This window comes from Ovis canadensis, chromosome 20 (genome assembly GCF_042477335.2).
Source record: "Ovis canadensis isolate MfBH-ARS-UI-01 breed Bighorn chromosome 20, ARS-UI_OviCan_v2, whole genome shotgun sequence".
Taxonomy (NCBI): Eukaryota; Metazoa; Chordata; class Mammalia; order Artiodactyla; family Bovidae; genus Ovis; species Ovis canadensis.
In genome coordinates, this window is record NC_091264.1 from 45,838,431 (window position 1) to 45,904,157 (window position 65,727).

Below are 65,727 nucleotides of genomic sequence, written 5' to 3' on the forward strand. Positions count from 1 at the left end.
TCTGCAGTGGTTCTCAAATCTTGCGACATGTTCAAATTATCTGGGAGCTTTTAAAACTACCAATGTCTAGGTCCCACCGCCAAAGTGGCACAAGTATGGGCACTTTGTAAAATATTCCCAGGTGATTCCGTCATCCACCCATGTTTCCCAGCCAGTAATGAGAATCACCTTTCTTTGCATAACTAAACCTAGAAGGGGAGGTAGAATTTCATCCCTCCGCCTCCAGAGTTTGTAGGTGGCTGCCAGTAGTAGAGCATCGACCGGGGAAGAAAAGAGCAAGTCCCGGAAGTTGGTGATGGACAGGGAAGCCTGGCTTGCCGCAGTCCAAGGGGTCGCAGAGCGATTGAACCGAGGACTCTAGTAACACCAGGGGGCGCTCGTGCTCCATCAGTTACTAACCATTGGTGAGCGTTGTTCCAGCAGGCCGCCCTTCCCCCCGGATCCTTCCCGCCCAGGTCTTCGGATCCCCAGGAATGTGGCGAAGACTTGTCCCCGGATTCCTTGATTCCTGGGTCGGGAAGACCCCCTGGAGAAGGAAATGGCAACCCACTCCAGCATTCTTGTCTAGGAAATCCCGTGGACAGAGGAGCCTGGCGGTCCACAGTCCCTGGGGTCGCAAAAGAGTAGGACGTGACTTAGCCACTAGACCACCACCACCTTTGCTGAAAACGGGCCCAACTCTGATCCCCTGGTCGGAGTTCCGGACTTCTCTGCGGCACCGGCCCTTAATGAACTATGGTGCTGAAGTGTGATCGTGCGTGTTAGAAATTGTTACGGAGAACAATAGTTTAAAGAAACATATTCCCTGGGCACAGTTGAGTCTTCAACACATGCACAGCAAGTGTTTATATAACTGACAAAGGCCTTAAGGTGGGGGATTTAATTTAAAACCATACAAAATGTGAACTCCTTCGAGCCGGATTCGAACCAGCGACCTAAGGATGCCTATGGTCTTTTAACACTACAGTCCTCCGCTCTACCAACTGAGCTATCGAAGGAATTGCGTTCCATTGCTAACCCGCAGAGGATGCCATCGCTGTGTAAGGTTAGGAGACCATTGGCGCTTGTTGTTTTGTTCACCCATGCCGTTGATAAATACGCTCTGGTCGCCTCTACGTTTTCTTTCTTTTTAAAAATAACCTAGCACTCCTTCACAGGGCGACTACCCTGGGCCAAGGTGAAAACGGTAGCATCCACTGGTTTGCAAAAAGAAAATAAAACAACGATGCATGAGGAGCTAACAAAAATTTAGCAACGATTGTCTTTTACTGTGATGAATGAATTTAAATAATCAGTCTTAGAATTTGAAGTACTTTAATCTGCAATTTTAACAGATAATTAATAGAAGGAGGAGGAGGAAGAAAACAAGTACCGGGTTAAACTCTTCAAACCACACTAAGACTTTAATTGACATTAGTCCCTGTAGATAAACCAGACTATCATACTAATTCTAAACTCAAAAAACAATCTGTCCATGCGGAGCTAAAATAATATTTTAAAGCTAACAAAGTAGAAAGTACTGTCATTCAAATACTAGTTAATTTTGCAAAGTATGAGTCTAGTCTAATTTTCTGTGGCAGTCTGAACCTCAAAATGGCTATTACTCTCTCCTAAATGAAATCCACTTGAGGTGGCAACCGACATGAGGAATCTGCTTTGATCTCTACTTCCTCTAAAGATCTTTACATTGTCATACTGTTAGGGAAAGCGCAGTAATTAAAACCGCCCACCCTGGCCAGGCACCATAGTAACCATTTGCATGAGTTGTTTTATGACAGGAAGTTCTGATAAAGAACATAACTAATAAGCCTCCACCAACCGGAGAGTTTGGGAAAGGTCAAAAGGAAACACCACATATCCGACCACCTCCTGGAACCCACCTCTCTGGCATGCTGAACAATGCGTGCACCACTCGGAAGGACTCTGAGACAACCCGGAAACTAATCCCATCACCATAAAATCCGACACTGCGAGCCATGTGACAGAGCAGTTCTCCTGGGTTCCCTTAACCTCCTGCTCTGCGCCCAGGCGCCCTTTCCCAATAAAATCTCTTGCTTTGTCAGCACATGTCTCCTCGGACAATTCACTTCCCAGTGTCAGACAAGAGCTCAATTTCGGGCCCTGGAAGGAGTCCCCCTTCCTGCAACAAACTAACAGCCCAATTTTGGGCCCTGGAAGGGATCCCCCTTCCTGCAACAATACGTGGAGCCATACACATTGGACAAACGAACCCCTTGTGCAAGTAGAACACTGAGACTAGCGTTCACTCTTCCATGGCACAAATATTTGCTTTTTGTTTGTCTGTTTCTGAACAGGTGTTGAAGTGAAGTGAGTTGCTCAGTCGTGTCCGACTCTTTGCGACCCCATGGACTGTAGACTACCAGGCTTCTCTGTCCATGGAATTTTCCAGGCAAGAATACTGGAGTGCGTTGCCATTTCCTTCAGCTCAGTTACAACTAAGTTTTATTTGGGGAGCAAATTACAATACACTCTTGAGGCGTGACAGCGGGCCTACCCCAAAGGAGAGACCTCAATGCGTCTTGGCTTCCTCTTTTTATAAGTTTTGTCTGAATAGGTGTTTGGGAAATTTAAATAGAGGCAGTCTTACTCAAGCTTCAGAAGCAGGATAGCAGGCCTCTGAATAGTTTCTAATCTGCCTGGACTTTGCCAGGATTCTGAGCCTGCCTGCAAGCACAGCAAGTCAGGGAAGACTGTAGATAAGAAAGGGAGCAGGTCTTGAAATCCTCGAGCCCCTGGAGGTCTGGTCAACCGTGCCTGGGGTTTAACCTATGACTGGCAAGATAAAACAAAAAGCATTGTAATAATGTAAAAGTAAAACCAGAGCTGCTTTTTTGCATCCTGGGATTACAAGTTCAGTTTAGTTCCGTCGCTCAGTCGTGTCCGACTCTTTACGACCCCATGGACTGCAGCCCAGGAGACACTGGAAGACCCAGGAAGCCGAAGACACCAGGCTTCCCTGTCCATCACCAACTCCCAGAGCTTGCTCAAACTCATGTCCATCGAATAGGTGATGCCATCCAACCATCTCATCTCCCTTCTCCTCCCGCCTTCTATCTTTCCCAGCATCAAAGTTTTCTCCAAATGTTAAGTAGTTAGAATAGGAAAAAGGAGTCCAAAATGGTGGTGGCCAGAAGACAAAGGAAAAAGCCTGCAAAAATGAAACAAAATCTGTGGACTGAAGTGAGAACCTCTGGTGAAACAAACAGCCCTCTTGGCTAGCCCAATTTACACAGGGCAGGCTCAGGGGGAAGGAGACAAAACTTATAAAAAGAGGAAGCCAAGACGCATTGAGGTCTCTCCTTTGGGGTAGGCCCACTGTCACGCCTCAAGAGTGTATTGTAATTTGCTCCCCAAATAAAACTTAGTTGTAACTGAGCTGAAACACTGGTCCACCCTGTCAAATCTTTGTTGCCTTTGAGACAGAACCAAGGAAATCACACACTACCCTGACACATGAGTCAGTTCTTCGCATCAGGTGGCCAAAGTATTGGAGCTTCAACTTCAGCATCAGTCCTTCCAATGAATATTCAGGATTGATTTCCTTTAGGATGGACTGGTTGTATCTCCTTGCAGTCCAAAGGACTCTCAAGAGTCTTCTCCAACATCATAGTTCAAAAGCATCAATTCTTCTGTGCTCAGATTTCTTTATAGTCCAGCTCTCACATCCATACATGACTACTGGAAAAACCATGGACCTTTGTTGGCAAGTGGGAGCCTCCAAAGCTGCTATTTGAAGTCTCACGGGTGAGACGCATCGCCTGGGACCTTTTCCCAACTAAACTCCAGATTGCTGTCATTTGGGACTTCCCGGTGCTGTCCAAGTGTGGCTGTAGGTCGTCTCCTTTTGATGATATATATGCTGTTACTTCTCTCTCTTGTTTCTATTTCTTTTAAGAATTAAGTCAAATGATCTCTGTTATAAATTCAAATTGTTTATTTGTGTGTAACAAATGGTTTGTTTTGTTAACGAATCCTTCTAACCTAAAGCGAAAGTAAAACTTTCCACAAAACATTTAAAAGCAAGTTGCTAACGCTGGACTGGAAGAAACACAAGCTGGAATCAAGATTGCCGGGAGAAATATCAATAACCTCAGATATGCAGATGATACCTCCCTTATGGCAGAAAGTGAAGAGGAGCTAAAAAGCCTCTTGATGAAAGTGAAAGAGGAGAGCAAAAAAGTTGGCCTAAAGCTCAACATTCAGAAAACGAATATCATGGCATCTGGTCCCATCACTTCTGTTAGGACCAAACTGGAGCCAGGACAGGCTCTAAGGGGCAGGCTAGGCCTGAGGTTCAGTCTCTAGGAAAGCTGAGGCACTGGGAACTCCCACAGGCAGTGTAGCTGGACCAATCAGAAAAAAATTCCCATAGTCCGCCACCGGCGCCAGACCTGAGCCAATCCGGATAGGGATGTGAGGTTAAAAGTCCCTTGCGCTTGCACGTGTGCACGCGCGTATGGTTTAGCCAATCAGTTATGCTGTCACAGGAACAAAGAACCATCTGTATAAAAGTAGATGTGATTCAGATCTCGGGACTCTTGTCGGATTCCACTGTGCTGGATGAGACCTGGGCCCTAACTTGAGCTAGCAATAAACCCCTTTATGCTTTTGCATTGCTGTGGACGTCTTATTGTCTCAGTTTTGGGGACTCGGACTCTGGGCATAACAACTTCATGGGAAATAGATGGGGAAACAGTGGAAACAGTGTCAGACTTTGTTTTTTGGGGCTCCAAAATCACTGCAGATGGTGACTGCAGCCATGAAATTAAAAGACTCTTACTCCTTGGAAGAAAAGTTATGACCAACCTAGATAGTATATTCAAAAGCAGAGACATTACTTTGCCGACTAAGGTCCGTCTAGTCAAGGCTATGGTTTTTCCTGTGGTCATGTATGGATGTGAGAGTTGGACTGTGAAGAAGGCTGAGCGCCGAAGAATTGATGCTTTTGAACTGTGGTGTTGGAGAAGACTCTTGCGAGTCCCTTGGACTGCAAGGAGATCCAACCAGTCCATTCTGAAGGAGATCAACCCTGGGATTTCTTTGGAAGGAATGATGCTAAAGCTGAAACTCCAGTACTTTGGCCACCTCATGCGAAGAGTTGACTCATTGGAAAAGACTCTGATGCTGAGAGATTGGGGGCAGGAGGAGAAGGGGACGACCGAGGATGAGATGGCTGGATGGCATCACGGACTCGATGGACGTGAGTCTGAGTGAACTCCGGGAGATGGTGATGAACAGGGAGGCCTGGCGTGCTGCGATTCATGGGGTCGCAAAGAGTCGGACACGACTGAGCAACTGAACTAAACTAAACTGAACTGAATCACTTAATCTGGTCATTTACTCCCTCAAGTCTTCATAAAACTGAAACATCTGTTTTGAGAGGGGTAGTCTGAATGGTTTAAATATGAAATTTTATCTCCTCACCAGCCCCAACTGACTGAATAAGCTATCCTATTTTATAGATATACTTAATACTATCTATTTTGTAAAAGTAAATGCAAAAAGTATCCATTCCTTCCTTCCTTTTCTACCACTCCACATTACAATACAGAAGATCCAGGCAGTTAAGACAGGCCTTAAGGAGCTTTCAGGAAACAACAAGTAGTAGATTTGAGAGATTCTGAGGAGTGTGTGTACATATGTGAATAACTTGAATTTTTGTAGGTCAAGAATCACATCTGGTTCTTCCATATGTCGACTTAGAAAAAATGCACATGAGAGTTGCAAGTTGTTTTATTTGGCACAAAATGAGGACTGCAGCCTGAGATAGCTCTGAGAAACTGCTCCAAAGAGTTAGGGGAGACGGTCAGTATATATATGATTTTGGTAATGGGGAAGTACATGCAATCAAGTTCAGATTCTTTTTTTACAGAAAGTTTCTCAGTCTCGTGAAGCTTCTGTTAGTCATGAAGAGCAGTCATCACCGTGAAGGATTTTAGTGCGGTTCTAGATTTGAGGAGATACTAGAATTGGGTTCATAAAATCACCTCCTAATAATATCTAACTGTTGGAAGACCTGTCCTACCAGTTTTCCTGGAGCACAGACTGCCTCATTTCTGCACTCCACCCTGAACTCCTTTCAGGGGGTGTTGAAGGTCAGCAGCTGCAGCAGCACATGATTTAATCCTTGTAGAGTTAGATGGCAAGCACCCATGGCAAGTGCCAATTTGTAATTGAGACATACGTTACTGAGTTCGAACTCGCTCTACTCCCTGCACAGCAGACCAATTAACCGAGAGACAATGTGTTGAGGCAAAGAATAGGATTTTATTCTGAAAGTTAGCTGACGGAGAAGGTGGCAGATTAATACTTCAAAAGAACCATCTTATCTGGGTCTGGATGCCACATTCTTTTCTAGAACAGAGATGGGGGGTGTTGAGGAAGTAAAGTAATAAGGGCCATCAGTCTTACAAAACATCTCTAGGAATGGCCACCTTGTGGAAGGGATGTGTTCATTTCTTCTTTCTTGCAGCCATTCACAAGTAGGCAGCATCAGATTATTTCTCTGTGAGCTGACCAAAGGCACCTGAGTTTGACAGTCAGGCACAGGGGCAGGGTTCTCTGAGGCAGACCATTATATATGATTATAATAACAAAAGCAACACAAATCAAGTCAAAGAAACAGTTCCAAAAAGAGTCAGAACTGGCTCTTCCCTGCAACAAACCTAGCCTTCTTTTCCATATATTTACACAATAAAGTATAACAATGTGAAAGTGTTAAGAAGCAGGAAAGTTTTGGAGTTCCTTTCTTTTTCACCTTCATAAGTATTCTTAGATGCAGGTGGGAGACAAATTTTGAATCTTACCATAACAGGAAAGAAGAAATCTGACACCATTTTAAACATATTTCCTTTACTTTAACCTTTGAACCCACATTCCTCAATGGTAAAGAATCCACCAGCCAAACCAGGAGACCGCGGGTTAAATCCCTGGATAGCGAGGATGCCCTGGAGAAGAAAATGGTAACCCATTACAGTATTCTTACCTAGGAAATCCCAAGGACAGAAAAGCCTGGAGCATTACATTCCAAGAGATCACAAAAGACTCAGACAAGACTTAGTGACTAAACACTTTAACCTTTGCATTCTATTAGAATCCCATGGACAGAGGAGCCTGGTAGGCTACAGTCCACGGGGTCGCAGAGAGTTGGACTTCACTCACTCAGCTTCATTGTAAATTTATCACTAAAGGGATGTTGTCTAAGGATTAAAATATACATAAAAGCCTTTCTCCAGGAACCGTGCCTCCCAGGCCTGGGGGCTTAAGGTGAAAAAATACCTTTGTTTAGCTTCCAGAGAAACACCCTGTTCCAGCCCCCCTGTGAATGGATGCTGGAAAGAAGAGATTATCATATCCCCTCCCGAGTCTGGTGAGAACAAGAAAATATTTGCAACAACTTACTGGTTTTGTTTGTTTGTTTTAACTTTATTGCTTCACCTTCCCCTCTTTGTTCCATAAAAGACACTAGCATCCAAGCCAGACTACAGGGTTCTTGAGGCCATTTGACCTCCGTCTTCTGCAGTTGTTTGGCTTTGTGGATAAAGTCGCTATTCCTTTCCCCAACACCTCATCTCTGTGTGGATTGACCTGTGTGGGACGGGAAGTAGGAGTTCGGACTTGATCACAAACTTTAGCGATGCCGGTCAGGGCCTTGCTGCTAGAGGCCAGCAGGCAGGTTGCACAATTTTAGGGTAAGGCCCTCGCAGCTACAGGCGCCACTTGTTCTGAGAATCTTCCCCTTCAAAATCCCCTGAAGCGGCACCAAACGCTTGCAGCAAGAAATCCACAGACTTCTAGGAACTGAAGAACTTGACCATCCAGTAGCGTGAGTCGCCCTCAGTGGACAACAGGGAACACCCTCCCCCACACAGTTGGGGTTTTCCTCCACCAGGCCAGCCAGTTTGTTTTGCCTTTGAGATACCCTGTTGGAGAGGCCACTTGTTGGACTCTACCCGACTTGAAACCGGTTTGTTTCCTTCTACTCTGTTCATTCTTGTTGGAATGTGTGTTTTTAGTGTTGGGATTTGTTTGTGCTTTTGGTGCTTTGTTGTTCTTGAACTTTTAAATATGGGAAATACTCCATCTATCCCTAAGGAAAGCCTTTTGGGGGGTTATCTTAAATAAGTGGGCAAAATATAGCTGTGAGCCTATGACTAAGAAAGAGATGATATTCTATTACGACAATGTATGGCTCCAACATATATTAGGATCAGAAAAGCGATGACACCTGAAAGGCTCACTCAGTTACTATACAGTCTTGCAATTGGAATTGTTTTGTGCAAGTGCAAGGGAAAAGGGTGAGATTCCCTATGCACAGCATTTATGCTATTACATCAAGAGGAAAAGAAGTCAGATGACTGCCCGCCTACAGTGCAGCAGTCTGAAAGTAAACCCAAGAGAAAATCTGTTGTATGAAAGGGAGCAGGAGAAAATGAGAGTGAGGGCATGTTATGTCACACCTTAAATCCCACTCTGGCCAATATGGCTCCCCTTCCTGACCAGGTAACTGTTCAGATTGCTCCCATGCCGCGGACCTACTCACTCCTTTCACATCTTCATCTTTTCCCTACTTATGGGGAATGATTAGAAGTTTCTATGTTAATCCCTGAGGCAAAGGCACTTAGTTTCGTATCACCATCTAAGGCCCTAGAGGGCACTCAGTTTGAACTGGGAGCCACTTTTAAAACAGGGCAATGTCTTTTGAGCGGATATTCCATAGGAGGCTTTAAAGCAAAAGGCCAACCAGATGTCTATAGATACACAATCCATTCTCAACTTCAGATTTAACCACCTAAGGCCCTACAGGGCACTCAGTTTTAACCGAGAGCCACTTTCAAAATGGGGCAAAGTCTCTTGAGCGGATATTCCATAGGAGGCTTTAAGGCAAAAGGCCAACCGGATGTCTATGGATGCACAATCCATTCTCAACTTCAGATTTAACGGGAAAAACTGTAACCCCCTTTCCTGAGAGGACCCACACCACCTGACAACTTTTCACTTCTGTCTTTGCCATTCACCGTCACTCTCAGGTGGACATTCACACCCTTATGAATTTAATGGTGACTGAGATTAAAAGGAGGATGGTCATTGACATAGCTAGAGAGGAAGCGTGCCAGCTTCATCTAGTGGACCTAGATGGAACTCCAGAAGCAAATCAGGCAGTTCCTACCAGTGAGCCTCACTGGGATCCTAAAAACAGAGACATGCCACATCTAGAGCATTACAGAAAGTGCATCTTAGCAGGTAGCTAAGCAAAAGAGCTTAAACAAAATTCTGGAGATACCAAAAAGCTCAGTGAGGATCCCATTAGAGTTTCTAGAAAGAATTTATCAAGCTTATGGGCACTACACTGATAGAGACCCTAAGGCCCCTGAGAATATGATGGTAAACAAGACCTTCATTGGGCAAAGTGCATCAGATATAAGAAGAATGTTACAAAAGTTAGATGCTGCATTTGGAATTTACCCTTCTCAGTTAGCAGATGTGGCTTTTAAAGTTTTCAATAACAGGGAACAATGACAGAGAAAAACAGATGCAAAACAGCTGGCAGGGGCCCTGGATTCCTGGAAGGAAAGTAACTAGAAGAGAGGTAAGCCACAAATGAGAGAGGAATGATGCTCTTACTATAAGGAGAAAAGGAATTGGAAAAAAGATTGCTCTAGGCTAAAAAATAAGAAGGAAAACAATAAAAGATAGGAGCCACTCAGATGGTTGAAAGAGAGGAATATTAATGAATGAAGAGGACCAGGGGCTCCATTGGACTTGAGGCCCACTTCTAATTTCCCCACAAGAACCCTGAGCAAAATTGACTAGTGAATGAGTTGATAGACTTTTGATACATGCAGGTGCAACATACTCTGTAGAAAACACCAAGGTGGCACCAAAAAACATCTTGATTCATCCTGCTCATGGGAGTCTCTGGAGAAGAACAAAATTGTAGACCTATGTATTATTCACAAAATTGTGATTGTGTCTGACTTTACTTTTCTTCCAGAGACTGTCCTCCCAAGGTCAGATCTAACTGTAGGCTAACATGTTCTTGTAGGCAGCTTCTTAAATTACTGACCTCTGGCTGTTCTTTGATATATGGCTCAATCCAGGATCAGTTAAACTGTAGTCATGAACAGAAAGTCTGGACTCTGCTTTCAGATTACCTGTCCTAAGAAAAAGCCACTTAAGTTTTTCTTTTTTTTTTAGTTATTTTGATAGGTGAGGTTTATTAAACAATGTTATATGTATAAAAGATTGTGTTAAGTATTCTAAAGGCGATGCAACTAAATTATTCTTCAACAAATATGTGAGAGCTTACTATGTATCAAATTCCTGAATTCCAAGATGTCATAATGTGTTTTTTCTCTTTTGAGAAATACAGTGTGGCTGTATTTGGAATAAAGAAGTAATTAAAGTCGGATTGGTGTTCTTGAAAGAAGAGACATCCAGGAAGCTCATTCCCTGTTTCTGCCTTTGACGACACAGCAAGAAGACAGCCCTTTATAAGCCCACAAGAGAGTGCCCACCAGTAATTGAATCAGCTAGTGCCTTAATCTTATGCTTCTCAGCCCCCAGAACCTCAAGAAAATTAAATGTTTTTAATTTAAGCTACCCAGTCTGTGGTATTTTGTTTTGGCAGCCCAAGTAGAGTAAGAAACCAGCAGGAACCTATGCTGTTTTTAACCACCTTCCTTTGCAGTTGAATTGTTAGGTGTAAGGAGTTAGGTTAGCTTATGTTCTGGACCAAGCTCAGGGATAGTCTTGGCCTTGGAGATGTTTGCATGGTACTTGGATTCAGAAATTCACTTTTTAAGCAGGTTAACTCAATTTTAACAAGATAGCCCAATGGCCATAAGACTGGGAAAAGGCAATCTGTTCTAAGAAACACAAAAAATTGTTTATATACCAGAAATCCATTAAGGTAATTGACAACAGGACATATGACTTATTAACACCAGTAATATTTTTTCCTCTGTGTAGGACATCCCTTTATAGTTTTTATCGTACCAGGAAACCAAAACATTAAGCAGAGGCTGCTGAGTGAACAAAGGGAAATCAGGCTTTACAATAAGACTTAGGGTTTGATATCCACAACATGTGGTCTCTAGATGTTCAATGAGTGTTCTCTCTAGTAAATAAAATGTTCATATGAATCAGAAACAGGAAGGATCTCAGTTCCCTTGATTTTAGCAGATAAATACTGGTAATTTTTTAACTCTATTTCTGTCACTGTCGCCTATTTTTTAAAAGTCACTCCAACCACCTTAATTTTGTAATAGGTATCCAACTTGGAAAAGATGCTTAATAAAAATATGTTCATCAGTTGATTTGAAAGACTTCCTGTCTTTAAAGGAGACTGGAAAACAGTTGCTTTCTAGGAAAGCTGCTGCTTGTCCATCCATTTTCAATGATTCTCAGTTTCACTGTGTTTATATCGACAATACTTTCAAATTGTAGGGTGTCAACTTATTTTAAAACGTGATTCCATATGCCTAACCATAGGTGCTATTGATTTAAATAGGTGAAATACAAACTTTAAACATTGGATATCTTAATAACAATATTCAGTTTCCTGAGTAAAGAGAAAAGCAAGATTTGGATGGGGAAGGTTGGAGAGTGGTAAACAGTCATGTCTCCAGTGTGCTCAGAAGTGGGCACTCTTTCAATATAATAATCAAAAGTTCTGGGCCTTTTGATCTCAATGCTACTGCTAAGTCACTTCAATCGTGTCCGACTCTGTGCGACCCCATAGATGGCAGCCCACCAGGCTCCCCTGTCCCTAGGATTCTCCAGGCAAGAACACTGGAGTGGGTTGCTGTTTCCTTCTCCATTGATCTCAATAGGTAGGTACAGTTAAAATTACCAGGTTTTCAAAGCGACATATATAATGTTAACATCTAACTCCTTTTGCTCTAATATACACTAGGCAAACTTTGCATGAATTTTGCCTTCCGAAATTTGAAAGCAATTAAAAACACACTAGGGAAGTTTCCCGGGTGGTGAAATGGTCATAGCAAACACCCTCTTCCAACAACACAAGAGAAGACTCTACACATGGTCATCACCAGATGGTCAACACCGAAATCAGATTGATTATATTCTTTGCAGCCAAAGATGGAGAAGCTCTATACAGTCAACAAAAACAAGACCAGGAGCTGAGTGTGGCTCAGATCATGAACTCCTTATTGCCAAATTTAGACTTAAATTGAAGAAAGTAGGGAAAACCGCTAGACCATTCAGGTATGACCTAAATCAAATCCCTTATGATTATACAGTGGAAGTAAGAAATAGATTTAAGGGCCTAGATCTGATAGATAAGAGTGCCTGACGAACTATGGAATGAAGTTCGTGACATTGTGCAGGAGACAGGGATCAAGACCATCCCCATGGAAAAGAAATGCAAAAAAGCAAAATGGCTGTCTGAGGAGGCCTTACAAATAGCTGTGAAGAGAAGAGAGGCAAAAAGCAAAGGAGAAAAGGAAAGATATAAGCATCTGAATGCAGAGTTCCAAAGAATAGCAAGAAGAGATAAGAAAGCCTTCTTCAGCAATCAATGCAAAGAAATAGAGGAAAACAACAGAATGGGAAAGACTAGAGATCTCTTCAAGAAAATTAGAGATACCAAGGGAACATTTCATGCAAAGATGGGGTCAATAAAGGACAGAAATGGTATGGACCTAAGAGAAGCAGAAGATATTAAGAAGAGGTGGCAAGAATACACGGAAGAACTGTACAAAAAAGATCTTCACCACCCAGATAGTCATGATGATGTGATCACTAATCTAGAGCCAGACATCTTGGAATGTGAAGTCAAGTGGGCCCTAGAAAGCATCACTACGAACAAAGCTAGTGGAGGTGATGGAATTCCAGTTGAGCTATTTCAAATCCTGAAAGATGATGCTGTGAAAGTGCTGCACTCAATATGCTAGCAAATTTGGACAACTCAGCAGTGGCCACAGGACTGGAAAAGGTCAGTTTTCATTCCAATCCCAAAGAAAGGCAATGCCAAAGAATGATCAAACTACTGCACAATTGCACTCATCTCACATGCTAGTAAAGTAATGCTCAAAATTCTCCAAGCCAGGCTTCAGCAATTCGTGAACCGTGAACTCCCTGATGTTCAAGCTGGTTTTAGAAAAGGCAGAGGAACCAGAGATCAAATTGCCAACATCTGCTGGATCATGGAAAAAGCAAGAGAGTTCCAGAAAAACAACTATTTCTGCTTTATTGACTATGCCAAAGCCTTTGACTGTGTGGATCACAATAAACTGTGGAAAATTCTGAAAGAGATGGGAATACCAGACCACCTGACCTGCCTCTTGAGAAATCTGTATGCAGGTCAGGAAGCAACAGTTAGAACTGGACATGGAACAACAGACTGGTTCCAAATAGGAAAAGGAGGACGTTAAGGCTGTATATTGTCACCCTGCTTCTTTAACTTCTATGCAGAGTACATCATGAGAAACGCTGGACTGGAAGAAACACAAGCTGGAATCAAGATTGCCAGGAGAAATACCAGTCACCTCAGATATGCAGATGACACCACCCTTATGGCAGAGAGTGAAGAGGAGCTAAAAAGCTTCTTGATGAAAGTGAAAGAGGAGAGTGAAAAAGTTGGCCTAAAGCTCAACATTCAGAAAACGAAGATCATGGCATCTGGTCCCATCACTTCATGGGAAATAGATGGGGAAACAGTGGAAACAGTATTAGACTTCATTTTTTTGGGCTCCAAAATCACTGCAGATGGTGACTGCAGCCATGAAATTAAAAGACGCTTACTCCTTGGAAGAAAGTTATGACCAACTTAGATAGCATATTCAAAAGCAGACATTACTTTGCCGACTAAGGTCCGTCTAGTCAAGGCTATGGTTTTTCCAGTAGTCATGTATGGATGTGAGAGTTGGACTGTGAAGAAGGCTGAGTGCTGAAGAATTGATGCTTTTGAACTGTGGTGTTGGAGAAGACTCTTGCGAGTCCCTTGGACTGCAAGGAGATTCAACCCGTCCATTCTGAAGGAGATCAACCCTGGGATCTCTTTGGAAGGAATGATACTAAAGCTGAAACTCCAGTACTTTGGCCACCTCATGAGAAGAGTTGACTCATTGGAAAAGACTTTGATGCTGGGAGGGGTTGGGGGCAGGAGGAGAAGGGGACGACTGAGGATGAGATGGCTGGATGGCATCACGGACTCGATGGACGTGAGTCTGAGTGAACTCCGGGAGATGGTGATGGACAGGGAGGCCTGGCGTGCTGCGATTCATGGGGTCGCAAAGAGTCGGACACGACTGAGCGACTGAACTGAACTGAACTGAACTGAAATGGATAAGAATCTGCCTTTCAAAGCAGGAACAGGGTTTCGATCCCTGATCTGGGAAGATTCCACTTTCCGCAGAGCCCAGCGCCACAGCTACCTAGCCTGCACTCTAAAGCCCAAGGGTTGCAATTACGAAGCCCACGAGCCCTGGAAACTGTGCTCCGCAAAGAGAGGAGCCCGCGCACGGCATCGAGAGAGCAGCCCCTGCTCTCCACAAAGAGAAAGCCCGGGAACAGTAGCCAAGACCCAGGGTAGCCAACTCGACTATCCACACTTTCATTCAAGAGAGAATGGCAGAAATGCAATTTGGACTTTAAAAGCCAGGCTTAAATCTTTAGATTTTACTTTCTAGGCAGTTTCAACCTGTTGTGGGTTGGATTTTCATCTATGTTGTGTTGTTGTTGTTTAGTGGCTAAGTCGTGTCCGACTCTTTTGACCCCATGGACTGGATCCCGCCAGTTCCTTCTCCAGGGGTTGACCAACCCAGCGATCAACTCCACATCGGCATTGGCAGGAGGTTTCTTTACCATGAGCCACCAGGGAAGCCCCCACTATCATTTATAAGGAGATCCATTGTGCTGTTATGTGTGGTTGATCAGGAGCTGAAAGGGTATATGCGGTAGTGGTAATAGAAACTCTCTCTTTGCTAGATAATGGCACTTGCTTGAGCCAGAAAGTTAGAATCACCATTCTCAAAATTCCATTAACATCACTGCCTCTGCCCCCAAAACGGTTTCTGTTGTTTGGATTGTCTTCTCCACCCTCACACTTGATCTTTCCCAACATCCTTGCATCCTAAATAGTTTTTGATGGGGAACCATCCCAGAAATTTATATCTACAAAGCCAATGCCCTACCAGAGACTTCGTATCTCTTATCAAAATAAAAGCTCTAATAAGGCCAGGAAAAAAAGTGTTGCCGCCAGGGGGCGATGAGGCTTAACTTCGCGGAGTCAGAAAGCTGGCCAGAAAAGTTCAACAGCCAGTAAACCGTAGCAGGTCACCAGGATTCCATAATTCAGTATTGGACAGTTTTGGAATCTAGTTTCTCATGTGTGGCAACGGTGGGGAACTTCGTTTCCGAGATTGGGAAGGTGCGGAAATCTAGCGGAGAGAAAAGATTGAGAAAAAGATACCACTCGCCCAACGTGGGGCTCGAACCCACGACCCTGAGATTAAGAGTCTCATGCTCTACCGACTGAGCTAGCCGGGCGGTTAGTTACAAAACTTGCTTTAATGAATTAAGAGACTAGGTCGAACAGACTTCCTGGACCGACGGTGATTATAGGATTCTAGATTTTATTTGACTGCTTTTGTTATGTAAGCTAGATGATATGAAACGGCTCAGAATGTAAGGATTATTAGATATTATTGGCTCGCACTCCAATCACTTCTTCCGTCTTCCTTTCATCCTTACCAACCTGTACTGATAGACCACAAACTGTTTCTGGAATCCAAGAGTAGTAATCTGAACGTCCTAAGAGTGATCCCCAACTCTGGTTCTCCTAGAGCTTCAGGCCTGGTTGACAAAGTGGTTGGTTACAAGCCCAAAGGGCTCAGGTCGTCGAACCCAGAACTGCACAAGGCCTTCTCCGTAACCCGCTAAGAGGTTCCTCTCCTGTTTCTGTCACCTGTCAACCCTGGCCCCTCTTGCCACGCTGTGTAGCTGCGGTCCTGAAGGAATTCCCTGCGGTTTTCTACTTCCTTTTCAGGCCCTTTATGCGCGTTCATTTGTTGTCCTTCTCCATAATCAAAGTTTATACCCATAGAAAAGGGAGGTGGGAAGGGGTGTTGCAACTGTATTTTGACATAAAATGTTTGACAACCACTGTAATATAGAATCCAATGATTTTTGTGTATTTTGTTTAGCACAGACTGCAAAAGTTCATTGACTGTAATATGCTAAACAAATATCTGTTTAAAGAGTATACCAACAGTACGTTCCAGCAGTACGGAAAAAGTGCCCCTTCTCCATAAACAAGCAGAGCCCCTATTCCTAAATAATGCAGGAAAACGCAACAAGGAAAGCCGAAAAAAAACTTGTACAAAATTTTCCAGCCTCACAACTCTATAGGTAAATATTTGATTATTCCATTTGAACCCATTTCTTTGATGTGATGAATGAATGATGGATGACATTGAATTTAGGTGTGACTATCGTCTTCCTATACATTTCATATGGCCACAACCGTGGAGTTGAAACTTCTAGAATAACCAGAAATATTTGGCTTTGCAAGAGTTAGTTTATAGCTGTTGGAAAAGTGAATAAGACCAAAAACTTAAAAGTACTTGCCTCTCTTAATTATCAAGTTATTTATTGGAATCAGGTGCGTACACAGCCTACATACTTCTACATGAAAATACAACAGTTTAACTTAACAGCAAATGTACCCATTTCTTGTGGGTGAGTTTGACTTAACAAAAATTCGACAGCGTGGGTAGACAAAACCTGGGCTCGTCCGGGATTTGAACCCGGGACCTCTCGCACCCTAAGCGAGAATCATACCCCTAGACCAACGAGCCACCCGCCAAGGCACCCTTTTTTAAACGGATTAAATATTTAGCTTCTCGCTTTTCATGTGTTGTTTCATTTGTAGATGTATATAACTGTAAACTACATTTACCCCACTGTTTCTCTTTGCCTTCTACCCTCTCTTCCTAGTTTCAAAAACAAATCGACTTAGCTCAGAACTTCCCTGGATTTCGCAGCCCAGTTCTTCGAAGCTTGGTTTGTATAAAGCCTATTTCTCAAAAGTCGCTGATCCATCCTTTGTAAGAAACAATCGCGACGTTTACTTAAAATGCAGAAACTTGTAGTCTTCTTCAAATCTGCTGAGTCAAAGTCCCTGCTGGGTGAGGCCCAATAAGCTGCATTTTGGACGAGATTGACATATCTTAGTATTTTCGACGAAAATAGTGGAAATTCACTCCCCGGGATATAAAGCTCTGAGGTGGTGAATAAAGAAAGAAAATTCGTTGTTCAAGGAACGAGAGGACACGTAATTAGGGTCCTGAAAGTCGATTTTATTGGAAAACGAGACTGATTGAGGAGGTGTTAACATCAAGGAGTGGATCGAACAGAAGGGCAACTGATGTCGATCAACCTGGACTGAATGGTTGGTGACAGATGGCAAGGCAGATTCTGGAAAAGGGCTTAGTCGTTTCTTACTTAAAAAAGAAACAAACAAAAGCGACAAAATTCAAAGTAGGAAGAAAACTGTTCTCAAGGTGAGAATCCTCCCTTCAGATGAGGGATGATCTAGTCAAGTAGGAATCCTCAACTGAGCAATCAGAGATCATTCACACTTGCCCTGCATCTCAGTATGTTTTCAGACTATTTTGAGGACAGTGTTTTCTGGTGACAGTTTTTCCTTCTAATGAATTTAATAATTCCTAAAGTGCCTGCTCTTCTGTCCATGGAATTTTACACACACACACACACACACACACACACACACACACACACACACACACACGGTGTCCTGCTGCTTTTCTGTTTCTCTAGGGCAAAACTTCGAGCACTCTGACTTACCGAAAAGACAGGTGGCCCGGACTCCCTCGGATGGTTTGGTCTTGTGGCAAAATCATGCAGCAGGTTGTCTCGTGGGTCAGTCCCTGAATTGGAAAGTAATAAAGACTACACTACAGAGTTAAAAGTTAACTGTGGCCCGTACGGGGATCGAACCCGCGACCTTGGCGTTATTAGCACCACGCTCTAACCAACTGAGCTAACCGGCCACCTGATGCCAGAAGGTTCTTCCAAGCCTTAATAAGAAACTGTTTCGATTCTTGCTATTTTTGTTTGTTTTGCTATTATGAATAGAATGATGTATCTGAGCCACTGGATTTACCTACACCAAAGAAGACTTCGTTATTTTCCCATTTGTCCTACTTTTTCAGTACCATAACTCAGCAACAATAGCCTCTCCTCCCCTTTCAGTGTTTCCGGACCAGCAACCGTTCCAAGTTTCCAGGTTGTTCCTCTTCGGCCATATGTACACTGGGTGTGTTTTGCTGCGTTTTCAATTTCAGATAAAAATATCCTAAAATACGTCAAGGTTATCCTGCTTCCCTCTCTACACATACAGTTCTATACTTCGTGGCTAAAAGGGAATCATAGAAAATTAGGCTTAGATACAACGTATTCACAGATGTTCTTAAGGTATGATTTCTGATCACTTACGTAAAAGGACCTGGAGATGCCGGGGATCGAACCCGGGGCCTCATACATGCGAAGCATGCGCTCTACCACTGAGCTACATCCCCGACCCCTAAAGTAGCTGTTTGCAGTTCTTCCCAATACTTTGAATTGGATTTTTCCTCCTCTGTAGATTTTCTGAATGCTTAAGTTAAATTCTTCTTTGCGTTTTCAGTGGAATCTTGAAATGGTTAATGGTGCAACATTCATCTGCATCCCGAGTGGAGAAAGCTTTACAGTGACTGCACCCCTGTCAAGCACTTAACGTAGAGACCGTAGAGATCTGACGAGGAAGAAAGAGTGGGACTGTCCTTTTAAAGCTGCTGCTGCTGCTGCTGCTGCTGCTGCTGCTGCTGCTGCTTTTTTTTTTTTTTTTTTTTCCTTCTTCTTCTTCTTCAAAGATCGCTGAGACCCATTACGAAATCATATCGCTCCCTCAGTCCCTCGACCGACATTCAGGTGTCCAAAGTGCGACCGAAAGATGATTTAATTACCCCTTAAAATTATCAGCTTTGGATTGACTTCCTTTTGAAAGCACTTTGGGCCCAGATATAGACTATTTGACTTATTTCTCTGGGAAACTTAGGAACTAAAGGCCAACATTCTGCAGTTTTTGACTGCGCTGAATTCTGTATGTTACTATCGTATATATCTCTATATGCAACATAGAGATATAGTGCTTATTTATACATACAGCGTTTATCTATACTAGAGAGTGAGAAAGAACTGGGGAGACATTATAATTAATGTAATATGGTTATATCTCGGCCTAAAAGAAGACTGCGGCTGAGTTTCTATGTCAAGCAGTTTCCGAAGAGCCATCTCTGAACCGGAATCACAGTCGAAATGTCTTAAATGGGTTATCTGAATGCATACGTAAATTGACTATAGTTAATGTATTAGTTTTTGCCTGCGTGAGCCCGGATAGCTCAGTCGGTAGAGCATCAGACTTTTAATCTGAGGGTCCAGGGTTCAAGTCCCTGTTCGGGCGGCTTTGGCTTTTTTCTTCCCTCTTACACGTTTATCCGCCAAAACACTAACGGAAAGAAAAGTAAGCTCAAATCATAGACTGATTTCCCTAAAAAAAAAACCAGGAAGGGATTATGAGCATGGCATAGTTATCATAACCCAGGATATTTTCAGACTGTAGAAGGGCCTTTTAGCCAGAAGTCAGAGCACAGAACATTTCACCTAGATTCTGGAACACAATTAAAAATTTCACTGGTCACAATTTATCAAAGGCGAAACTCTTTCTTGAAAAGCAACCAATGTGCGGAACTGCTCTCTCTTTCCCACTCTGACGAGCTCTGTTCAGCGCTCACCTTGAGGATGCCCAGGTAAACTGTACAGAGGAAGTGGTACCATACTCAGAACTCATGGCCCAGGGACAGAGCTTTCCAAACTTCTTTGGCCATGATCAATTTGTACTTTAGTTTACATCTGGACCCCTACACACACGTGTAACAGGAACAAAAATTTGCCTGAATTACCACTTACCACATGTATTGCATTCTATTTTGGATTCTACGTTAGTCTCAAAAATGCTGAGTGATACCCATCCTTAAATTCATTTTGTATCACCCTCATTTGGAATCACTGGGCTGTAGGGTGATTAAAAAAAAAAAATGAAATGTAACATACAGTACAGAACAATAGGTACTGCGCTTGTTACCGAGACCAGGCTGCTGCTGCTGCTAAGTCGCTTCAGTTGTGTCGGACTCTGTGCGACCCCATAGACGGCAGCCCACTAGGCTCCCCCGTCCCTGGGATTCTCCAGGCAAGAACACTGGAGTGGGTTGCCATTTCCTTCTCCAATGCATGAAAGTGAAAAGTGAAAGGGAAGTCCCTCAGTCGTGTCCGACTCTTCGCGACCCCGTGGACTGCAGCCTACCAGACTCCTCCGTCCATGGGATTTTCCAGGCAAGTGTACTGGAGTGGGGTGCCATTGCCTTCTCTGGCTTGCAGAATGACAGACCAATAAGTTGAAAAACTAGTTTCTGGGGCAAGAAATAGCAACATTATTCAGTGTCAGCAGACAGAAGATGGTGGACTAGTGTCCCAAAGAACCATCTTCTCTGAGTTAGAAATCAGGTTTGTTTTATAGTAAAAGGGGAGGTAGCAAAGTCCTGGTTCTGGGGTATATTAATTTCTTCCTTCCTGCAACCATTCACGGGAGGGCCTAGTCAGGTGTCCTGTGAGCTAAACAAAGGTATTTTAGTTTAACATTCATTACATGGGAGGCAGGGTTCCCAGAAATGAGCTCTTGCCTATAATTTAAGCTAATAGCCAACATCCCTTTAGTGACTAACTTGTAGCAAAAGCAACAGAATACCAAGGTGAAAGTAACTTAATCTTTCCTATTACACTCTGAGTAATCTGCTTGCACTGACTTTTCCTCTAAATCCAAGTTCTCTCTTCTAGAGACCCCAAAGCCTCAGGTCACCTCAGCACAGGGGCACCATCTCTGCCCTGTTAGGAGCTACTGAAGAAGCATAACTTGGCATTTGGTAATTCCCCAAAGTGGAAATTTCATCCTAATGCATCCAGCAAATTACAGACAAATAAGATTTTACCTTGCTATTAAAAATTATAAAAGACTTCCCTGGCAGTCCAGAGGTTAAGAATCCAGGCTTCTACTGCAATTATCAAACATTTTATAAAACGTCTAGAAAAGAAAAACAGATCACTCCTTGCAGTTGACTTGTTGGCATGGTAGGCAGCATATCAGCCTCATAATGTGAGAACCTTGAGGCCGTCCTCAGAGTGTAGCATTTGCAGCAAGAAAAATACCGCAGAAGTAACCCAATCTGATTATCATTATTATTGTGATGAGTTACAGAAAAAACTTTCTCCTTTAAGCACTTACCACCTTAAAACTTTGATAAGGCCACTCAACTGTAAATGAAAGCTTTTTCTGTCTCTAAGAAAATGCATTTGGAGAAGGAAATGGCAACCCACTCCAGTGTTCTTGCCTGGAGAATCCCAGGGACGGGAGAGCCTGGTGGGCTGCCGTCTCTGGGGTCACACAGAGTTGGACACCACTGAAGCGACTTAGCAGCAGCAGCAGCAGCAGCAGAAAGTGCATTTGGGCTGTGACCCCATAGATTTTTGTTTGTTTTTTAATAATGCTTACAGTTTTTTCAAAAGAAAAGAAACTTCATCTAACTTTAATTAAACATGATAAGCGGTGAGGGAGGTGGTCACAAAATTGAATATTTTCAAGTGTTGAGCTGCTACACTTCTTGAGAAGATGAAGGACTTACCAATATATCAGTGTGTATAGTTAGATGAGAGTCCAAGGATTCTATGTGCAGCCTTTGGGGGAAGTTTGAGATAGAAAGAGAAGTCAGCCACTTGAACTTTTCCATTTTGCAGCTTGGATCTTGGGCTAAAACACCAACCCTGCTGAGGTGTGTGCCAACAACAAAGGTCTACCTGGATGCTCATCCAGATGCTACAACAAAGGGCTACGTGGCTAATTGACAGACTTGCCAAGAATGTTACTCCAGTTCCAGGAAGTGAGCAGTTTATATGTTAGTTATAAAATGACACTGTATTAAATTATATACAGACAAACTATATCTCCATTCTGTACTATTCTCTTGATCTCTAAACCTGTCCCCATTAGCCGGTATATCTTCAAGCATTTAAAATCAAATGACTTCTAGGTAGAGGATTAAGAGGTGCAAACTATTATGTATAAGATAAATAAGCTACAAGGATATACTGTACAGCACAGAAGATATAGTCAATGTTTTATGATAACTATAGAGTATTATCTTTAAAATTTTTGAGTCACTATATTGTATACCTGAAACTTATATGCTATTGTAAATTAACTATGTGTGTGTGTGTGTTCAGTCACATCTGACTCTTTGTGATCCTGTAGACTGTAACCCATCAGGCTCCTCTGTCCATGGTGTTTTCCAGGCAAGAATATTGAGGTGAGTTGACATTCCCTTCTCCAGGGGATCTTCCCAGCCCAGGGATCAGACCAGCATTTCCCACACTGCGGGCAGATTCTTTATCGCTCAGCCATGGAGACTTCAATTTAAAAATATATTTAAAAAAAAGTAATTCTAATCATTTGCTTTACCAGTCAAAACCTGCATCCTTCACTCAGAAAGCCTAGGTACCTTGAGGTAGTTCCACTGGTTAAGGTACTGTACTATAAGATTAAAAATGTTTTATTTTTTGTGTGAAAGGTATTAGAAACCTATTACAGTATAGTACTATGTAGCCGATTGTAGTAGCTGGGTACCTAGGCTAACTTTTTTGGACTTAACAAACTAGACTTAACAAATACGCTCTCAGAACCAAACTTGTTCATGTGTAGGAGACTGACTGAATTTCTCTCCAACCTGTTTCTTTACTCTTATGCTTCATCTAATCTCAACTTGTGGCTACAGGGTTGTGGAAAGACATGGGCACTCTCTAGATCTTTTCATCAAAGGTCATGCTTAGAGCTAAATCCTTTGTGCAAAGCAGCCTTTGAGTTTTTCCTTGCAAGGATGAATGGTTTAGAAACTAAGGAGTCAAACTTTGGAACTTTTCACTTTTGCTTTTTTCTACTCTTCTTTTCAGATGGGCGAGCTTTTTCTATGTCTCTGGAAACTGAATACCATCATTCTCTGGTGAAGGCAAGGCCCTTGGGCCTGTCTTTTAGCCTTGGCACATAATCAAAGCTCTAAAAATATTGCTGGATAAATCAAGAAATTTAATCTTTAAAAGCATATCGTCTTCTCTCTTTTTCACTTTGCCAACCCTACACTTCCTATAAGCACCAAATTCAAGTTTTCCTTTCCTTTATACCACACTCGGTTAGAGTGTGCAGACAGCACTTTTTAGCACTCATATCTAAATGAATATATAGCTAAATATGTTATATATATTTAGTTATTGGTTTTCCCAGTTGCTCAGCAGTAAAGAATCCACCTGCAATGTGGAAGACATGGGTTCCATGCCTGGGTTGGGAAGATCTCCTGGAAAAGGGAATATGTTATTAAATAAAATCAATTTAGTTAATAAGACTTCCGTATATATTTGAAAGTTGCTGAGAAAGTAAATCTCAAAAGTGTCATAAGGAAAAAAAATTGTAACTGTTAGGTAGTGGATGCTAACTAGGCTTATTGTAGTGATCATTTCACAATGTATACAAATAGTGAATCATTATGTTGTACATCTGAAACAAATACAATACTGTATGTCTGTTATACCTCAATAATTTTTTTAATGACTAAATTAGTGGCTTGAACATTTATCTTTGTGTTCTTTCAAGATTTCATGTGGTTAACTTCATCATGGTCACCTAAAAGAAATTTGAACCGATGTGACAAAGTAATAATAAAAGTACTAATATCTACATGTGTGATGGGACTTTCAATGTGCCAGTTACTGTGTTAAGCATTTTTGCTGGGTTTCTTAACTTGGGGACTGGTGAACTTGGATAGGAAAGAAAAATTACAACTTTTAAACCCATAACCTCTAACTGAAATCTTGCATATCATTCATGGATGAATGTAGGCAACAAATTACAGTCAGAAGAACTATAGAGCAGGAGAACTGTTACATTTCCATATCCCACACTTGAGATACAAAGTATGTTACAGATATCTCATACTTAACTCTTTCAAAGTTACAGTAGTCATAAGATGGGTCTTGGCGATTAATATTTAATGGGTGGAATCCAGATTGCTGGGAGAAATATCAGCAACCTCAGATATGCAGATATGGCAGAAAGCAAAGAGCAATTGAAAAGCCTCTTAATGAAAGTGAAAAAGGAGAGTGAAAAAGCTGCTTAAAACTCAACATTCAAAAAACAAAGATCATGGCATCTGGTCCCATCAATTCATGGCAAACAGATGGGGAAAGAGTGGAAACAGTGACAGGCTTTTTGGGCTCCAAAATCACTCCAGATGATGACCGCAGCCATGAAATTAATTTCTTCTCCTTGGAAGAAAAGCTATGACCAACCTGACAGCATATTAAACAGCAGAAACATTATTTTGCCAACAAAGATCTGTCTAGTCAAATCTATGGTTTTTCCAGTAGTCTTGTATGGATGTGAGAGTTGGACTATAAAGAAAGCTGAGGGCCGAAGAACTGATGCTTTTGAACTGTGGTGTTGGAGAAGACTCTTGAGAGTCCCTTCAACTGCAAGTCCATCCTAAAGGAAATCAGTCTGAATATTCATTGGAAGGACTGAAGCTGAAGCTCCAATACTTTGGCCACCTGATGCGAAGAACTGACTATTTAGAAAAGACCCTGATGCTGGGAATGATTGAAGGCGGGAGGAGAACGGCATGACAGAGGATGAGATGGTTGGATGGCATCACCGACTTGATGGACATGAGTCTGAGCAAGCTCTGGGAGTTGGTGATGGACAGGGAAGCCTGGTGTCTTCGGCTTCCTGCAGTCCATGGGGTCACAAAGAGTTGGACACGATTGAGTGACTGAACTGAACTGAACTGAACTGAAAAAGTGCACATTGATATACCGCAAATTATTTTGTTTGATAGCTTTTTCTGTAGTATAACTGCTTTTCTTTGTTATCCTATTTTAATGCTTTTTAAAATGTAATTTGAGAAGGCCTTCGTTGGTTTTAGCAGGAGGCCTGAGGGCTCCCAGGCACCTTTGAAGCCCCGCACCAGCGGCGACCTCCTAGTGCTGGCAATGCCTTTGGCCCAGACTTCACTGGAGGGAACTCGAGGTTGGAGCTCGGGACCGGAAGGCCGAAGGTCTGCGAAAGAGTGTGAGGAGCAATCCAGGGAAAAAAACTTCCCGGTTTGAGGATGCACTCCAGCGGGGTCTGAGCGAAGCGACCGAGCAGCGGGGTCCTCCGTGCGGCCTGGGTTTGCTCAGAGGTGTGTCCCGGCTTTGCGGCCTCAAGAAGAGGTGAAGAGGCGAGGACGTCAGGGTTCAAGTCCTCGTCTTGGGGCAGTTAAAGTACCATGTTTGTATGACCCTGGGTGGAAGGCGCGGCGGGGCCTGGAGAGGAATGACCTACATTTTCCAAGGAGCACTACGACTGTGTTGAGAGAACAAGAGCAGACCCGGAAAGTAAGTTTCCCTCCCTCTTCTTTGCAACTCTTCCAGGACTAATGCCTCATTTTTGATGGTCAGAAATTTTATTATTGAAAACGCTGGATTCCTCAGTCTGTTTCCCGTCAGACACCCAAATTCTCGAAGTATTAATAAACCAGGATGTTAATTTATGAATTTACAGATAAGAATGCTAAGTGGATCAGGAGCATGGGCAAGAGAGGTTTAAAGGCTACTTTGTAATTCCTAATTTGTTCTTCTCCACTTCAGAAATATTTGTCTAAAAAATTCTCCTTGTACAGAAATAGTATCCTTTCTAGCTTTATGTTGCTAGAGATACACTAAAATTCTGAATTCCTATGGCTACTTTCCCCCTTTGAAATTGTCCTTGCATTACTAGTCTTCATTGGAAATTACAGCTGTTTAGCTTGTAGAATATTGTTACTTACATTTGATTTTTTTCCTAATGGTATCTGGGGAAGTTCCTTAATCAGAAACACCAAATTATTCTTTTGGATGGATTACCTTTGAGGTTGGGTTACCAGTGATCTTTTTAACGAGGAGCCTTCTAGATCCTGGAGTTATACACCTGGGTCTTAATCTGGATTTTACTCACTGTATGACCTCAGGGCAAATTATTTAATTTGTTTGCCTCAGTCTCACTAAATGCTAAAATGGGGATAGTAATATGATTCAAGTCATACAGTCATGGAAATAAAATTATACATGTAAATCACTGAGCAGAACAGTGTCTGGAAAACAATAAGCACTTAATGAGAAATATCTTATTACTGTTGACTAACTTCTGTTTTCATTTCGCTGCTTAGGTGTCAAAATGCCTCAAAGTGTACCCTCTGGCAACAAGGGTCAGGGCCTTCCTTCTGTGGGATTATCACAATAAACACACAGTGATGACTTTCTTGAATTTGATTTTGGATTCTTGACAACAAGGAATATTGATTTTTGATACTGTTCTATGGTTTGGCAAAGAGAAAATCACATATACCAATATGGTATATTACACATATTTGTCATATACCAAATAAAACGGGGTGGGAATAGTTGAACAGAGACAGGATAGTAATACAGCATGATAGAGTAGAATTTCCAGCAATTCAGTTGGGACAGCAATCTAACTGGTTTTCCTCCTTCAACTCCTTACACCCTACTGCCCATGCATCAGTCACACACACACACACACACACATAACTTAGATTGTGTAGATTCCCTATTCAGAAATGTAATCGCATTCCATCATTTTCAGAGAAAAATGACAATGTGTAGAGTCTTCCATTTTCTGGCCTCTCACTATCTCTACAATCCTATCAACTATCACTTTTACCCACCCTCACTCCAGTTCGGTCACTTCTGCCTCTTTGTTCTTCCTCGGCACACCAAACACATTTTCATCTCATCTCTGCATTTGATTTTCCCTCTGCTGGAATGCTTTCCCCTCAGAGACACATCTCTTATTCCTTTACTTCATTAGAAGCTCTGCTCAAATGTCATCTCATCAGAGAGGACTTCTCCAACCACCCTATCTAAATAGAACCCACTTATACTTGTTTATTTAAAGCACTCCATCACATAAATTTGTGTATTTTCTACACCTTCCCCCACTAGAATATCAGCTTGGTGAAAGCAGACTTTGTTTTGTTCACTGCTGTACTCCCAGCACTTGAACAGTGCCTAAAACTAGAAAAAGGAAAGACTTAACAACTGTAAAGAAACAAAACAAAACAAAAAGAATGTATGGTTATCTGTGTAGAAAGCCCAAAAGAATATACAGATATGAGTTTAGAAAGGCTGATAAATCAACTTCAGCTGAAAGCAGAAAATGTAGTAACTAAAAATATACTATATAAAGGTAGCATCCAACAGGGTACTGTCCCTAAGAAATATTAACAAAATAAAACATTTAATGGAGAAAATTATAAAACTTTATTGAAAGATATTTTAAAAGTCAAAATAAATGGAGAATTATATCATGTTCATGAATTGGAAGACTCAATATTATAATTAATCTATACATTCAATACAAATCCAATAAAAATTTCAACTTTTCATCTGTTTGATTTGGAAATTGTCAATCTAATTCTAGAAGTTGTATAGAAAAGTAATTGGCTTAGAATAGCCAAGATACTCCAAGGAAGAAAAGTTTGTTGATGTTGAAGGTGGAGGTGGAATTGTCCTGAGAGATCAAGACCTTTTTCTAAAGTGGTAATACTCAGGATTGTATAGTACTGCCGCAAGGTTAGACAAATTGACCAGTGAGTCAGAACAGAAACCATCAACAGACTCCCCCACCCCTCCACACAAAGAAACTTGATTTATGAAAAGAGTCAGTGTTATAGACCATTGAGGAAAGGATGAACTTTTCAGAAAATGGTGTTGGAACAACCACTTACCATATGGAAAAAAACATACTGAATTACTATCTCATGTTTTTGTAAAAATCAGTTCAGAGAGGACTAAATACAAATGTAAAAGGCAAACTACAAAACTTTTTAAAGGCAGTAAAGAGTAGCTTTATGACTTTTGAGTAGGAAATGATCACTCCCTTACCACGGAGCTAACTTGTATCCAGCTTTATAAGAGACTTTTCAAAAATAGTTATTTCCAGCAGGACATGGGTGACATTCCATAACATCTTACAACTTTCAAACTCACCTCTCCGAAGTCAACAAAGTCTGTTGCTACAATAAACAGGAAAAATTTTCAAAAAGGGTGATTATTCACATGAGGCATTTAAGAAATTTTCACAGGTCAACTCTGACATGGAGGAAAGGAACTAAAAATTCCAGGATTATTAATGAGATGATCCACAAACTACAAACAGGAATCCTGGTTCTTCTGAGCAACACAATCTTGATGTCATCACCAGCAAGCCTGAGAATTGTTACCTGATGCAGCTGATTCTAGGAGTATCAAGGCCGTATCATGACTCCTGGTTTCAGGAAGTCAAGAATGTGCTGATGACATCAAGAAAAGGGGACATGAAGTACTTTTTCTCCACACAGTAAGGCTTCTGAGCCATAGTGGCTGACATGCGTGAATGTCAGAGAACCTCTCCCAGGAACCAAGAATAATCTTCAAATACGAGGACAGATACTTCTATTTCCCCCCATTTCAATTCAGCTTCTGAAACATTCTACTAGTGGTTATTTGCCCTTTCCACAAAAAGACAACAATGCAGTATCTCGTGTGCTAAGAACATAACTTAAAAAAAAAAAAATCTACATTTTTTATAAAATTTGATTTAAAAATAGTATTTCAAACAGTAGAGTCACTAGAAGTACAGAGCTATCAAAAAGGTACACTTCATTTAGCATCCCCAGTGCCTTCTGCTTTCTGTGACCGGACTGTAGAGGCATCTCGGTTTTTCGCAGGGTTGTTCCCATCCTTGCCGACTTCTGCTTTTCCCTTTCTCCCTTTGGCCAGCTTCTCTCCCTTCTTTGCAGGGGCCTTTTTTGGCCTGGGCTCTGGTTTTGGAAGGGCAGGTTTAGCAGACAACCGTGCTGATCTCCTCTGTGGCTCATCCTTCACCTTCCCTTTGTCACCTTTAGCATCTCCTTTTGCCTTTCTCTTGGGCATGGTGGCAGCAGCGCTTGGCAGCCCAAGGGGTTCTTCTGTCTTTCTCACTGTTCCTAGAAAGATTTCTTTGACAAGACACAAAAAGTGTAAGTCATAAAGAAAAAGACTGACAAATTTAACTACATTAAAATTCACATTTTAACTATATTAAAATTTGTAATTTATATAGCAAAAAGATGTGTAAAAAAGTTAAGTTACAAGCTGGGGAAAGATCTTCATAATACATATAACTGACAAAGGATTAGAGTCTAGACTATGTAAAGAATTCCTACAGATCCACGAGAAAAGGATGAAAGGAAAATTTAAAAACAATGGGCAAAAGTATTAATAAGTACTTCTTAGAAAAAGCATGAATGGTGAATAAGCAAATAAAAACGTCAACTTCATTAGTAATATGGGAATGAATACAAAAATCAAAGGATATAACATTTCATATCCATTAAATTGGTAAACTGTCTGACAATATTAAGGGCTCAGCAGATGTAGAACAATTAAAATGCATACACTTCTAGGGTGTGTGTTCATATGTGTGTAAATTAGTGTGTGGCATTATTTAAAGCAATTTCACCTCTAGGTGTTTACTTGGAGGAATTCTTGAAGGTGTGCATACAAGACCCCTACAAGAATGTTCATAGCAACACTGTAATTTAAAGAACCTAAAAGCACCCAGTGTCCTTCAATAGAATAAATACATTTTGGTAATATCTGCACAAGGGAATATTATTCAGCAGTAGAAATGAATAGACTCTCGCTACATGCAAAAACACAGATGAATCTCAAGAACACAATGTTGGGCAAAAAAACAGAGTTGCAAAATGGATCTACAGTATAGATCCATTTCTAAGTGTAAAACTAAATGACTTTTTCTATGCCATAAAACTAAAAAGAGCAAGGGATAAATATAAAAATAAAAACAGTAGTCACCTCAAAGGCAGCTGAGAAAAGGATGGTGTTCATCCAGAAATAAGGGCGGCAGGTGGGCGGGGGGGGGGGGGTGGTGGTGGCAGGGGGAGGCGGGGGGAGTTCTTTCCCTTAAACTAGAAGAGGGTGGGGAATGAAACATGAGTAATACACCATTATTCTCTATATTTTACAGAGTAATTTTATGTGTTTGCTCAAGAATAAAAGCCACTTAAAAAAGGTGGGTAGCCCAGAGCACAGATTCAAGGTCACACAGAATAGAAATGATTTATTTTGAGTCTCAATAATTAGGACTTGGGCCCATGGCTGGTATTCAAACACTTTGGAAATTTTTTTAAGCTTTAGGCCAAGATTATCTACTCATCCTTGTGTCCCATCCTTGAATATGTTACCTGGGGAATTCTGTAACCCTATGCCCTGCCTTACTCCTTAATATTTTAAGAAAAAAATTATGTTTTATGTAAATTGCTCCAGAGTTTTGTATGGTACTTTTGCTGGATCTCACCATCTAGGTAGAGTGGGCAAACATGGTCCTTGAGTAAACTTAGATTTTTTTTAGCAAACTTAGATTTGATTTTTATATTTCCTGGCTAACAAAGGCAAGTGACCACCTGTAAATGGTGCTAAAACTTCAAATTACTATTTTTTCACTATGACTAGAATTTCTGGAAATTTTGTCCTTTTCCTTCCTTCTTGTGGAACAGAGAGAGAAATGAGTTAAAATAAAGAGGCTTAGTGGTAAAGATCTGCTTACAATGAAGGAGACGCCAGTTTGATCCCTGGGTCGGGAAGATCCCCTGGAGAAGGAAATGGCAACCCACTCCAGTATCGTTGCCTGGGAAGTCCCAGGACAGAGGAGCCTGGCAGGATATGGTCCATGAGGTATGGCAAGTCATTCTCCTTCCATCTCACTCCAGTTTGTTTCTTAGCCCATGTCCTGTCCTGGGAATGCTCACAGTCTGTTTCCTAGGCTCAGTCTTCATGTTAGATCCCTTGAAATCCATCCCAAGCAGAGGAACCAGGATCACCACATGTCAAAGGCCCAAACACAGCAAGTGACGACAAAGATAAATTCAAGAAAAACAGGCCACAAGCTGGATTCTGGATCTGAGTATATGAATATGGATTACATCATTGAAACTCACACTTAGGAAGTTTATCAGGAGAACCAGTGACTGACCTTACAAATATAGGAGATAAATGCACAAATAATGAAAAAGCTGGCAGGATAAACGTTATGTCACTTTCATGAAGTCCAAGGAGGTCAGGAGGCAAAGGCTCTCACTGCACGTATTAATTTAAAATAAATTACTTGAGGTAGAGTACAGGGAATTTTTTAGGGCAATGAAACTATTCTGCATGCTACTAACTGTAATGTTGGATAATGACATTACACATCAGAGAAAACCCACAGAACTACATACAAAGCATGAACCTTAATATAAACAATAATTATAATAGTTAATATAATGTATAAATATTGGCTCATCCATTGTAACAAACATACCACACCAACGCAAGCTGTTAATAATGGAGGTAGAGAGAGAGAAAATATATGGAAACTCTCTTTCTGCTAAACCTAAAACTTTTCTAAAGAAATCAAGTCTACAAGTTAAAGTTAAACAAAAACATTTTAAGAATTAAAAAAGAAAGAAAGAATTTGCTAGGTGATAAAATATACAAGTCACAGGACTATAAATATTCCATCATGCATGTGAATAAAAAGAAAAATTGGCAGATAAATCTTTTCTAAGTTTTTGTTTTTACTTAAAAAATTTTTAACTGAAATATAGTTGATGTACAAAATGATTTTAGCTTCAAGTGTGGCAGATAAATTTTTAAAGTAATATAACTTTTGGGAATACAGAGATAGGACTTTCAATGGTATTAACGAGGCAAGAAATTATCAAGACAGATTCTGAGGTTGTTTTCCCAAGACATGGCAACAATTTAAAAAGTTTTAGGAATCTAACAATTCCCTTTTGTTAAAATAACACTTCTCATGGCAAAATTTTATTAACAGACAACAGAACAAGTTTGTGAAAGTTCTGAATCATTGGAATTCATATTGTAAAGAACTGGACTGAAATTCTTGAGAAAATCTCAATTTAACCCTTCATTTAACCAAACTGCTTGTTTTATGATGTGGAAAGGTATCTCAGTAACCTTAAGGCGGGGGGTAGGGAATATCCTTTTTTTTAAATCCTTTTCTTAGCTATGAAGATTTGTGTTTTTTTTTTTTTTATATTAGAAAAAGACCTATGATGTTTAAATATACTGACAGAAACAGCTTTTAAAAAAAGACTAATAGAAAAATAAAAAGCAAATGATGTTTTTCTTCTGCAATAAAAATATACAAATGGTTAGTAAGATGAGATGCAGGTGTATTAAAATCTTCCGCATAGTTAACTTCTGGGAATTCCCCAAACTGTGTCAATAACATATAAAATACATCAATCTCTGTCCCCAGAAATGGGCTGAATTTGTCCACCCCTCCAACCAAATTCATAGGTTGAAGTCTTAACCCTTAGTACCTCAGACTGTGACTGTATTGGGAGATGGGGCCTTTAAAGAGATGAATAAGTAAAATGAATTTATATGGGTGGGTCTTAATCCAATGACTATCATATTGGATATCTGGACACAGATAATACAAACAGAGAGGACCACGTGAGGATATAGCAAGAAGATGCCATCTGCAAGTCAAAGAGAGAGGTCTCAGAAGAAGCTGAACCTGCTGCCACCTTGATCTTGGACTCCCAGCTTCCAGGACTGTGGGAAAATAAATGTCTGTGGTTCAAGATATTCAGTCTGTGATGTTTTGTTATGGCAGTCCTAACAAACAAGTACAGGAGGAAAAGAGTGTAAAGGCCTCAGTGACTCATGACATATCTTGTATTAGATTAATTCTGATGTTTTGCCCAGCTCTCAAAATCTTTTTTCCATGCTTTTTTTTTTCTCTTTCATCATGAGCCTGTCTCTACTATCTGAGGACCAAATCCCACCTCATCCCATATGCACCCCACACCATCCCCAGCAAAGGCACATTTTAGCAGCAGCCTTTTGCTTCTTTGATTGTTCCTGACCTGGGTTCTAGGAAGTTTGTTCTAACTTGGGTTCTGGTTTCAATCCAAAGTCAGAAGGCCACTCTCTTCTCTCCGCCTCTTACTTATGGCAAGATAGTGCCTTGGGGTTGGAGGGAAGACCTGGAAAATGGTTACAACACCAAGCTTAGGAAGGAGACAATAAAGAATATAGTATAAATAAATAAACGATCCTATTCAAGGTGCGGTACACTACAGGAGCAAGAGGTCACACAGTGTCACTCTCCAAAGCCTATTTGTTCTCCACATTCCAAGGTGGGCAGACTGAACTTACATATAAGGTTAAGTGAGAGAGACTGGGGGAGGAAGGGAGGGTTAGTAGGTGAAGGTAAGAAAGGGCAGAGTGTTTAAAAGGGTAGGCCTACGGCTGGATCTTGTCAGAACACACCTGATTTGAAGAGAAGGCGAGAGCCATAAGCTTCCAGACAAACTGTGACCCATCCGCAGCACGCTGGCTTCGGGTACACTCAGCTTCCCTGCTAAAGGACTCCTGCTCCTCAGCATCAGGGAAAGATGGAGAGGATGAATCCTCATCACCTTCTGGGCCCCTGAAGCCCTTGTTCCTCACAAGGCACCACATTAACTCACCTGTATTTCTGAGTAGTGTAGAGGGGATTTTAAGTGAAAATGTCTTAGATAAGTTTGCACTGAGCACCTGCCAAACTTACTGTCTTGCTAACAAGAGAGACTATTACAAGATGATAAAAGCATGGGTCTTCCAGAGAAGGTATGAAAATGGAGGAGTAATAGGGCTGGGAAAGGGATGCCTATACACATTGCCTGTTAAAAAACGTAAGGAAGAAAAAAAAAAAAACAGTTCACAACAGTTCATTAGGTAAGGATTGTCCTTTCTTGTCTCAAGGCCATAAAAACATCACATTCATATTAGTCATTTGAGGGAACCTGGAACAATGTGATCTGAGAGACTAGGCTTGGCTGTTAGAAATAGTAACAATAATGATATTAATTCATCTAAGAAGAAGACCCTGAGGGTATACCCAAGGCTGTTAGGTATTATAGCAAGACTTCTTTCCCAGAAAAGCGTTTGATTGATTCACTTAACATGGAAGCAGGTCATGTCACAAACAAAGTTAAGCAGCCAGACCCCAGGGCACAAATCCTGGTTTTAAACAAGTGCTGCCAGTGACTTCTCAAGCTTCAAAGCAATACGGAGTATCCACAGCGGGCCCATTTCTTAACTTTGGGGTCTTTTTTCTTGTTGACAGGGAAAGGACAAAGTGGAGGCAGACTCAGTCCTTCGGCGTCTCCTTTAGGAGGGGGTTCTCAGTGGTGAGGCCTCGTAAGCTGGGGAAGGGCGCTGAGAAAGAGTCCAGGCCAGGGCAGCCTAGCCCACAGCCCTGCTGGCCCAAGGTTTTCAAATCCCCTCCTCGCCTCCCTTTTTTTCTGCCCTAGTGTCTCCGTGAGGGGACCTCTCATCCCTGAAGGACCTGAGATCTCTCTAACCTTCACCTCCCGGATTCCGCTTTTCCCAAAAATTAACACTCGAAGCCCAGGAGAGCCACGGCAGCTGTTCTGGAGAGTGGAAGGCAAGGTGGGGCTGTCGGGGGCCCGAGGTCACCCTATCACAAGGGCCAGATTGCAGAAAGGTCGCCAATCTACGGAGGGCAGCGGGATTACCCCGGTTTTCCGGAGACGCAGGCTCAGGCTCCCCGGGTACTCACCCGAGTCTCGCGGCCGTCCAAGGGGCGCGGGACTCCCAGCTGCCGGCCTGCAGAGCCGGTGCCCGGGGCTGAGGCAAGGCCGTCGCGGACCGCAGGCTGGCGAACAGACACCCGGAGCTGGGCGCTGCCGGGAACAGGAAGGCAAGTCAAGGCAAGGATGCGCTTCCGGGGCTGCGGGCTTCGGGTAGCCTCGCAGAGCCGGGGACCCGCCGGCTCTCCCCCGCTGGGAGCGAGTGTCCGCTTCCGGCGCCGCGGGCTCCCGACCCACCCTGAGCAGCGTGGCCTCGGCACCACGGCCTGGGGCGAGAGAAATAAGAAAAGGAGGTGTGAAGATTTTCAACTATCTTAAATTATGAAGGCGAGCCAGGGTCGCTAAAACGGTTGTTTCCGCCCGGTTTCGAACCGGGGACCTTTCGCGTGTGAGGCGAACGTGATAACCACTACACTACGGAAACATCTTGGAAGAACAACTTCCTCAGCAGATCCTTTCTGCTAAAAACAGACTCCTCCTATTTCCTCCTCTTCTTCCGATTTTTCATCGTTATCCTTGCAATTGTGCATTGTTAATACGCGAGTGGTTCTTCTACTACTCTCCCAAATTAGAGAGGCCAATTAGATGCGCAAACCAAGCCCCTGCAGCATACAGATCTGAACCCAAATTCTTAATACATTCTTATTCTGGAAATGACCGGATGGGGGAGAAAAAGAGACTTCAACCCCTTCACTCTTATTTCTCTTCCCCCAGCCCTCACTATTACTTTTCAATCTGAACTTCTGGATTTTAATTTCTTCCTCTTGCCTTACTAGGTTACCTCAAACCCATCTTTCAGTCAAAATGGACTGGCGGGGCTGGGCGTGTCACCGAGCCCAGGCACAGTTCTCTGTTCGGCTTTGGCCATCGCCACCGCATGGTCGGATGCGGAATTTGCTCTGCAAAGGAGTTTTGACCCCAGTTGTGGTCAAAAGCGGGTCCTTCTCGTTCCTGAGACTTACAGGTAGTGGAACTTGAAACTTCACCTTGCAGTGGATTTTCTTTCTTTTTTTTTTTTTTGCAGTGGATTTTCTAACTCCACTCAGTTCCTCAATGGTCAGCAGAGGTAAAGAAGGAAAAGTGAGGATGCGCACTACGAGCCAGCCAGGAGTCGAACCTGGAATCTTCTGATCCGTAGTCAGACGCGTTATCCATTGCGCCACTGGCCCCCGCACGTGGGTGATAAGGAGGCGGACCTGTCTTCATCAGAAACTAGGCGGCGGCACATTTCCACTTTTTGGAGTCTGCTCCTGGGCCTGAAAGCCGCGTTTTCTTGACTAGTTCAGACTGCAGAGCGTGAACTCTCTGGCGGCCACTTCGTCTGCAGGTGCCCCAGAGTCTGTGCTCCTTTCTCAGGATGTCTGTACCGAACCTTGCACCCTCTCTGTCCCCAAATCACCTCTCCATCCATTCATTCATTCATTCAACCAATATTACCATTCAAGGCACTGGAAAGACGACTTAAGAAAACAAGTTGTGATCTTTGACTTCAAGAAGACTGCATGGACGTAGCTAAGACGGTATTAAAACACTCAATAAATGAAATAACCGTGATAAGCACTTAGAGGTAAAAAGAGAAACGGAAAGAGAATTTAAAAGTCCATCAGGGAAAGGGGTGAACGATAAATATGGGTATCTAGGAAAAGAGCCATCTGGAACTGTGGAAATCTCCAGGGCAAAATCCTGGAGGTGGGAGCGTACTTGAGACGTTTCAGCAATGTCTAGGAGGCCAGTGCTGGGCAGAGATGGGTAGGAGACCTCGGGGAGATAACCTCGGGCCTTGTACGCCCTTGTCTGGACTTTGGCTGTTAGTCCCTAGGAAACTGGAAGCCTTTGTGATGCCAAAATCTTGGCTCTCTGTGCACCCATGCTGAACAGAAATACGGAGGGAGTCATGGAGAAGGAAAGAGTGGCTTCACTTCTTTGCCAGGCAAAGGGGGAACACAATAGGCTAGGGGCCTCAAGAACTGTGCCCCACCCCTCCTTCCGTGGTGAATAGGGAGAAGTTATACAGTCAGGCAGAGGTATATGATAAGATCAAGGCAGTAACAGTCTAGCATTCTTCTTCTGCCAAGTTTCAAAAGGGTGGGGTTGCTGACAAGATTAGGGTGTGTGCCAGTCTCAGGTGATCCGGTTCCTTAATTCTGATGAGCCTCTCTGGTCCCTTTAATATTGCTTCAGGTGGTCTCCCGGCTGCCCCTCCTTTGATTAACACTGTTTGAATCTGCTCTTTGGAACTCAGAGAGGGTCATGGAGGCTGGAGTCTTACCTACAAGAAATGGAGGACAAAAAGGCCTCCCCTCCATGCCCAGGATCCCTCTGCTCCACATAATATCTGCAAAGATCTCCCTTCATTTTGAAGGTTTTGTAAGTTTTTTTATTTTTTTTTTCTCTCCTTTTTTTTTTTTTTTTTTTTGGCTTTCTCAGATTTCTCTGGTGTTCTGACATGAGCTGAGGCTTGCTTTCATTTTGATTTTAGAGATCTTCTCCTGGGTCTTTTCTGAGGGTTCCAGTTTCCAGTCTTTTCTTCAGGGTTTGTCCCAGCTAGAAAAAGAGAAACAGAGTCCAGAAAAATAACCAGTAGGAAAATATACATGCATTTCTAGAAACTGGTTTATGTGACTGCGGTGACTGACAAGTCTGAAATCTGTATTGCTGGATGGCAGTCTAGAAAAATCTCAGCCAGGAGCTGATGCTATAGTCTTGAGATAGTTTCTTCTTCCTTAGGAAAACCTTCATTTTGCTCTTAAGTCTTTCAACTTGTTAGATAAGGGCCATGCACATTACTAAGGATAATCTCTTTTACTTATTATAGTCAACTAATTGTAGATGTTAACCACATGTATAAAATACCTTCACAGCAACATGTACAGTACAGTTCATTTGCTCAGTCATGTCCAACTCTTTGCAATCCCATGGATTGCAGCATGCCAGGCTTCCCTTCCCAATGCTCACATCCATACATGATGTACATTACTGTTTAATTAAATAACTGCAACATGTATATTACTGTTTAATTGAATAACTGGGCTCTGTAGACTAGCCAAGTTGACATGTAAAAATCAATCATCCCTGTGGTGGAGTCTCCTCCTCCCTGGGTTACAGTTCTCTTCTTCCAGTTCTCTCGCAAGTATTTGGGAAATAGTAGCACTGCCAGTTATTTCCACTCTCAGCAGTTTATGACACAGAGATCTACACCTTCTCCAATTTCAGTTGTGTGGAACAGAGCCAATGTCAGGGGCCTGTCCATGGTCTTTGCAGATCACATCCAGATTTCTGAAAATGATTGCTCTTGGTCTCACTTTTTCTCCCAAGACTTGTCTCTAGCTTGTTAAAAACTCCTTTGATGTCTCAGAATTTCTGTGCAAATTTTGAACACATGCCAGTCAAAGGAAAAACCCAAACCAAATATTACTGGCTCTGCTGTCTTTCTAAATGTCCACTCCAGCTTGGACAAAGTCATGTTAGGTGTGACTATGCTGTTTATGATTATCTTGGGAAATTCCACGGACTGAGGAGCCTGGTAGGCTACAGCGCATGGGGTCGCAAAGAGTCGGACACGACTGAGCAACTTCACTTTCTTTCTGGCTCCAAGCACATTAATAAAACGATGGTTAATCTTATATTATTAAATCGGTGCTGACTTATTTCATGGAGTCAATCAGACTGTGCGTCAGAATGGCTGGTTTAGAGTGAGACAGAGATATCCTTTAATATTGATACAGTTTAAAAATACTGGCATGTTAATTTCAGCATTTTCAGAATAGTCACAGATTTCAAGTAAGCAGCCTATTATAATTACAAGTTTCAATTGGGAAGTTACTTTCACAGCTATGGCAACAGTTTGTAAAACGCTTTGCTAGTTCCATTAAAGTCCTTCGTCTAAGGACATATCTATTTCATAGAATAGAATGAATCTGGAACAGTTACAAATACACAAGCACCTATGAAAATATAGTACTTCTTGTGGATGCTCTAAATTTAACAGTTTTATCAAGTAGATCCTTTGGATAAGTTATCGAACAAGAAAGCTTCTCTTCCTCTAGCTGCAGAAGAGAGGAGATTGCTCCTTTACCTCTTTCCAAGACTAGGTTTTAATAATGAAATCTTGAATTTTTTAAAGATACGACTTAGTCAAGCAAGAAGCAGGCAGGTGGGAGTCTATTTTACGGAAAGAAATGGGGTAAGGAAGAGCTCGAATTTTAATTAAAATCCATGAAATAAAGAACACAGGGCGTTCTTTCTTCAGGGACTAGTTCCTGGTGCAGAAAGTGTTCTGGTGCAAATGCGTTACACGACTCGGAGGGGTGTTCTCGTGTAAATGTGGCTAATTTCCTTTCCTCCAGGGGTCCCAGGTCATACTTCACCCAAGGAAGCCTGAGCTGCTGAACTCTTGCCCTTCCTGGCAGTTTCCGGAGACTCCTCTGGCGCCGCCCAGGGATTCAGGCTCGCTCCCAAGTTTTCCTTACCTCACTCCTGCACGCAGGGTCTCAGTTTTCCTATGGCCGCGCGGTCTTTTAGGTCTTTGGGGGAGAGGCAGGGGTTCATCTTTAGGATTTGGGAGATCATCTGGAGAGCTCGCCCGAGCGTCAATACAAGGAAATGCATGCAGGGGGCGAGAACGGGGGAAAGCTAAGATCATTCCTTTTCTATGTTGATTTGGAAGCTGGCAAGCGTGTTGGCTCCGTGGCTTAGCTGGTTAAAGCGCCTGTCTAGTAAACAGGAGATCCTGGGTTCGAATCCCAGCGGGGCCTTTTGTGGTTTTCCTGCCCTCAAAAAGAATACGAAGAGATCAAAACCCTCATCAACTTAAAGTGTAAATTTTCCCTATGGTGTTTCACGAAAGTGCTTTATGTGGCTCTGAGAGTGGGGATGGTTTTATTGTTTATACAAAAAGAAAAAGAAGAGACCAAGATAAATTTGTTTTTCTTTCAGAAGAATTTCTACCTTTCTTAAGGTTTCATGTAATATTTTTTCAGCAAGTACCAAAGGATCCAGGGAAAGCACAAGGCAAAGGAACCAGATTAAAACTACAAGCGGCATAATAATCTCTAGTCATTCTATTCTTTCCCCTGGTGAAATCCCAAACAATTGGGTTTTCATAATCTATTTTCATAATCTACAGGCAATATTTTTAATCAAGATCAGTCTCTGGAATGATTGATAAACGTGTTGCTGAAAAGGCTTGTTGTTGTTCAGTCTTTAAGTCGTGTCTGACTGGACTCGAGTCCATGGGCTGTCGCCCACCAGGCTTTTCTGTCTTTCACTATCTCAAATTTGCTCAAATTCATGTCCATTGGGTTAGTGATGCTATGTAACCATCTCATCCTCTGCGGCCCCCTCCTTTTGCCTTCAATCTTTCCCAGCATCAGGGTCTTTTCCAGTAAGTTGGCTCTTAGCATCAGGTTGCCAAAGTATTGAAGCTTTAGCTTCAGCAGCAGTACTTCCAATGAATATTCATGGTTGATTTCCTTTAGGACTGACTGGTTTGATCTCTTTGCTGTCCAAGGGACTCTCAAGAGCCTTCTCCAACACCACCTTTCAAAAGAATCAATTCTTTTGCGGTCAGCCTTCTTCATGGTCCAACTCTCAAGTCTATACTTGTTACTGGAAAAATTATAGCTTTGACTATATGAACCATTGTCAGTGAAGTGATGTCTCTGCTTTTTAATACATTGTCTAGGTTTGTCATGGAGAAGGCAATGGCACCCCACTCCAGTACTCTTGCCTGAAAAATCCCAGGGACGGAGGAGCCTGGTAGGCTGCAGTCCATGGGGTCGCTAAGAGTCGGGCACGACTGAGCAACTTCACTTTCGCTTTTCACTTTCATGCATTAGAGAAGGAAACGGCAACCCACTCCAGTGTTCTTGCCTGGAGAATCCCAGGGACGGGGGAGCCTAGTGGGCTGCCGTCTATGGGGTCACACAGAGTCGGACACTACTGAAGCAACTTAGCACCAGTAGCAGCAGCAGGTTTGTCGTAGCCTTCCTTCCAAGGAGCAAGTGTCTTTTAATTTCATGACTGCAGTCACCATCTGCAGTGATTTTGGAGCCCAAGAAAAGAAAATCTGTCACTGCTTCCACTTTCCCTCCCTTCTATTTGCCATGAAGTGATGAGACCAGATGCCATGATCTTATTTTTCCTTAACCTTAGAGAATGCTTCAGCATCTCAGTTCGTACCAACCACTAAAATCCAACCATATAACATGAGTTGTAAATGGCTATTTTAAAAGGTGGTCTTGTGCTCAGAGTTTTCTTGGAAAGGAAAATCAAAGAGGAAAATACTCGTCACAGTGATTTCAGAAAGAAGTTATCACAGGAAGCATCCTTTTCATTGTATACCCACAGGGTGGATATCCCACTAGAACTGACTGACCTGAAGCTGTTCAGTCAGCACCCAGGCTGACTTGAAGAAGCAGTCCAGGAGAGTCTAGGGTGCCTTAAGAGAAAGGAAGGAAATATGAGAAGTGGATCATAATTTGGCCCCTTTATATAGAAACTCAAGATCAGGGAAATGAAGTTCATTGTAACTGTTACCCATTTGCTCATCTCCCAAGACCAACCCCTCTACCACCTGGCCCAGAAAGTCTCACCAACCTGACTTTTACCTTCAGAGAACATGATTTTGTGTAGATGGTCAACAGTTGAAATATGATCTTCTCTTCTATCTGCAGAAACAAAATGTCCCAACACTTTGAAGAATAGTTCAGAAAACAATTCTACTTTTATGGAGGCTTTCTCCACTCACTCTTCAGCTTAATTCCCCACTTTTCCTTATAGACATCGCAGAGCAATGGAAGTGTCAATGAAAATTCAATAAATAATCAACTTAAGAAGGAAAAAAAGGGAATTTTATTTGAGCTAAACTGAGGATTATAACCAGGAGACAGATCCTCAGAAAACTCTGACAACTGTTCTACTTGTTAGAAGTTGAAGGAACGAACAGTCATATGCATTTTCGAGACAAAGGATAGTACATCAACATGACATGCTGACATTTTATGTGAAGTTCACCAAGGTTATACCTAGTCCATAGAAGCACATACAAAGCAAGCGTACAGTTATCATACCCCCTACAAAATTGGTAAAGAATGCTATTCTTCTAAGAAAAGGAAAGAGGGAAAAAATGATCTTTATGGTGGAGCAGTCACTTCCATCTTTGAGGTGCTCTGGTTAATGTGCACACTGCACATTAAGGAGGGAGGAGGTTCAAACAAACACACAAAGAGAATTTTATGTTTAATTTTCTGCCCCACTTTGATATACAAATTTTATTTCAGGAGACAGACCGTCTTTTTCATATGCTTCTATATTCTGCACAACAAAGCCTTTTTCCCAGGCCCAGGTTACAGATCTCAAATGGTAAGGCCAGCTGGGTCATGGTAGAGATGTCAACACTAGATCACTCCTTAATTCTGTTATCAAATCTACCTTAACCTTCACCCTTCTGCTCCATCAGGCTCCAGGAATACCTTTACGAGGATGCTTCCAGCCAAGTGGCCCTCAAAAGATTGCCTGATCTGTACCATTGAGATAGTGTTACTGGCTATGGAAGCTATGGAATATTCCAGGTGAAGAATTTAGCCATCTCTCCTAAAGTCTAAAAATCTTCCTAACTCTCCATGTATCCATCGTGAAAGTGATTTACATATACAAGTGAAAATGGTTTACAGTTAAATACTTGTTTATCTACCCAGTGCTTATCATGTGGCAGGCACCATGCTAATCTCACTTCGGTCATGAGTTTTGTCCGCTGATGGACAAAACCTGCTGATGGAAGGGTGAATCAAACAGTTCAATGGCAATTACAGTATCGTGAGATATAACCCCATTGGAGTGGAGGGTACAGCAGACCACACTGTGATACTCAGCTCAGACTGAGTGGAGATAGGAGGTGGGGGAAGACTTCCTGGAAGGAGTGATAGCCAAACCAAGCATGGAGGAAATGTAGGCGAGATCCAGACAAGAAAGTGGGCTGGAGGTGAGAGGTTGTTGTTGAGCCATGAAAGACGCTGGGATTCTTGGCCTCCAGAGGAGAGGAATTCAATCTGGGGCCAGTGACGAGGCTTGATTGCTCAGAGCTTTTATGTAATAAAGTTTTATTTAAATAGAAAAAAGATAGAGAAAGCTTCTGACACAGACATCAGAAGGGGCAGAAAGAGTGCCCTGCTAGTCTATAGCCGCATGTTTTAGGTCTGTTAGAAAGCTATTAATCAGATAAGAGAGCACCTCAGGGCTGACTGAGTTTCACTAGGCCCCTCTCCCACAACATGCATTTTTGAGATAGGATGGCACAGGTGTGTCATCCCCCAGCCATAAAACAATTGATATGAATACTGGTTTGTTGAACTATTATCAGCCCAAGATTTAGGAAAAGAAAAAACAGTTAGTCTCAGGTGGAACCACTTTAAAGAAAGGTAAATTCCAAAGCAAATACATAGTTTCATTAACATAGCTTAAGAAAATATTTCCATAAGAAAAACGCATTGGTTAACTCAAGGTTTGAGAAAAGTTAAGTTGAGATGGAACCAGTGTCATCATGGCAGCACAGAATTTTAAGAGAAAAAAAAATTGACGCAGCCTATTTCCTCCTTTTGGAGACCCCGGCCTTCCTGCCTGTTACCTTCTCAAACAGAGAAGTAGAAGAGGTGCTCCAGGCAAACGGGACAGTGTGTGGTGAGGACGAGGATGCTCAGCTTGGGTAAGTGGAAGCAGTAAGAGAATAGAGTGTGCAGATCTTGAAATTCTTCTTTGTCTAGAGATGACCATAGGCAGGTAGGCATGGAGGCATCCTCAGTATTTATGGCATCATGAAAACCACAGGTGGACTTGATTTGATAGCTGATGCAGCTCAAATGTTTCATGCTTTCTTTTTAAAAGATCATAAGTTACCAAAGCAGTATGGGTGGAACCTGAATTTAAAAGTTATGGATTGAGTAGGGCCTCTAGCTGGGCTGCTGAGGTTCTCTATGGGGTCGGATCCTTCCGACTCAAGGATCAAACCCTGGTCTCCCACAGTAATTGAAAGTAATTGTTCTAGATAAGGTCTAGGTGTATGCACAACATCGGCTAAAAAGCTGTAGCCAAAAGGGACAAAGTAAAAATAGAATGAGATATATGACACAGCAGCATTTATGTAAATTAAAAATGTATATAGCGAAACCAAAAATGTGTTCTACAAAAACACACAGCAAACAAAAAAAAGATGATCTTTCCAATGATTTCTTAAGGGGGAGTGGGAGATGAGAAATAAAATTGAAGAAAGGCTATTAAAAGGGAATCTATAAATAAATAAAACAAAAGAATGGTCCTGTAGACATCAGTAAAAGGAGTAACTTTTATTCAACTCCTTGAATGTAAAGGAAAGAGAGGGACAGACAGCTAGAGACAGGGAAAGGAGATTAAAATGACTAGATCTTAACTTGTGTTCTGGGCACAGAGTGCTTTCATTTTAGAACTTGGCTAATTTCTTTTCTTTAATATTTAACATTTTCTTAAATTTTGGATAATTTATTTAGGAAAAAAGGAAAAACAGATTAATCCACAGGGGAAACGTGGGGAAAAGCTGGTGATATACACCATCGTTCGACTGATTCAAAAACGTAAGCAATGTCAGGAGTGGGATTCGAACCCACGCCTCCAGGGGAGACTGCGACCTGAACGCAGCGCCTTAGACCGCTCGGCCATCCTAACCCGCTGAGCTGTTGTTGCTCTCAAATTTCATTTCAATGTCTACGTGAATGATGGTTTCCCGCCCCCGCCCCGCCTTTTTTTTTTTTTCTTTTTCTCTTTTTCTGAGGATGCGGAAATTTTTCAATTAAAAAAAGCAACCACCAGTTTACGTACGGCCCCGGACGCCGACCCCGAGTGGAAACGCGGAGTCAAGCGCCGGGTTGCGGGGGCCGCCGGGCGGTGTCTTCTGAATCAACGCGGATTCGATTCCAGGCTGCAGCCGGCGGGGGGCCGCTCGGCTGGGTAGCCAAGACTAAGGGAAATTTCTTTCCACTCTCGACAGAATTGTTTATATAATGGCACCCATATTGCTGAAATCGCCTTACTTAAACTGACACCTGCTCCTGGGAAGTCTTACGCTATTCAGTTTGGTGCTTGCTGGGGCCCAGCCCTCGGGTGCTCATTAACTCCTCCCTCCTCTTCTTTCTGTCCGCTGGACCCTCGAGACCTATGTAAGGGGGTCCCAGTGTTTTGCTTCTTGATCTGAATTTTCTAGCTGTACCCTGAGGATGGGTGGACTTTTCTGAATGGATGTTATGCTGCTCTCAAAAAGGAGGCATCAAACTAAAAACCAGTTCTGCCTTTCTCTTTCTACAAATGTGTCACTCTATCTTACCTTAATTCGTAAGGTTTTCGTACATCTGTGTTTATGTCCAGCAAAGCTGTACCTCAAAGACTTTCCAACTAGTTTGGAAAATACTCCTCAAAAAGTATTTAGTTTAAGTCCTTTGAACTAAACAATACAGATTCTTTTTTATTTTTTAAAGAAGAGGATGAACCCAAATATTGGTTATATTTGAGTGAGACTTGGGATCATTGTTACTTTTTAAAATTAACTTTCATATGTATTCAAGGAAGAAGACTATTTCCATTTTAAATTTTAAAGTGAGCGGCAAGAATAAAGGCTCGTATAGTTGAGAGTCGACTCAGAGTTTTCCAGAGGGCGATTTGAGGAGACCTGAGTGTTGTTTGGAGGCAGAAGGAGCAGATGAATAGGGATAAGCAGAGAGATGGCGTGGAAGAGCTGTTGTTGATTAGTGATGATAGGAGTTGCACAGTTATTTTTCTCTTAATGTGAATGTCTGGGTCTCTTTTAAAGAGAGGCTGCTGCTGCTACTAAGTCACTTCAGTAGTGTCCGGCTCTGTGTGACCCCATAGACGGAAGCCCACCAGGCTCCCCCGTCCCTGGAATTCTCCAGGCAAGAACACTGGAGTGGGTTGCCATTTCCTTCTCCAATGCATGAAAGTGAAAAGTGAAAGTGAAGTTGCTCAGTCTTGTCCGAGCAGACCCTTTCAAACATGTGATGACCAGAGCTGGCTTTTGGTGTGTGAAATGAAGTTCTTTATTTCAGGAACATTTGCATTTTTAAGGCTGGTCTTTAGCTGTGGGGTGAAAGGTTTTAGTTTCTGGTTTAAAAAGGAAGTCAGGCCTTGGAAATACTGCAGTTAATTATTTGCACTGGTGGAAGAGGCCTTTCTGGACCTTCTGAAACCATAGTATCACTGATTCTGCTTCAGGTCATTAAGACAGGCTTTGACGAAGCATCAGCAAGGCCACGTTTCTTCTCTTTTGGAAGATTTGAAAATAAAGCCAGAGCTACCAAGACTGTTAATTTCCTCCTTCAGGCACTGGTATCTGGTGCCAGATGGAAAGGGAGCTACGATGAAAAGGGAGCTGCAAGGCTTATCACATAAGTTCAGAATCTACTGCCAGCTCAATGCTGTGTTTGGTAACCATTTTCCTTGAAGATCATGAAGAAATAGGAAGGTGAGGGCAGTCACAGAGCTAATTGAAACCTCTGACTATTTATCTTTCTACTCTCAGAGAGGGGTTCCTGTGGCAGCCCCATTTATTTAGGGTAAGACTTTATATATACATTTCAGGATGCGCATAGTACGTTAAACTGGCAAAACAACTACTTAAGATTCTCAAGTATTTTTTAAAGAAGTTTGGACTTTTAAAAAAATCTTTTACTTTCTAAAAGTACAGTTTGAACATAAATGAACACTTTGAAAGCAGAGGTACATGGTAGTCTTCTCTCAGGAGTCCAATGTAGGGTAGGGTGAATACAGCTTGAGGAAGGCGCAAGGAAAGGAGGATCACCCAAGTTTGTTTGTTTTTCCAGTTATGAGGCATCACCAAATATTTCCTCCAGAGGCTAAGGGTGGGTAGCTACTGGCACTGTGGCCTTTTTGTAAGTAGCTGGCCCTTCCTGGGACAGGAAGCCCTGTGCTGCTTGCCCTGGTGAGCCTACTGCCAGCAAGTCTGGGGATGAGTCTTGGATAAACAGTGCTTTGACCCACTGCATTTCCATGCAGGTTTCTTCTCTCTGTTTTGTGTCAGTTCCATTTGTTGGATAAAGAAAGGGAGGTGCAGATGCTGTTTTCAACAATCAGACAGACTTATTTATTAGGTTAAGACCATGGACGACATTGATCCTGGAAAACCCAATGGAAATGGAAGGTGGGAGCCTGGACAAGACAAACATATACAGGAAAATGCAAATACAAATAAGTGCAATCAATCTAGCTGTGCTGAGTACAATGACACAGCTTTCAGGGGACCCTGAGGAGAAGCAGCACGTAGGAAAGCTGGGTGGGGAGAGAGTGATCTGTGGCTCAGTATGGAAGTGGATGGTGGTTAAAGCTAATTAAAGGTGTGGTTGAGCAGTTTTAAACAATATGTTGGTGAGACGTGGCCATTGGCCGGTGAGACAACAGCCAATAAAGTGGTGATATCACTGAAAGATGATGCCTGAAAATGCCTCTAAAGTGGAGAGATTCTAGATCAAAAGGAAGAAGAGAACCAGCAACTTGTGGAATCAACAAAGTGAGGTTGGAAAGAGTCCTTTGCATTTTGTTTAAAATTCTCTCCTCTTTCATTCTATCTGACCTCCTCACCTTCTTTACTCCCCTTGCCAACTGCTCAGATCCACCCAGTAGAAATGACTTAGAAAATCTGAGATACGGGTCCTAAAGCTCTAGGGACAAGTCAGATGTTTATCACTGCCTGAGTTCACCTCATTTTCCTCTATCATGATGTGCCCTCCAAGTTCCTTTATGGGATCTCAGCCACCGGCTTTCCCTTCCCAGAACCCTTTGGGTTTTCTACTTACTTAAAACCTGTTCCTCTATATTCCCCTATCCTGGACACCAAGATGTTTCTGTCATAACCCTATGCCGACCTAACTCCATCTTGATCCCCAAACTGCAATTCCCTCCCTAGAGAATTTGGCCTCTGGGATGGGAGACCACAAGAAGCAATCTGAGTCACTTCCCTGCCCCTTGACTATTGTTACAGAAACAGATTAGGAAGGGCCTATTCCTCACACTCTATCAGCAGCAACACAACCTTCTCAAGATTAATTAATCCCTAGCCAACAGGAAGAAACAGGGGCTGAGTAAATCTGGCAGATGAAGCCCTGGGAGTGGTGGAAGAGAGGGTTAGAGTAGAGGGAAAGAGCTGAGCTGGAGTATTTCTTAAGGTACCCCTTGGCTGGGCTGGAGAGGGATTAGTTTAGAATGGAGGGTTTCTATATCCCCGGAGGCAGAGTCCTCCCCCATGGGGGACAGTGGGATCTCCTTTGAAATGTCCTTGGCATCAGCAACTACCATGACTCCCTCAAGCCCATCAGTGATTGGGCAGATAGTCAGGGGCTTTTTACCACAGGACCACAAGCAGAAGAAGGGCCGGAGGGGGCCAGAAAAAGAGGCCTTGGAGAAAGTATAGATGTGGGATCCATCAGTCATGTTGTAGAAGAAGATGTCTCCTGATTCATAGTCAAGGAAGACCCCAACCCGGCGGGGGGGTCCAGCCAGTGGGAGAGGGGTCCGCAGTGGGGTGAGAGCCCAGTACCCATTTCCATACAGCTCCACAGCCCAGAACCCATTCTCGGGAGTCATAGGGTCAAATCCTTTCTTCATCACATTCTCCCTACACACCCCAATTGCCCAGTCCGTCCTGTCTCCCACCTCCACCTCCCAGTAATGTCTCCCCGAGGTGAAGGCCTCACGACCCATCACACAGGGCCAGGAGTCAAATCGTTCTGGTTTCTCAGGAAGTTTCTGACGTGAATCTTCCAGTCGGACAGATTTTGAATCTTCATACAGAAAGAGGTGGGGGTGGGCGGTATCTGGATCCAGAGTCACATCCACTAGAGACAGAGAGAAAGTGAGTCTGATTATCAGTGAATGTCACAGATTGAAAGACCCATCCTTTCTTCTCTGAAGAAGTGGAGACCTGCTCTAGCAGTTGACAGGTCTCCTCAGGAGGGGAACTGCTTGGCCTGCTCAGCTGTCTCTTTTCCCCCTCTTCCATCCACAGCCATAGGGTGATGTATCAACTGACTGTCCCCAGTACCCCATGGGACCCTGTCAGAGGGGACTTGCTTTCTAGCCATCTTCCAAGGGCCTTTTATGTGCCTCAAGGATAATGTTGAGGCATTTGCCATCATCTTTCCCCTCTATATAGGTTTCCCTAATGGCTCAGACGGTAAAGCATCTGCCCACAATGTGGGTAGACCTGGGTTCGATCCCTGGGTTGGGAAAATCCCCTGGAGAAGGAAATGGCAACCCACTCCAGTACCCTTGCCTGGAAAATCCTATGGACGGGGAAGCCTAGTAGGCCTACGGTTCATGGGGTCACAAAGAGTCAGACACAACTGAGCAACTTCACCTTCACTTCCCCTCTATATATTAGTGGTTTTTATTTCCAAGTATTGGAGGACTTTGAATACCTCCAGGGTAGCACCTCAGAGCCCTTAAGATATTCAGAGTCACTGACCTGCATGCAATGTAGCCTTTTTCCATTCTGTAGTGAGAGAGGGTGGGGGAGGGAGAAAGAGTGTTATTGACATGTTTTATAATAAGAGAGAGACAACTTTGTGGATGTAAAAAGACAAAGAACATAGAACTTACTGAGCTCTTCCAGGAGTTTCTCTGGAAAACAAACAGAAATACCTTAATGACCTAGCCTGGGTGTGAGGGAGGGAACAAAACAGGTGTAAGAAACATATAAAGGAGAAACTATTTAATTCATGACTACCTAATTATTGAGGCATTATCAACAAATGAAAAACAAGAATTTTGTTTTGTTTTCTAAGAAATATGCAGGAAGTTCCTACTCACTTGGTATCAGATCTTTAATCATTACTGAGTTAAAAGTAAGGATAGAGTCTGAAGGTTAATAATGAATAAACATCAGGTCTATTATCTCTGTTAGAATTGCTTTTGACTCATCTTATACCCAAACCTCTGTTATTCTTCATATTGGGTGCCACTGAATTCAGGAGCTTTATAATTCCCTCTGATTTTTAGAATTCTGGAATCAATTATCTTCCCATTGGCAGTCATCCTAAAGGACTTGGGTTCAGCCTCACATGGAAGCACTCTTGACAAGTAGACTGGGATTCTATGACTTACCTTTAGAAATGAATTCATTCCTCCTCTGTCTGGATCTTTCCTTGTATAGTCTCCAAGTGAAAAATATGGACCCAATTGTGAGGAGTCCTAGGACCACCAAGATGACAGCCACAGCCACTATCCAGGGAGTCAGCCTTGGGAAGAAGGATGCTAGAACAAAATCCCCAAGAAGGATATTTGTTGAGAAACTCAGAGCAAATCTATCTCCTCTCCTGATTCCAAAGGGGGCTGGAAGAGAGGATGACCTGGACCTCTCACATTCCTCCCATGGCAAAAGAGTCCCTCCAATACCACTCTGAGGTTTTCAGATAAATTTTGGTCTTAGGTAAGAGAGGGCAGAGAAAGAGAGGAATGAAGATGAAGAAGAGTCATTTGGGGACAGGACCTGTGGAATAAAGAATATAATGGATCGATTCATGTTATCATGGAAATTTCTCCGTAGCCATCAATGCAGGATGGGAGCCAAGGGGATGAGGGAAGTAAATAAGGAAGGGGAAATATCACTTCTGTGTGCAACAGATGGGGACTCAATGACCCAAGAATAAGGAAAAGTTCCTTGCTGAACCAGAGGTAGAGTGTGAAGACTCTGGAAACTTGGAACTCTAGCATGGGATAGGGAGGAGAGGGGGAGGTAAGGGTGGAAAGAGGAAAACTGATTTAGCTAGATCCAGAAGGCTCTGAATCAGGAAGACCACACCCTTCAGAGACAAAGCTTTTCCAAGATATATCTCCTAATAAAATCTGGAAGACTTCCGTATCTAAGATGGAAAATCTGGAATGTCTGTGAGATCTAGGTATAAAATTTGTCTTCAGAATCTCTAGTGAAGTTGATGGGGCTCAGCGGGCAGGAGTTTGTTTAGGCGGGGAAAGTTTAAGGTGAGAAAAATAGACAAGTCTGCCAGGAGGTTGTACCTGGGCAGATGTCTCATGTGATGTTGCCCTGAAACTGTGTCAAAAAGGAACCTAGTACCTGTTTTACTGACCTGGTATGGAAATCTCTACTTCTTTCTCCTGGCCAAGAAGGAGGTTCCGGATACAGCAGGACACATTCTTCATAGAGGTGTCCCTGATGATCACTGAAGCTCTCACAGTAAACAAACCTTCTTCATCAGGAGTCCTGGACTCTGACATGGATGGAAACTCTTCTCCCTTGTGAGTTCGCCACTGTACTTGGGGCTCTGGGTGCCATCCCCTTGAGGTACACTCCAGCAGGATCTCTCCACTCTCTTGAACTTTTATACTGATGTGAGGCTCAGAGCCCAGAGCTATGGAGAAAGAAGGCGCCTTACTCCTTTAGTGGACACTCTTCTGGGAGCCTTATAATCATAGGGCTATATAGTTTGAGAAAGAGAAGCCCAGAAGAACTGGGAATGAGAGGGACCCATCTCCATGTTTCACTACACAAAGGAACTGAGATATCCATAAAAGAAGACATCTTATCAGAGATGAAACAACTATTGACTTAAAGTCATATTCCAAGTTGTGTATATATATGAGAATGTGTATTCTTTTCACGAAAAGGGCCACCATTTTCAGCAGATTCTCAAAGGTGTCTATCATTCATAAAAGGTAACAATGACAGCTTTATGCTCTCAAATCTCTAGGGCTTTATAACCAATCTTTAAGACACTTCCTTAAAAAGGAAAGATGAGTTATATATGATACTACCATGTGGGACACCCTGTTATGAAACAGGGACCCACATTTCACCCATGTATTTTTCAAACTTCATCTTTACTTGAATATATGCATAAAAAGCAATATATATTGCACAGCATTATTTTACAAGTATATAATGCTTTTAGAATTGACAAAGCAGTTTCTCATATTCCAAGCATGAGGGATCTTAGTTCCTTGATCAATGCCCCCTGCATTGGAAGAGCCAAACCACCAGGGAATTCCTATATTGATTTTTTTTTTAATCTTATCCTTGCAAAATCTTGTTTGGCAGGTTTTACAGTAGGAAATGTAGCTCAAAAAGAAATTTGCTTGGTGCTAGGTGGAAAGGCAGACATCAAAGTATACTTTGTTTCTCAGTGTGTACCATTTCCTTATAGTTCACTCTGAATTCTGGCTGGAAGCAAAAACAGGAACAAAACCAAAAATTTTCTAGATAGGTCAAGACCCTTAATAAGACACCATGCTCTACAATCTCACAAAATCAGTCTTTGGGTACTAATCCATCAAGTAAGCACCGGGACTGCTCCCTACAGCCTCACCATAAATGGTGCAAAACAGACACAACTTAAATGCTCAGTTCTGGGCTTTGACCAAGCAAATGATGATGCACTAATAGAAGAGAGTGTTATACAGTCATTACCTCTTACACTTATTAAATTATTAACATGGGGAAATGATTATCCTATAATTGAGAGAAAAAAGCAGGACATCGTGGAAACAAAGTTCTAAGGAGAAAGATTATTTGCTGCTCCCTGTCTACTCAGTTCAAACCCTCTTCCTACTTATCTCCTAACTCTAGGCCTGCCAATCCCTTCCAGCCTAAAAGGGATTTGGGAAACAAGTGTGAGGGTTTTCAAACAGAGCCCTAGGAAAATATTATCTCGCATGGAGTCACCAGAGAAAGTCAAAACCCGTCTACTCACCAGCCACCTTCAGATGCACGATGGCCTCTTCGTAGTTTTCGTCCTGCCTGAAAAAGCATCGGTACTCCCCATCATCAGAGGCTTTGACCTCCTGTATCCTCACAGCGACGCTGCCCTCGGCGATGTGGTCCTCCACCAGCGACACTCTTCCCCGGTATTCAGCCATCTCCTCTCCCTCCTGCTCTCGGCCTTCGCGGCTCACGAACACTGCAGGCGAGACCTTCTCCCGGAACCAGCGCAGCTCCATGCCCTCGGCGCTCATGTTGGGGGAGAGGCGACAGGGCAGCTCTGCATCTTCACCCAACATCGCCAGGATGGGCTCTGGGGGTCCGATCACGTCAAAGGGAGCTATCAAAACACCAAGAGGGTCGGACGGAATGTGGAGGTGGGAATTGAGAACTGATACAGACGAGGATCCCACTGAAGGGCACTCTCCCACTACAGCTCCAGGGAATCCATCTGGGCCCTTGGGAAAGTCGCTAAGGACAACCAAATGGGATTGCTTAAAATTACTGAGAAATTTCAAGCTTGTAGGCTAGAAATTATCCTAAGAAAAAGGCAGGACATCATTGAAACAAAGTTCCACCCGGAAAGATAATTCGTGGTTCCTTCTCTACTCAGCTGAAACCCTCTTCCTACTTATTTCCTAGTCTAGGCCTGCCAACCCCTGCCAGCCTAAAAGGGTTTTGGGGAACAAGTCTGATGGTTTCTGGACCTACCAGAATCCAGCTTGGGCAGCTGGAGGGCAATGAAAATGAGCAGACACCCCAGGAGGCAGGAATTTGGAAAGACTGCCATCTCCAACCTTTCTGGGCAGCAAGATGCTGGTGGGCTCGAGTTTGTCAGGATCTTCAGCCTAGGAGAGATGAAAGAATAGGCAATAACTAAGAGTTGTTGAGACACCGTGCTCCTGTGCCCTCCCAGCAGTTCTTTTCAGCTTGGAAAGCATCATTTGCACCTTAAGCTTCCTCCTTGCCTTCTGCCAAGGGTAGACTTTCAGTCCCGGCTGCCAAGTCAGTACACATCCACCTAACACCCTAAGGTTAGTCAATCTTGTCTGTACAAAACAGCAAATTGGGCCCTAAACCCCTAAGAGAGTCTTAAGAGAAGGCAATTGTGATGCATAGTACCCATTAATGGGTTTCATGTATTATAAATAGACAAGTCTTGGAACTACTGTGTCAAAAAAATCTCTTCTTTCAAATACAATAATTTGACATCTGCTTTTAGCAATGATAATAAAGACACAGTGATGGAGGAAGAGATGGAGATCAGGGAAATAAGCAGGAACAGGAAAGAAGAAAGGCTGGAGGAGACAGAACAAGAAAGGGGAGCTGAAGGGAGCTAAAGCTTGAAGAGTAGAGGGCCTGGGACTAGGGAGGAAGGAGCCCGGGAAAGAGAAAATGACTCTGGCTGCTGGCTCTCTCAGGGGTGAGAACAGTCCCAGATACTGACCTCTGATGTTGGAAGAAAAGGCACCAACAAGCTTCTGCTACCAAATGAGAAAGCTGGTTGTGGCCCCATTGGCAAAAGTTAAAGGAGAAGGAAGGGGGAAGTACTCTCAGGAAAGCCTGCCTCCTCCCACCCTTCCACTCCAACACACTCCCTCCTCATCCCTGATGTATTTACTTTGGGGGAAAAAAAGTTCCAGAGAGGAGAAGGGTCTGTGGATTTGTGGTCTTCAGCTTAGAAATTAGGCTATGCATTGATAACCTGTTTACAGAAGGGGACAGAGGGAAAAAGAAAGAGGATTAAAGAAAACACTAAAATAAGATGCAAAGCCTTGGGCCATCTCCAAGCCTCACTTTTTTAATCTCTAAAATGGAAATATTGTTAATAATACCTTCTTTGGAGTAGTGGTGCAAGGATTAAATGAGATTAAGAAGGCAATGGCGACCCACTCCAGTATTCTTGCCTGGAAAATCCCATGGGTGGAGGAGCCTGATAGGCTGTAGTCCATGGGGTCGCTAAGAGTCGGACACAACTGAGCAACTTCACTTTCACTCTTCACTTTCATGCAATGGAGAAGGAAATGGCAACCCACTCCAGTGTTCTTGCCTGGAGAGTTCCAGGGATGGAGGAGCCTGGTGGGCTGCCGTCTATGGGGTCGCACAGAGTCAGACACGACTGAAGCGACTTAGCAGCAGTAGCAGCAGCAGTGCTTAGCATATAATAGGAATTTAGAAGAGAGGAAGTTATTATTCTATTATTATTTATATGAGCTAAAAACTAAAGATAGGCTAAGAATGCATGGGTATGATTCAGTTTTCAGGGCCCAGAGTTGCCTCTTTGCAAAGCTACCTCCCTAAAAGCAATTTATGAGGCCTACAACTCCCTGTTTTGGGTTAAACCCCTTATTGTTACAGAAAACATTTTAAAGATATGTATTTTTTAAGGTAGTCAGCAAGTAATGATAGTCTCCAGTAATAGAACTGATGATTTATATAATTTGTATATAATTTGGGCTTCCTGATGGCACAGACCATAAAGAATTTGCTTGCAATGCAAGAGATCAGGGTTCATTCCCTGGGTTGGGAAGATCCCTTGGAAAAGGGAATAGCTACCCACTCCAGTATTCTTGCCTGGAGAATCATATGGACAGGGGAGCCTAGCAGGCTACAGTCCATTGGGTCACAAAGAGTCAGACATGACTGAGCGACTAAGGCTTTTATGTAATTTGAAACATTGTTAATAGCTATATTATATCATATTGAAGGTTCCTGAGATCATAGCACATCTTGGGTTTTTTGCCTCTTATAAATAGTGCAGTTTATACACAAGTCTTTGCCCACATCTTTGTTAACTTACTGATACACTTTCTGCTGAATTCCCAGAAATACCGTCTTTAGGCCAAAGGGTATGAACATATTGTCAAAGCTTCTTCCTGAAATGTCAGTCCAATCACACCATCAGTGGAAATGTCCTTCTCAGCAGCACTGAGGTCTATTCTTCCTCATCATCACTAATGGGCTAGATGACACTGACCAAATTATTACTTTATTATGCATTTATATGATAGTTATGTTGGTCATTTTTCATATTTATATATTTTAATATATTCTGGAAGTAAACTTTTCAAGTAGTTGCCTTTTTTGACAGAGTCTGGTGCTTTTTTTTTTTTAATCAATATGTGTGAATTTTTTTAAAAGTTGAAAACATCAGCTCTGTATTATATTTGTGGCAAAAACCCTTCACCACTCATTTGTTCTTTGCCTTTTAATTGAGACTGTGATCAAGCCCAGCAAAAGAGAACTGCTCAAAACAGAGAAAAGAAAAAAAAAAGGTATTTGCTTCAGTGGATATGCCCGAGTGCCAGGAGAATGAATTTTCTCAAATACAAATCCGATCTTGTCACTTTTTGCTTAAAAATGTCTACATGACTGCTTAGTGACCCCAGCATCCAGTTCAAGCACCTTAATCTGGTCAAGAAAATGCTATAAGATCTAGTGGCCTTCCTGCTTCCTTTCTCTTTGCCTTTTCTCCCTAGTCTCCCAGCACTGGCTAGCTCACATGAGAAACACTTCTGAAGTCTTCCGTCTTATCTATAATATTTCAGGCAAATTAAAACATTTTACTGCATTAACTGTGAAATTTCAAAAGAAATGTGACTCTGACTAGATTTTACCCCTTCCAACTGAAATAGACTCTCCAGGAAGATGAGCCAGATTTATGCTATGACATGGCCAACTTCCTGGTCCCTCTTTGCTGTCAGGAACGTGACCTGAAGCCTACTCTGAGACGCACATGAATTTATTTTTGTCTTTTGTTTCAAAGTCTCTATTCCCCTCCTAAACTGAGCTCTTTGAGTTCATACTCTCTGACCTCTTATCAGCACATAGACAGAAGTAGAATTTGCAGCTTAAATCACACCAACCAGTTCTTGGCTTTCCTAGTTTGAGATGTACCTGCCTCATTTTCAGCTTTCGTTTGTGTTTACCTGTCACAAATATCACTGATAATGTTTCCTCTCCTTAATTCATCCTGATTAGACTTCTCTCCCTTGCTCTGCATTGTCAAAATATCTAATGATAATTTGGGAAAAGGGGAGGGGGAAGAACTTTTATTTTCACCTAAGAGAACTAGACTGAAGGAAAGGAGCCAGGAAATAGGCAGCAAATGGTACATAGAACTCAAGCTATTATGTGGCAGCCAAGGTTCTGGTTGGATAATATCTGAGTCATTTCGACAGAAACCAACAGCACTGGACAGGATCTCTGAATTTTCCAGGCTCCATCATTGAACAAAGATTCTAGATGCCCCCACCTGTCATGACTTCCATTGTGGGTGCTTTTGTGATGTGGGGCAGCTATGAGCAATTTCCTGCTGTTCTGGAGACTAGACGCATAAACTCTTTCTCTTAGACATGAAACCATTTGGGCTGAAGAATGTGATGTGCTCTGTATAAGAGCAAATTGAATGCAAAAATAGAAGGGCTTCTCCCCACCCCACTCCACTTTTGTCACATGCCATTCAAATTTCCCGATATTATAAACTAGTCAGAGCCAATGATTACTCTCACCCTTGTCTTACTTGACCTCCAACTGCATTTTACTGCATTTTACTGAGGTAATGCTAGTTAATTTTTTTAACTAGCATTAAAAAAAAAAACAAACACCCAGTCAGTTTCTATTCTGTCAAGGTCATCCATACAAAGCTTTAAAAAATATATATATAGTATAAAGAGCTTATAAGAATAGCACCAGTCTCACCCTATGTGTCCTCATTCCCTAGAAATAGCCTCTTCAAATGCTTTGTTGCTTTATCTGGTATTTATCTAAGTATTCTCAACAGGAACAATTTATGTTGCTGTTTCTTGATGAATTAATTTTTAGATATTACTTTTTGATGCTCTAGTATGGTCAGTGATGATTTAGTTCTTATGATGGTTGATTTCATGTGTCAGCTTGATTGGACTAAGGACTACCAGGTAACTGGTAAAGTGTTATTTCTGGCTGTGTTTGTGAGGATGTTGCCAGAAGAGATAAGCCTTTGCATTAGTAAGTAAGGAAATTGCTCTCACTAATGCAGGTGGGTATCATCCAGTCCTTTGAGGGCCTGAATAGAACAGAAAGATGCAGAAAGGGCGAATTTGCTCTTTGTCTGATCTGGAACTTCCAAGTCCTGCCCTCAGATGTTGGCACTTCTGGTTCTCTGCCATATAGACTCTGCCTGGCCTTACAGTACTGTCTCCCCTGCATGTTTGGACCAGAACTACACCAGGTCCAAACTACACTCAGGTCTGCATGTTTGGACCAGAACTACACCACCAGTTTTTCTGGACCTCCAGGTTACTAAGGGCAGATTGTGGGACTTCTTTGCCTTTATAATTACATGAGCCTATCCTTCTTAATAAACCTTCTTAAATATATATATCCTATTGGTCCTGTTTCTCTGGAAAACCCTGACTAACACCATTCTTTTATATCACCAATAGAAGTATGCCATTTTTGTTCAATGTTTCCTATATCAGGGTTATGTGACTATATTTTTATGAAACCAAGTTTTGTATGTAATTACTTTTATTTTCCTGTACAACTTTTTTGTGTGTGTTTGGGGGGAGATGGAGAAGGGAAGGAGTTAAGTGATTGATCTTATTTCTTTTCTTTGATTTTCTGTGTTCCCATCACAGATTCTCCCCACTCCTTTAATAGCCTCTAAGTACAGTTTTCATAGTCAAACATCTCAGATGATTTATTAATGCTATTACAACCCCTCCCCATTCCCATCCCTCCCAAAGCAGCGCTTCTCTAACTTAAGTGAGCATATGCTTCACTGGAGGGTCTTATTAAAAACAGATTCTGTTTTAGATCTGGACTGGGACCAGGTTTCTCCATGCTGGCTGCTGCTGGTCCACAGGCGCTGTATCCTGTTCTTTACATGGACGCTACAGGTAAAGAGGCAGCTGCTGGCTCTGCACAAATTGTGGAGATGCCCTGGGTGATGGTTCTGGCTCAGGGTCTTGGGCTTATGTCTTTTGCATGTGGCTAAACTGAGCTAAGGCAAAGGGCTGGGGGACACAGGCACATGATGCATAGCACCATATCCTGTGGCTTGTCATGAACTTTGTGGCCAGCTGCTTTTTCTCAGGGCACACACTATTGGCATGCTGGTAATAATTAGATGTGATCTAATGATACGTTGACATTATAATACTGACACATTTCCCTCATTTATTAAGCCTGTGTTAAGTTCACATGCATTGTGCAGTGATCACTTTGTAATGTACAGGAATAGCGAATCACTATGCTATGCAGCATGGACTAACATGCTTGTTAGGTTGTAGGTCAGTTATGCTTCAAAACAAGCAAATGAACCAACTCATAGAAAGAGATAGATTTGTGGTTAACCAGAAGTGAAGGGGTAGGGCGAAGGGGGGATTGAATGAAGGTGATCAAAAGGTACAAACTTCCAGTTTTAAGATAAATAAGCACTAGGGATATAATGCACAACATGATAAATATAATTAATACTGCTGTATGCTGCATATGAAAGTTGTAAATAAAGTCAGTCTTAACAGTTTTCATCACAAGGAAAGAAACATTTTTCCCTTTTTCTTTTATTTTGTATTTGTATGAGAGGATGGATGTTCACTAAATTTATCTTGGTGATCATTTCCTGATGTATTTAAGTCAAATCATTATGCTGTACACCTAAAATATATACAGTACTCTATGTGAATTAGATCTCAATAAAACTAGAAGAAAAAAATTATGTGCATTATAGCACAACAGATTTGCGTACGTAAAGGGTGAGTAGAAAGGAACTGAAGAAGCCCAAGGAAGATGTGATGTATTTTTGTGTAGAAGGGCAGCATTCCTGGGGGTGGAGTAAGGTTAAATGTGTCCCCCTGCAGCAAGAGTCTGAGGACTGGTTGAGGGGTGACATCTCTGAATCATATTCCTGGAAATACTTTTGAATCAGAAAGTTCCTAGAACAAAGAGACTCAGGAAGCAAATGTATGGGAGCCAATAAAGTGAGGTTGGATTGTGCAAGGGATAAATAAGAGGATATAAGGAAGGAGTTGGGGTTACATGAGCCACTCTGAGTAGTTCCCAGAATCCCCCCTACTGACCCTCTCTTTCTGTTACTTGGTGGGATAAAGTCCTCCAAAGAAGGGCTCCATTCACCCTCTGGAGGACAGGCTATAGAAAACATGAAAGAATGTTAGAAGCAGGCTACGAATTCATCAGGGCTTTCCTGGTGGCTCAGCAGCAAAGAATCCACCTGCCGATACAGGAGACATGGGTTCAATCGCTGGTTTGGGAACATCCCGTGGAGAAGGAAATGGCAACTCACTCCAGTATTCTTGCTTGGGAAATCCCATGGACAGAGAAGCCTGGTGGGTTACAGTCCATAGAGTTGTAAAGAGTTGGACACAACTTAGTGACTAAGCAAGCAACCAACAATCATGAATTCATTATTGGTCTGATTTTACTTTGAGGTTTTCACAGAGAGGTTTTATAAGAAATACAAGGCCTTCCATGCTACTCTCTTATGAAAAGAGAGGTGGTGGAGGGAGGGGGAGAAATACAAAACCTTGTTTATAGAACAATGGAGGGAACACTAGAATTCTCCAAGTTCTTATATGAGTTTCTTTGGAAAATTACTCATTAAGATTTGAGTTAAAGATGTAGGAAGGAGGACGGAATGTGAGCATGAAATGCACAATGGAGTGACTGTTCCCTTCTGTGAATACTTGATTACTGAAAAATTATAGATACATCATGAACAAAGAATACTTTTTGTTTCAATTTTTGTTCTGAGAAATCTGTGGGAAGTTCCTCTTGGCTTTAGATACTGAGAGATTTTGCTGTATCTGAGGAACTGAAAGTCTGGGGCCAAATTTGATGCAGATGGGAGTGAGCGCTGGAGGCTGATAGTGGGGTCTGGCTTGCCTGTGACCATGTTGAAGGCCACCAGCCAAAGTCCACCTGTAGTTGAATGAAATTGGATTTGTTGGTACTTGTTACAGTATTGTGGATTCCACACACCACGTGGGGCTGGGAGGTGAGGAGTGCATCAGTGACAGCAGGTGCGCTGGATATTACAGGATGTAGGACTGTGTTGAGTGATTTGGGGGAGGTTCAAAGATAGAAGGGCTTGTTCTGGATGAATACTGTCAGAAAGCAGTGGGCTGTTGTAGGAGTGAATATTCCAATAATTTTTATTAGAAAGTAAAGGAACAGAGTGGGCTAAAATTGCACTTGGTGGGAATTTCCTGGTGGTCTAGTGATTAGGACTCTGAGCTGCCATCGCAGGCACCCAGGTTTCATCCCTGGTTAGTGAACCAGGATCCCACAAGCCTGGCAGTGGGGCCAAAATTAAATAAATAAATTGCAATTGGTAAAGATGTAGCAATTACTGCAGTTAGCCAAGAGAGGGAGGTGTACGGTCAATTTTGTGGCTGGCTTTGTGTTCTTATTTTGTTTTTGCCTGTGCTGACAAGATCATAGAGTGGATTTGTTTTTGTCTCTCTCCATCACAAGCACAGAATAGTCTTGTCTGATGTTTGCGTCTGTGAGATGTTTAAGTGAAGAACACTAAAGCCGCTGCTAGGCTTGTTTCTTTCTTTCTTCCTCAATTGGAGTCTGCATTTTCCTTTAGATCCAAACATATTTGGGGCATTATAACCTTTAGAGTCCCTTCCAACTTTGAAAAATCTAGAATTATATTCCTAAATTTCTAGACTAGGATGACTTTTGAGTGGAAGTTATCAAAAAGGGTATGAAATCTCAGCACATGTCTAGAGATAGGAGGAGTGCTAGGGATGGAAATACTACTAGAAGGTTTTGAGGAAGACATAGAAATTTGGTGGATCTTGAACAACGGTGTGAAACATTGAATTACTAACCCCAGTCCTTCAACCCTCCCCAAATCCTCATCTTTGGTATGGTCTCATCATGGCAAAGTATATTTGCCCACCTCTTAACTTTGCATTTGGCCACATGATTTGCTTTAACCAGTAGCATGTAGAAACTGACAATATTTCTATTCCAAGACCTCTTGAGATGCCTTACCTGTTTCCATTCACCTTTTCTTTTCCTTTTATTTTTTGGCCACGGCATGTGTAATCTTAGTTCCCCAACCAAGGATTGAACTGCATTGACCGTGCAGAGTCTTAACCACTGGACCTCCAGGGAAGTCCCCACCATTCACTCCTGAATACCATAAGGAACTGACTGTCATAAGAAGAAACTGCTTTGATCAGCCATTTAGTCTTAGGATAGGAGACAAGTGGAATAGTTGCCCCAGCCGACTTGTCATGAGAAGCTGAGCTGCTTAGCCACTGCAGCTTGAAGCAGAAAAGCCCAGCTGAGTTGAGGACTAGATTAGCCACACTCAGCTGATGCCTCGACATATGAATAATAACAACTGAGTGTTATTTTAAGCCAGTAACTTTTAGGGTGATTCATTACTTAGCAATAAGTACCCAATGTAGAAACTCGTTCTTAGAAGTGCAATATTAAAAAACAGCCTTCAAGGAGGGGCAATACAGGGGTAGGGGAATACTATTAGGTGTAACATAAACTACAAGGATATGGTAGTGTACAATAGTTTACAATAACTAAATAGACTATAACCTTTACAAATTATGGCTTACTATATTGTACACCTATAACTTATATAATATTGTACAGCAAATACACATCAATTTAAAAAAATTTTTAATAAAAATCAACTCTCTGAGGATCCCTGGCTGTGCAAATTAAACTGACAAAGACAAACTAACAGGAGAAAAGCATACAAATTTATTGATTTTTTACATGTGTTACTTGAGAGACCTCACAAGAGATTGAAGACCTGAAGAAGTGGTCAGAGCAGGAAGTTTCAATCCACTTTAGGCAAAGAGACAAATTTGTGAGGAATTGATGAGACAAAGGGGCTCAGGGTAAGAGTAAATTGTGAAGAAATAACAGATTTGTTTATATAGCCTTCCCCTTGGTGATAAAGACATCTTCTTGCTACCTGGTACAGGGAAGTTACCTTTCATATATGGAATTTATAGTTCTGCTTTCAGGGGAAAAACAGTGACAGGCAGGTGCCTTTCTCCTGCAATTTTCTTAGACTCCTTCATCTTAAGATATTCTATATGCCAAGGTGCTATGTTTTGGAATAGTGTGCCCAGTACTAGCTTCTGGAGGCTACCCATTTCTCTAACATCAAGTTCACTAGTATAACATCTTCAAAGTTTTCTATTTTTCTCTTTTAAAAGGAACTTCTTTCTTTCTTTCTTTTTGGCTCACCCTGCAGTGATCTTATTTTGCCCACCTCGAATTGAACTCATCCTCAGCAGTGAAAATGCAGAAACCTAACCACTGGATCACCAGGGAATTACCAGAAATTATTCTGTTACTTCCTTGTTTACAATAATAGTTTCCAATTATAGTTAGAAGAAAACATAAACTCCTTTTGCTACCTCAAGAGTCCACACTGCATTTGCGATCCCTTTCTCTGGCCTGTCCACACTTTTCCCTACCATCCTTTGGCTGCTCTGATCTTTCTATTCTGGTAGTAGCCCAAATCCAACTGCACCCTAGTCCTTTCCCCTTGATATTGTTTTTCAAACTGTGTAGTGAGATGTCTGGCCTTTGTCTAGTCTCCTGGGAAATAACCTAAACCCTCGAAATTTCCTGAGTATTAAGAGTGTTGTATTATTCCTGGTGAGCTCACTGGACTGAACCTGATAGTTTATTCTAACGAGATGGTGAGTCAGCAAAACAGAAAGTCCAATCATGTGCCAAGGGGATTGAGGATTTGAGCTTTTTGTGGTCAGCTTGACTCAGGAAGAGAGAGGGGCTGGAGAAGGAGTTCAATCACTATGTGGTCCACAATCAGTCAAGGCTACATAATGAAAGCTCAGTAGAAAGTATGGCCATTGCAACTTGGGTGTGCTCCCTGGTTGACAATACTCCATGCATGACACCTGTCTTAATGACTGTTATTTTTCATCAAAGCCTAGACAGTGGTTGGCTCATGGCCAACAGTTAATGGTTGTTAGATGGATGTAAGAATAAGCTGCATGTGTGCTGATTCATAATCCCGAGACTGCTTGGATTATAAATGTTAGTTTATTTACTGATAATTGTACATATACCTTATCTGTGTCAGATTACTTATGTCTCTAATATCAAAGTCCTCTAAGCCTGATCATTAATAGTAATTGTAATTAAAAGGTCTGGGATAATTATATAAGAACCTTGTGTTTTATAGTATGAAAGGGTTGATTTAGAGCCAAGCATCAGGGAGACTGGGGAGAAAAATGAATGATCCTGTGAACCAGCGTGGCAGTAATGTGCCTGGCTGTTTCCCGTCAAGCTTGTGTAAACAGTTATGTGATCAAGGAAAGCTCTCCATGAGTCTAGAGATATGTAAGTTTCACTTTCCCTTAAGCTGAGAAGACTTCTAATAATGGTAGGATGTGCCAAGAAGACCTAACTTCCAATGTCCCCACCTCACCTCCCTCCTTGGCCTAGCCCACTCTCCCCCACATGGGGATCAAAGGGGACAAGATTAACCACTGAAGAAACTATTACCCAATAGTCACTGATGATAACTCCCAGTCCATCTGAGGTAAAAGATTAAAGTCCCTCTTTGATATGTATAACTGAGTCACTTTGCTGTACACCTGAAACTATCACATGTTAATTAACTATTACTCCAATATTAATTTTTTTCAAAGTCTCTCTTTAATTAAACTAAGATGCCAAAAATCTGAAAAACTTCCACTAGAAGGTCTTGATTAAGAATTCTTTGAAGTTGAACAGAAAATGTCTGGAGTCACCCAACATTTTTGGGTTGAATCCAAGTCACAATCAGAACCCAGAGGGCAGATGGGAGTCACAGACACTGTGGCTCTCAGCCACTGAGGGTGCTGGAATCATTATACTGGGCCCGACTCAACGAAGGGGGAAAGTCCCTGGGGGCCATTCCCCTTTTCTCCATACTCTACTCCACCTCCCTCCCAGGCCCCAAATCCAAGAAGAAGGAAATTCTGGAAAATTTAATTCCCCATGCTGTTAAGAATGAGTAATCTGGGGCCTCCCTGGTGGTCCAGTGGTTAGGATTCTGTGCTTTGCAACCTGTGCAGTGAGGCCAAAAAAAAAAAAAGTAATCCTTTTAGGAAGAGGAAATAATAACACTCGGGTGACTCCAGACATTTTCTGTTCACTTGAGCTTTGGTTTTCCGTAAGATTCTGCTTCAGTTTGATTCTCCGCACTTTGCTATGGAGGCCCCAGATAGTCTGTCTTCTTTCTACTTGTTTGTCCCATTCTCAGTCTTTGCTCTGACAGTAGAGGGTTATGTCCTTTAACTAGTTAGTTTATTTCTGCTTTGGGGCTTGTAGGCACAAGATTCCTGCCGCTTGGGAATCTTTCTTAGTCCTCGAGTCTCAGAAGACCCATCACTTCCTTCAGGAAGCCTTCCTTAACTTTACCATCTAATTTTCTATCTAAAGTAGCCCACCTCAGCTCCCACCCATTCCTCTCTATAATATCATCCTGTTTATTTCCTTCATGGCACAACAGACTGCACATATCAACACATTAAAGGTGATAAATTTCTTGAGAATGAATGAATAAGTAAATATATGAATGAAAGATTGAGTAAAGGAAGCTGGGAGCTGAGTTCTATGCTATTTTATACAGTGATTAACAGAGCATTGGGTTCATACTTAGTTTCAATAAATACTTAAAACATCTAAATTTTATGTTTAGAAGCTGCGTTAAAGATGAGACAATTTTAAAAAAAAGTATGAATGAAAACTCTATTTTCCTTAAACAACAACAAAAATCACTTTAACTTGCTAGACCACACTATTTCACTGTGAAATGGGGATTAGTATATTTCTTATGAGAAAGCAAGGATACTGAATAAATAAAAGTGTTTTACAAACTATAATAAAAGATATGCAAACCCACTCAAAGTCTTAGTTTTTGGAATACCAAAACACTGAAAAGCTGTAATTTTTCTAAGATTAATACAGGCAGGTATTAGTAGCACTTGTTTCCTGACTCGCAGTCTGGTGCTTTTAGTTAAAACTGCTCAAATGTTATCATGTCAACAGCACCAAAAATAA

At 42.2% G+C, this 65,727-nt stretch overlaps 2 protein-coding genes, 1 long non-coding RNA gene and 10 other non-coding genes across 15 annotated transcripts; 3 read left to right on the forward strand and 10 right to left on the reverse strand.

The window, feature by feature from the left end:
• Nucleotides 1-907: 907 nt before the first annotated feature.
• Nucleotides 908-998, reverse strand: TRNAY-GUA (transfer RNA tyrosine (anticodon GUA)). Its single transcript is given in 2 exon segments — nucleotides 908-943; nucleotides 962-998. It is a non-coding gene; the product is annotated as a tRNA-Tyr (tRNA).
• Nucleotides 999-15,464: 14,466 nt separating this feature from the next.
• TRNAK-CUU (transfer RNA lysine (anticodon CUU)) lies at nucleotides 15,465-15,537 on the reverse strand. Its single transcript has one exon. It is a non-coding gene; the product is annotated as a tRNA-Lys (tRNA).
• A 1,238-nt stretch (nucleotides 15,538-16,775) lies between these two features.
• TRNAP-AGG (transfer RNA proline (anticodon AGG)) lies at nucleotides 16,776-16,847 on the reverse strand. The gene has a single exon. It is a non-coding gene; the product is annotated as a tRNA-Pro (tRNA).
• A 1,141-nt stretch (nucleotides 16,848-17,988) lies between these two features.
• On the reverse strand, nucleotides 17,989-18,062 carry TRNAI-AAU (transfer RNA isoleucine (anticodon AAU)). Its single transcript has one exon. It is a non-coding gene; the product is annotated as a tRNA-Ile (tRNA).
• A 456-nt stretch (nucleotides 18,063-18,518) lies between these two features.
• Nucleotides 18,519-18,590, reverse strand: TRNAA-CGC (transfer RNA alanine (anticodon CGC)). The gene has a single exon. It is a non-coding gene; the product is annotated as a tRNA-Ala (tRNA).
• Nucleotides 18,591-19,440: 850 nt separating this feature from the next.
• Nucleotides 19,441-19,513, forward strand: TRNAK-UUU (transfer RNA lysine (anticodon UUU)). The gene has a single exon. It is a non-coding gene; the product is annotated as a tRNA-Lys (tRNA).
• Nucleotides 19,514-27,480: 7,967 nt separating this feature from the next.
• HMGN4 (high mobility group nucleosomal binding domain 4) lies at nucleotides 27,481-35,115 on the reverse strand. Of its 3 annotated transcripts, none has more exons than XM_069564696.1 (2): nucleotides 34,865-35,115; nucleotides 27,481-29,222 (listed from the first exon to the last, which is right to left on the reverse strand). In XM_069564696.1, the coding sequence occupies exon 2, from the start codon at nucleotides 29,155-29,157 to the stop codon at nucleotides 28,885-28,887; it is 273 nt and encodes a 90-aa protein (XP_069420797.1). In that variant the 5' UTR covers nucleotides 29,158-29,222; nucleotides 34,865-35,115; the 3' UTR covers nucleotides 27,481-28,884. The 3 variants fall into 3 exon arrangements, with proteins under 3 accessions (XP_069420797.1, XP_069420795.1, XP_069420796.1); XM_069564694.1 differs by lacking the exon at nucleotides 34,865-35,115 and adding an exon at nucleotides 33,165-33,249; XM_069564695.1 differs by lacking the exon at nucleotides 34,865-35,115 and adding an exon at nucleotides 30,833-30,922.
• Nucleotides 30,254-32,883, forward strand: LOC138426052 (uncharacterized). Its single transcript, XR_011251493.1, has 2 exons — nucleotides 30,254-30,298; nucleotides 32,726-32,883. It is a non-coding gene; the product is annotated as an uncharacterized lncRNA (long non-coding RNA).
• A 131-nt stretch (nucleotides 35,116-35,246) lies between the features above and the next one.
• Nucleotides 35,247-35,319, reverse strand: TRNAV-CAC (transfer RNA valine (anticodon CAC)). The gene has a single exon. It is a non-coding gene; the product is annotated as a tRNA-Val (tRNA).
• A 672-nt stretch (nucleotides 35,320-35,991) lies between these two features.
• Nucleotides 35,992-36,064, reverse strand: TRNAR-ACG (transfer RNA arginine (anticodon ACG)). The gene has a single exon. It is a non-coding gene; the product is annotated as a tRNA-Arg (tRNA).
• A 3,511-nt stretch (nucleotides 36,065-39,575) lies between these two features.
• Nucleotides 39,576-39,649, forward strand: TRNAT-AGU (transfer RNA threonine (anticodon AGU)). Its single transcript has one exon. It is a non-coding gene; the product is annotated as a tRNA-Thr (tRNA).
• Nucleotides 39,650-44,505: 4,856 nt separating this feature from the next.
• Nucleotides 44,506-44,588, reverse strand: TRNAL-CAG (transfer RNA leucine (anticodon CAG)). Its single transcript has one exon. It is a non-coding gene; the product is annotated as a tRNA-Leu (tRNA).
• A 2,422-nt stretch (nucleotides 44,589-47,010) lies between these two features.
• BTN1A1 (butyrophilin subfamily 1 member A1) lies at nucleotides 47,011-53,449 on the reverse strand. The gene is made up of 7 exons (XM_069564742.1): nucleotides 53,371-53,449; nucleotides 52,652-52,999; nucleotides 51,032-51,313; nucleotides 50,049-50,198; nucleotides 49,545-49,565; nucleotides 49,411-49,437; nucleotides 47,011-48,781 (listed from the first exon to the last, which is right to left on the reverse strand). Exons 1-7 carry the CDS (start codon nucleotides 53,447-53,449, stop codon nucleotides 48,108-48,110), a joined length of 1,581 nt encoding a protein of 526 aa, XP_069420843.1. The 3' UTR covers nucleotides 47,011-48,107.
• Between the last annotated feature and the right edge of the window lie 12,278 nt (nucleotides 53,450-65,727).

Bases quoted from the DNA above. Each gene is read 5' to 3' on its own strand.
- HMGN4 (XM_069564696.1), bottom strand. From the start codon at position 29,157: ATGCCCAAGAGAAAGGCAAAAGGAGATGCTAAAGGTGACAAAGGGAAG.
- BTN1A1 (XM_069564742.1), bottom strand. From the start codon at position 53,449: ATGGCAGTCTTTCCAAATTCCTGCCTCCTGGGGTGTCTGCTCATTTTC. The intron at 49,438-49,544 runs GTAAGTTCTATG...CTCTCACTACAG, and splicing joins GAAACTCCTGGAAGAGCTCA to AATGGAAAAAGGCTACATTG. The intron at 48,782-49,410 runs GTCAGTGACTCT...CTCTGTCTCTAG, and splicing joins AAAGGCTACATTGCATGCAG to TGGATGTGACTCTGGATCCA.